General features: G+C 54.6%; 12 protein-coding genes across 12 annotated transcripts in view; 7 read left to right on the top strand and 5 right to left on the bottom strand.

Annotated features, from left to right (window-relative positions):
* Nucleotides 1-1,175, bottom strand: part of RPS4 (40S ribosomal protein S4) — a gene marked incomplete at both ends in the record, with an annotated part of 1,273 nt that extends 98 nt beyond the window's left edge. Inside the window, 3 exons of the mRNA XM_037327410.1 lie at nucleotides 1-254; nucleotides 566-988; nucleotides 1,162-1,175. The exon at nucleotides 1-254 is cut by the window's left edge and continues 98 nt beyond it. Coding sequence (XP_037173641.1) covers nucleotides 1-254; nucleotides 566-988; nucleotides 1,162-1,175 — 691 coding nt within the window. The remainder of the gene's footprint in view (nucleotides 255-565; nucleotides 989-1,161) is intronic.
* Nucleotides 1,176-2,069: 894 nt separating this feature from the next.
* On the bottom strand, nucleotides 2,070-3,770 carry TAY1 (telomere-associated protein 1; the record flags this gene model as incomplete). Its single annotated transcript, XM_037327409.1, has 1 exon — nucleotides 2,070-3,770. One exon carries the CDS (start codon nucleotides 3,768-3,770, stop codon nucleotides 2,070-2,072), a length of 1,701 nt encoding a protein of 566 aa, XP_037174428.1.
* A 1,518-nt stretch (nucleotides 3,771-5,288) lies between these two features.
* Nucleotides 5,289-5,886, top strand: CGCA056_v012164 (uncharacterized protein; the record flags this gene model as incomplete). Its single annotated transcript, XM_037327408.1, has 3 exons — nucleotides 5,289-5,350; nucleotides 5,411-5,741; nucleotides 5,794-5,886. 3 exons carry the CDS (start codon nucleotides 5,289-5,291, stop codon nucleotides 5,884-5,886), a joined length of 486 nt encoding a protein of 161 aa, XP_037173642.1.
* Nucleotides 5,887-6,690: 804 nt separating this feature from the next.
* CGCA056_v012163 (uncharacterized protein) lies at nucleotides 6,691-9,431 on the top strand (the record flags this gene model as incomplete). Its single annotated transcript, XM_037327407.1, has 6 exons — nucleotides 6,691-7,003; nucleotides 7,060-7,152; nucleotides 7,211-7,258; nucleotides 7,311-8,274; nucleotides 8,329-9,186; nucleotides 9,275-9,431. 6 exons carry the CDS (start codon nucleotides 6,691-6,693, stop codon nucleotides 9,429-9,431), a joined length of 2,433 nt encoding a protein of 810 aa, XP_037173637.1.
* Nucleotides 9,432-10,381: 950 nt separating this feature from the next.
* On the bottom strand, nucleotides 10,382-11,999 carry CGCA056_v012162 (Cell division control protein 3; the record flags this gene model as incomplete). The annotated part of the gene is made up of 2 exons (XM_037327406.1): nucleotides 10,382-11,450; nucleotides 11,521-11,999. 2 exons carry the CDS (start codon nucleotides 11,997-11,999, stop codon nucleotides 10,382-10,384), a joined length of 1,548 nt encoding a protein of 515 aa, XP_037173638.1.
* A 12,837-nt stretch (nucleotides 12,000-24,836) lies between these two features.
* Nucleotides 24,837-26,900, bottom strand: CGCA056_v012161 (ABC1 family protein; the record flags this gene model as incomplete). The annotated part of the gene is made up of 1 exon (XM_037327405.1): nucleotides 24,837-26,900. The coding sequence occupies one exon, from the start codon at nucleotides 26,898-26,900 to the stop codon at nucleotides 24,837-24,839; it is 2,064 nt and encodes a 687-aa protein (XP_037173639.1).
* A 6,056-nt stretch (nucleotides 26,901-32,956) lies between these two features.
* prr-5 (pH-response regulator protein palI/prr-5) lies at nucleotides 32,957-35,180 on the top strand (the record flags this gene model as incomplete). The annotated part of the gene is made up of 3 exons (XM_037327404.1): nucleotides 32,957-33,146; nucleotides 33,214-34,618; nucleotides 34,670-35,180. 3 exons carry the CDS (start codon nucleotides 32,957-32,959, stop codon nucleotides 35,178-35,180), a joined length of 2,106 nt encoding a protein of 701 aa, XP_037173640.1.
* Nucleotides 35,181-37,476: 2,296 nt separating this feature from the next.
* CGCA056_v012159 (uncharacterized protein) lies at nucleotides 37,477-37,803 on the top strand (the record flags this gene model as incomplete). The annotated part of the gene is made up of 1 exon (XM_037327403.1): nucleotides 37,477-37,803. One exon carries the CDS (start codon nucleotides 37,477-37,479, stop codon nucleotides 37,801-37,803), a length of 327 nt encoding a protein of 108 aa, XP_037174075.1.
* A 696-nt stretch (nucleotides 37,804-38,499) lies between these two features.
* On the top strand, nucleotides 38,500-40,362 carry CGCA056_v012158 (uncharacterized protein; the record flags this gene model as incomplete). The annotated part of the gene is made up of 1 exon (XM_037327402.1): nucleotides 38,500-40,362. The coding sequence occupies one exon, from the start codon at nucleotides 38,500-38,502 to the stop codon at nucleotides 40,360-40,362; it is 1,863 nt and encodes a 620-aa protein (XP_037173755.1).
* A 671-nt stretch (nucleotides 40,363-41,033) lies between these two features.
* Nucleotides 41,034-44,062, top strand: sec21 (putative coatomer subunit gamma; the record flags this gene model as incomplete). The annotated part of the gene is made up of 6 exons (XM_037327401.1): nucleotides 41,034-41,109; nucleotides 41,171-41,358; nucleotides 41,414-41,536; nucleotides 41,594-42,908; nucleotides 42,959-43,777; nucleotides 43,830-44,062. 6 exons carry the CDS (start codon nucleotides 41,034-41,036, stop codon nucleotides 44,060-44,062), a joined length of 2,754 nt encoding a protein of 917 aa, XP_037174072.1.
* A 1,129-nt stretch (nucleotides 44,063-45,191) lies between these two features.
* On the top strand, nucleotides 45,192-46,561 carry CGCA056_v012156 (putative CDP-alcohol phosphatidyltransferase class-I family protein; the record flags this gene model as incomplete). Its single annotated transcript, XM_037327400.1, has 3 exons — nucleotides 45,192-45,499; nucleotides 45,564-45,706; nucleotides 45,765-46,561. 3 exons carry the CDS (start codon nucleotides 45,192-45,194, stop codon nucleotides 46,559-46,561), a joined length of 1,248 nt encoding a protein of 415 aa, XP_037174311.1.
* A 1,692-nt stretch (nucleotides 46,562-48,253) lies between these two features.
* FCR3 (Fluconazole resistance protein 3) lies at nucleotides 48,254-49,415 on the bottom strand (the record flags this gene model as incomplete). The annotated part of the gene is made up of 3 exons (XM_037327399.1): nucleotides 48,254-48,767; nucleotides 48,850-49,184; nucleotides 49,293-49,415. 3 exons carry the CDS (start codon nucleotides 49,413-49,415, stop codon nucleotides 48,254-48,256), a joined length of 972 nt encoding a protein of 323 aa, XP_037174074.1.
* Nucleotides 49,416-68,607: the final 19,192 nt, after the last annotated feature.

Here is a 68,607-nt window from a genome sequence, read left to right as displayed (position 1 = left end):
CGGAGCCGATGACGAAGACGTTGGACTCACGGGTGGCGAAGGTGTTGTCGATGGCGTCCTTGATGTGGACGATGTTGAAACCTCCGTCGTGGCGCTCACGGTGGGTGATGACACCGACACGACCCATGTTGCGACCACCGGTGACCATGGCGATGGAGCCGGTGTCGAACTTGATGAAGTCCTGGATCTTGCCAGTCTTGAGGTCAATCTTGACGGTGTCGTTGACCTTGATGAGGGGGTCAGGGTAGCGGATGCTGTGAACAGACATTGGTTAGCCAACAGTTGGGGTAGGATGAGACATTACCAGCCGTAGGATGTAAAATTTTGGTGTGGTGTTCGTTTCGACAAATCGCGGCCAATGTTGTTTCTTTCCTTCTTTTTTGACGTTGGTTCCTGCCTTCCTTGACTAGCAAGTGAAGTCGTCCCTTGTGAAAGGAGAACGCTAAGGATATACACCCAACAAGAGCAGAGAGACGCATGTTTGACACATGGATTGTGACGAATCGACCAAAGCTTGATCCAACGGCTGAATGATGTCTTACGGAACATTGAGAGCAACACTCACGTTCTGGCATCGTGCGTGACCAAGAATGGGATTCCGCCGCGGCCGAGCTGGACGCGCTTGACCTTGCCGAGCTTGTACTCGGCCTCCTCGGCCTGGATGCGGTGGACGGTGAAGCGGCCCTTGGTGTCGTAAATGAGGCGGAAGTTCTCGCCCGTCTTCTCGATGGTGATGACGTCCATGAAGCCGGCGGGGAAGGTGATGTCGGTGCGGACCTTGTGGTCGACCTTGATGAGGCGCTGCATCATGATGGAGCGGGTCTCGCGGTAGTTGAGGGCGTACTTGAGGCGGTTGCGCAGGAAGACGATCAGGGGCAGGCAGTCGCGCAGCTTGTGAGGACCGGCCGAGGGGCGCGGGGCGTAGGTTCCCGACAGCTTGTCGAGAAGCCAGTGGGAGGGCGCGCTAAGGCGCTTCTGGTGCTTCTTGCTGGAGGCATTGTCAGTTTTGGTTCACGGTTGGTGATGTTGTTTTTTCGATTCATCTTGTCGTTTCGAAAATTGCCATCCCTTCGCCGCTGTTGTTTTCGCAAACGACAGGAACGACGAGAAGCATTTCGAATTCGAATCGTCCAGGGTGAATTGAGTGCGAGAGCAACTTACAGTCCCTTGCCCATCTTGTCTGACTGCCGGTTAGTCTATGGGGGTATCTGGTCGGTGGGTGTGAAGTCGAAGTCAAAGATAATCTCAAATTCGCAGCCGGGGCGTGGAGTAGCAGGTCGCTCGATCCAAAAATTCTGTGAGGCTAGGTTTTTCGAACCCTACGCTACGAAAGTGGGGGCCTTAGATAATACAGTCAAGCGAGGCGGGTGGTCTGTGCTGTACTTTGACCAGTGCCGCTCGATTTCAACCTGCTTGTGGGGCAGTTGTTACCGTCCCGCCGCCGTCCGTCTACCTAATTATGGAGGGCCGAGCCAATGGCTGCTTCAAAGGGGACGGACCGAATCATGTCGGCGAATATGGTTCCAACGAAGACATCACAGGATACTAGCGTGCGCTCAAGCTGCTGCATTCTGATACATCCATCTAGCGACTGATGCTTTCTAGCACACAGATTCACACACTCTATCCGACAGTCCTGGAAGCCCGAGGCCGTACTAGGCTTCTCGGGTCTCCTCGTTCTTTTGCAGAAACGACTGTAATCCCTCTAACCGTGTCCATTCCATTTTCCCATCCTTGACCGTGAGGTATCTGATTATGCGCCGAATCTCCATATCGCTATAACGGAAAGTCCAGTTTGGTATAAGCACCCGTTCAGAAATGACCGTAGAGGCAGCAGAGCGCCTCGTTCCCCTACTCCACGCAAACAAATAATACGCAGCACTTTTAATATCTAAATCAACGAGGCCCGGCAAACACGGGCCTCTTGGCTCTGAAGAGCATCGGATGAGTTCGCAAGGCATAGGAGCCTTGCCGTATGTTATGTATGGAGAGCTGCTGAAGGGCAGTGAAGCGACGTGGGCGTTCGGCCTCGAGATACGTGTTATCGGTTCCTTCAACAAAAGGGTAGATCAAGGTGACATGGGCTCGGGTGCCATCTCGGCGGCATACTGCCTCATGGGCAAGTTGTCGACCTGAGAGTCGTCCAATAGCAGGCGGGAGATGTCCATTTCACCCGCGCTGCCCATGAAAGCCGCGGTTGTCGTTTCGCCAAAGTCGAAGGCCTGTTGTACCGCCGGCGATTCTCCATTGTCGAGCATCGATAGAGGCCATCTGGGCAGATCCTCCTTCGAATTGGTCCTATTCAAGGCCGCTTCCATTGGAGGCGGTCTGTTGGGCTGAAAGGTGTTGCTGATGCTCATGCTGACCGTGGGCTCCAGCGTATCACCACCCCTGCCGTCTTTGATTTGGAACAGTCCCTTTTCAATCTTTTGGTATACACTTGGGTACTTATTCCGCACTCTATCCCGAAGGTCCGTCGGCTGTCGTCCTGACAGACTGAAGCGAGAATCCCGCTGGATCTTGGTCCATGCGGGTCCGTACTTGTCCAGACCCTCTAGTATTTGTTTATCGTCTTGGTCGGTGAATGGCCGTCGTTCCCGTCGATGAGACTTCTTGAAAGGGCCATGGATTCCCAGCTCAGCCAAGTCCTCGAGCTTCTTGCGGTGCGCCCGGCTTTTCTTCGCCTTGGGGATGCCGTCCGCGTCGAGCAAAGCGGCCTGTGCCTGTGATTGCTCGGCGACAACAGGCTCTTCCTGCGCGATAAGGATGTTCTCAGAGTGCAGGCCAGTCTTGGCCTTTGCCTTGGGCTCAGTTGGAGTCGTAGGCATTGCAGCCGTCGCAATCTTGGTGTCGCTGTTTGTCCGTCGAAGCTCGTTCGGGCAGCACGTGCGGAACCGATCTTTCAAGTCTCCCGCAGTTCGGTCGTTGAAGTTGAAGTCCGGATCCGCGAGTATATCAGTCCACTTGCCTACGCCGTGTCGATTGACGCCTAGAAGCAAGTGGTTTGTCTCTGCCTCGGACCATTTGCGTCTGGGCTTCATAGCCTTCTTCCTCGTCTTACCACTGCCGGCTTTCGAGGCCTTTGTAGGAGTCGGTTCAGGCTCCGGGGGCTTCTCGGTTTCTTTCTCTTCGGTGACGGGCGCGTAATCTCGTAGGGGCTTGAGCTGGTTGCTCTCGGGTTCGTTAAAGTCGTTGGAGGCAATTGGAGGAAACAGAGCAGCGTCTGGTGGAGGTTCATGAAGGCCATTGATGATGGGCGGCATAGCCGGCATGACCTGAGGTTGGATGGGCTTTTGCTTCTTCACCGGTTGAGGCAGCTGAACGAAGTCGTCCTTAGTGGCGATGTTCCGGTGTCTCTTCTTGTTGGATGTGTCATCTTTGCTATTGTCGGGTACTTCGTCGAGGATCTTGCTGAGGGAAAAGGATGAGTCTGTCGTGTCTCGATCTTCACCGACGAGCAGCCTGAGCTGCATATATGCGGTGCTGCTAACAGTCCCCCCTCGATCGGTTGCTCCATCGTCTTCCTTTCTCAAATCTCTCGCGGCGAAGGCATCGTCGGGCCCTCTCGAAGTTGCGAGCGGGGCTCCATGGCTCGTGGCGAGAGGCGCCTTGGGCTTATCTTCACGGTGGGAGGTATCGGGCTCGAGGGGGAACGGTCGCTCGGAGGGACGAGAGTATGCCAGGCGGAGCGGCGGCAGATCAGCGCGAGCAAGCTGAGGAGTAGTCGAATCGTTGAGCAGGTGGATGAGGCGTGGCTCGATGAAGGCCATCGTGGGCGAAAGGAGTCGGAGTGGGCATTTGGTTAAAGATTGATGTAGGAAACAACACTGGCGAAGAGAAGAGGGAAAGGCAGAGCGCGGCGGTGGGGACGGAAAGAGGAGGACCAGCAGTCAGGGTGTGTGATGGCAATGATGGCAGACGGGGCAAGATGGTGAGAATGGTCGCGAGAGCAGACGCGGAGTGGTGGGATGGAATTCGAGGCCTTGCCTTCTCTTTGCCTTGCACGGCTCGACTTTTGACTGGCCAAGGCGATGGCGGAGTAAGGTACCTAGGTAAGGTCCTAAAAAAACGCCTGCAGCATTCCACGTCCGTCTGGCAGCAGTACGGACGGACGAGCAGAGCTAGCTCACACTCTGCTGCAGGGCACTCCCAGAGACATTGCAAAGTAGGTGCAGCGGTAGACCTCCACTTCCCAGAGAGGAGCAAGGCACCGAGTCCACCCACTCAGTGTCGCCGGACGTGAGGTCCCACGTGAAGATTCTCCACCAGAGCAACGGCGAACCAGGCTAGCGTGGTTGGAAACACGGTATTTCCTGCTACGGCAGGGAACAAAACCGGGTGCGCTGAACAACTTTGATACTTTTGGTCTATCATTGGACTGTCACAGGCCACCATAGGCACTTGTACCTTGCCTCACTTCATTAAATAGATAGCCCGGCAGGGCACCTTGTAGGCACCCAATCCTTAGGTACTGAGGTGCTTACCTATGGTAGACGCATCGCATGCCCAACACCCGCAGACAAGTCAACGCGTTCGACTTTTGACTGCGGACTGCAGCCTCTCATCTCCAGGCCTGTTGCCTCGAGGTTGGCCGAAGAAACCAATCCCAATGGCTTCAATACGACTCCAAGCTGCCCTAAGCTCCTTGGGCAGTGAGCACTAGCCCGAGATGTGAGTGAGGTGCCTCAAGGCAAGGTAGCATCAGGCGGGTGGTGAGTGGTAGGTGCCCAAGGTAAGGCGATGGAAGCAAGGGACCTCATGCTGGCGCTGGTGGTGGTGGTGGTGGTGGTGGCGTCCTGACACTCGTCAATGAGCAGAACGAACACTGACTGGATGCTTCCCCGTGCACACCTTTTCCCACGCACGCAACCGCAACCCACCTCCTCAGGGCAAGGTTCGCTGCCTCAGCACTCGGACACGGAGGAGCTAAGGGTCCCAAGGGGACGCCGGAGGCACGGGAAACACCAGACCGGTCCCCTGTCTCCGTTGTTTCCGCCTCCCCGCTCCACCTTCGCCTCTGAGTGTCTCTCTCCGACGTGCCCTTCAGCCAGCCGTCGAACACCAACAGCTCGATTCTCAACCGCCTCGGCGTACCTATGAACGAACCTCTGACAACATCTCTACCCAATCAATTGACTTGCCTTCTCTCCCTCCAATCCCGTTTCCCTTCCCTGCCCTAACCGGAACTTTCGATTCCTGTCTGCATCTGCACCCAAAACCACCGGCCTCCCATCGTTCGAGTTGCACCGCAGCAGCGTCAGCCCCGGGTCCTCGTTTGAGCCACCAACATGGCCGCCGCACTCCCGACCTTCCCCAGACTGGTCTTCACCGTCTTCGAACCCATCTCGCTGTGCGTACGATCCTTCTCGACAAGTTGAGGCGCCCCATCAGCTGATGTGAATGTCTCAAGCGCCGCCGGCTTCCTTGGAGCCGTCATTGACCCGGATTGGTTCATATCCGAGCAGATTGCTTCGGTCGCGACCACCAGTCCGCCAACCCCGGCCACAGATCACAGCCGCCTCGTCGCCCTACAGCTGGGCAACATCTATCTTCTCATGGCCATGGTCGGCTTGGCTGTCCTCAATTCCACCAGCGAGCTGAAGGTGGTGCGCAGTTATCTCGTCGCTCTGTGGATAGCCGATCTCGGCCACATCTACGTGTGCTATCATGTTCTGGGCCTGCAGAGATTCATCGACGTTGCAAGTTGGAATTCTATGACTTGGGGCAACGTGGGAGTGACGGTAAGACCCTGAATAGCCTCGGCCGGCGAACGTGCAGCGCTAACAAGTGTAGGCATTCCTGTGTCTGACCCGCTCGGCCTATCTCATGGGGTGGTTCGGGGCAGATGTAGAGGACACCAACAGCTCATCAAAAAAGCGGGAATGAGATTCTCGCGCACTTTGGGCGTTCGCCGATATTCAAATGATCTGTAGGTTGTCTCAGTCTCTACTGAGAGCTGGTCATCCGGGCCAATGTCCCCTACGGAGGCGACGTTACCTGTCGATCCAGCTGATCCTCTGTCTTTTGTCTAATCCTGATACTCGCCTTTGTGAAACCTTGGGATAGGAATCAGAGATTACTCAGGTGGCGAGAAGGGAAATCCCAGGCTGGTTGCTTGCATTGACACCGGCTCTTTTCCAGTTCACATAGTCCTTCCAATGGCTGTATATCTGGAAGCTGCGAGTGTATCAATCAGAGTTCAAGCCAGGTGCGCCGAGTGCTGTGTACCTGGATGGCACCCTGAGGTGCCATTCAGAACCTACAAGGCACTTGCAGAAGGGACGAGGGTCAATTAGCCCAACTCCGTACCCCGCGCAAGATGAAGTCGATCTTAGCTTTGAGTGCATCAATCCCGTTTTTGAAAAGGAAATAAAGTCATGAAGTGCGATTCCATCCAATCAATCTTTGTTAAGCTCAAAGCAACATGCAAAGGTTGGAGGCAGTGGTTCAACTCTAATGAATGCACCTCACACCTCGCTCTGAATTAAAAGTGGATACCTAAGGCAGTTGCACCATTCCTGGGCACCACCTCTCCATTGGACGGGCGTTCGAACGCGGGAGGCGCCTTACTCGCCAGGGTTAGGGTTAAGCGAATGAGAGTTTGTTTACACTACACCACCACCTCTTCACCCCCTCGAATAACGCGTTCTCTTCACGATCTTTCAAAAACGGGCCGCTGCTCATCGTGAAATGGTGCTGACGAGGGCAAATCGCGGTGCCAGCGACCAGCCGGCCGAGTCTGGCCGGTCTGCACGCCTGGCGCGTCGCCGCGGGGGCTCCAACGATAACATGGAACGCGAGTTGCCGGCCAGGACCAGGGCCAAGGGCAAACAAGTCGCGGTGCCGTCGAGCGATCCAGGCGATGACGTAGAAGACGAAGAGGAAGATGAAGGGGCAGGGTCAGAGGAGGAGGAAATCGCCAAGGGCGAATCGATTGCACGGTTCAATGCGCCGAGAGGAAACCTCGTCAAGTCCATCAGCCCGCCGCCTCAGAGCGAAAGTGGTGGGTCACATTCATAATCGAGCAAAACTCCTGGATGAACGCTGACGATACAAAAGACATTGCTTCGATCATTGGTTCTCAGAGCGTGTCCGGTGTCCAGAGATTCGCCAACCCTTACGGCGCAACAGCACAGTACACACGTCACTCAAGTGTGTTATCCCTGCAATCCGCACTCATCCTTCACAGCGCAGTGCTCATGCAATCCAGGCGTCCCTAGGCCGTTCGGCTCGTCAGCGCCTCTATTCGGTCGTGGAGGTATTTCAATCATCTGCCCTTGTCATGTCAACATGTTGACCAGAAACCGCAGGTCTACCAGGAAGCCCGGTAAGGGAGGATGACGAGGAAGACGCGCCAGACGAAGGTCGCGGGACCCAAGGGAGCAACCACAACACCAGCCGCGACGAGACAGCGGAACTTCGAGAAAATGCCCTCGACCCCCTGTGGAGCACCACGAACGACCTCGCCAAGTACCTCCTCGAACCAAAGCCGGACAAGAAGACCTGGAACCAGCTGCTTAAGATCCAGCGCCAGAACTGGGCCAGCATGCAGACTCTCTTCACTAACAGGGACAACGAGTTCCTCATCGACCTCCCCGACGTCCTGTCCGCGTTGCCCGAGAAGCTCCAGTCGCGCGGACGGGTCATCCTCGCCGCGACGAACGCGACTTCCCTCCAGAACGAGCTCATCAAGACCGTCCAGGGCACCGGCGACCTGCTCGACATCTGCGCCCGCGTCTTCGAACGGCTTGACCAGGACTTCCCCGCCCCCTTCCTCATCTCCATCCCCGACGATCCCTATGAGCTCATCACCAACGAAGTGATCGAGCTGACTCTCGACATCCGTGTCCAGAAGTTCATCGCCCAGCTGAGAGACCTCACCGATCACCCCGTCAGTCCCGCCAACATTGCATCTGACCTCTTCTGCGCGGTCGACGAAGGCGTGGACGGCGAGGAAGCGCTCCGTCACGGGCCATACCAGCCCGTCTGCGGCGGTGTCGAATCCCCCTTGGTATCGCAGCGTGCTAGAAGCATCGCGCAGCTGATCGAGGAGAAGACGGTTGTGGAGGCAATCCACATGCTGGAGGACGCGTTCCCCTTCATGACCGAGGACGGGACCGGCCTCTCCGTCGACCTGATGCAATGGACTGCCGACATCATCGGACAGGCACAGGATTTCCTGCGGGAGCCGGCAATCGGGTCAACCATCAGATCCTCCTCTCCTTCCGAATCCCTCGCCTCATCCTCCCAGCAGGAATTCGTCCGCAAGGACGTGTATGTTCCTCCCCTCCTCCACTTGCGATTATCCCACCCGCTAACATTCAAAAGTCACGAGAACATCATGTCGAAAACAGTCGTCCAGCATTTGGCCATGCTCCGCCGCCAAGCACCCCAATCCACCGCGTCAACGTCAGCCCCTCAACCTCCACCGTCCCGCCAACCACCCCCATCCAGCCCCGACGACCTATCCGCCGACGGAGACGACATCCTCGCCATAGCCCGGGGCAATCCGCCCCCCTCTTCCGCCGCCGCCGCCGGGCCAAGCACCTCCGCCCCGCGCTCCAGCGGCTTCACCCCCGTGAACGGCACCAAACGCCCCTCGGAAACCCAAGACCCCGAAGACCCCTTCGAGAACGACACCCGCTCCCCAGATCCCTCCCGCAGAGCCCAGCTCGACCTCGACAGACAAAACATGCCCCCGCCAGCCTCCCGTCCCCAGAAACGCCAACGCCTCCCCTCACACCCGCAACCGCAACCCTCATCCTCCGCCTCCTCCTCCCGTCCAACCCCCTCCCCCAGCACCAACCCAGCTCCCGCCCCTCCCTCCCCGAACGGAAGCACCAGCAGCGGCGCCCCTCCCCCGTCCTCCGCGGCCTCCACCTCTCTACTCAGCGGCGAAATGTCCTTCTCCCAGATCCGCGAATCGAACCGTCTGCCGCCCTCCCGCGCCGCCGGCGCCCCGCAGCGCCAGCCCTGGTCCGACGCCGACACCCGCCGCCTCATCCGCCTCATCGAGGTGCACGAGTGCAAATGGGCCGTCATCGCCCGGCGCCAGGACCCCGACTACCGCCGCGGCAGGCAGCCCGACCCCGGCCCCGAGGACACGGAGGACTGCGTCTTCGAGATCCGGCGCGACCAGCAGGCCATCCGCGACAAGGCGAGGAACCTCAAGGTCGACCTGCTAAAGTACGTTGTCTTTATCCTCCCGCCCCTTTGCTCCATCCCGACTTCAACTCCTATTACTCAAGGCATGCTAACACGGCAAACACAACAGGGCCGATTTTGCATTATACCCGGGCTTCAACGGCATCGCCCTCGGCAAAAAGGAGCGGGCCGCGCTCATTGCGCGCGGCAAGAACCCTGACCGGCGGGAGGAGGACACCACGCCTGACGGTGTGGTTCACAACACGACATTTATTCCTGACGAGTAGCGTAGTCGGTGTTGTATGTGCGCATGCATTGGTGATTAGATCATGTTAGCAGGGCTGGAACAGGGTCAAAACTACCAAAATATGCATCGTGTTTTTTTTTTTTTTTTTTTCAGTCGCGTGTGTTGATGGCGTTGAGGTGAGTGGTGGTATTGGATCATCAGGCGCGTGTCGCGCACAAACAATACACTTCATCACTTGTTCACGAGGCTGCCATATTGTGACAAATAAAAAATTCCGTGAACAGAAATCCGGTCCCTATCAAGACTGCCCTAAGAATATCGACCGACCTCTCTAGGGTGAACGGGGCCCATCACGTCTGCGTCTCGCCGTCCCGGTCATCGCAGGCATTTGCTCCATCTCCACACCAAAAAACCAATCTGACTGATTACAACCACCACCACCTTGGTTCAGTCTACTACCCCTTCACCGGTCTTGAAAGTCGTAAAAGAAGCGAAGTCGAAAGAAAAGTTGGGTAGAAACTAGACATCATCGCACGCCTTTAGGGCGGCGGCGTAAAGGTATTTTTCGGTGCCAAACGTACAAAAAACCGGATCTCGTTCCTCTATGTGGTGCAGCAACAAAAGCCCAAGAGATGACCGTTTCCCATACCAAAGACCAGAGAGCTAACAGGTAGCGCGCTTGTACGTTGATTTGGCTGAACGGAATCGCAGTGAAAGGAGTCGGTGGATATCGAGGTGGTGTCGTCATGTGAGTCCAGGGCTGGAATGCCGTCGTGATGCCATGGTTTCGGGGGCCTTCCAACCAGAGAAGTTCGTAAGAGTATGTGACAGAGGAAAGACAGGACAAAGGGGGTATGCTGCGCGGTGCTCTCAAATCTCAACAAGTGTAGAAAATATGTGGTCCCAGCCATGAGCAGCTGGAATACTGAAGTAAAGGGTATCGGAAGTTGAAGCGGCGTAGCGGATTTTACGTTGCTCTTGTAAAGCAGTCTATCGTCGACGAGAGTTGGGGCTGTTCTTGAGCCGAGATGTACGCCAACCCTCGTACCATTGCTCCCTGCTGGCCTCACGGAGCTCGGCTCTCCATTCACTGAAGACGGCATCCTTGAGTCTCGTAAAGTCGCAGTGCTCCTCATTGTAGGGGTCCGCAAAGCCCCAGGGGAATTGACGCCCCTTAACCTCGGGCTCGTATAAGTCGGGGCTGATGATGGAAAGAGGGAGGAAAGGAATCTCGTCCTCCTTCGAATCTTGCTTCGCCTTGTGCTGGCGGATAGACGATCCCGACAGTCGTTTCGATGAGGGAGAAGACGGTGCCTCGCCATCACCGCCCTGGATCGGAAGGTCCTCGTCGCCGTTGTTGCTGTGCTCGTAGCCATCCTCGCCCTCGTCTTCCTCGTCAATCTTAGTAGAGTCGTCATCCTCATCCAGGCCGAGGGGTTCGAGGGGGTCCATTCCAGCCTTCTTGATCGTGTCCCAGACCGTCTTCTTGAGGACATTCATGTGCTTGGTAGTGATGGTATCGGCCTTGGAAATGACGGGAATGACAGTCGTCTTGCCCTGGAGGGTGCGGAGAACTTGGAGGTCGAGGTCCTCATCCAGGCCACCGGTGATGTTCGCCGGCGGCGCGTACTTGCCGTTGTGGCCATTTGGCACAGTCTTCACAGCAGCAAGATTGCGGTCCAGACGAGCTGGGTCGAGAACCATGAAGACAGCATGAATGTGGGTATCCTGTACACCAGGCGATCGAATGACCTTCATCTCCTCGGTAAAAGTCTCTTCGAACTTGCTCTCCAGGAATGCTGACATCTCTCTAAGCTGAAGGTCAACCACATTCTTTTCGAGACCTTCCGAGTCCCAGATTGTCAGGCCAACACGTTCGCCGTCGATTTCACTCTCAAGGTAGTGGGGGATGTAATTGCCCGAAGCGGCAGCCCTGGGAGTCGAGTCTTCCTCGGTCTCGGTTCGACGGGATCGTTTCTTGGGCGGCAGAGCCAGAGCAGTCTTCAGGAACTCAAGGAATGAAGTCTTGCCAGCGCCGCGAGTGCCAATGACGAGAATGCTAGAAGAGAAGGTTAGCTTCCGGTGTCTTCAGATCGAGGGAGGATTGTCTCAGATCGGGTGAGGCTTACTTGAAGGGTGTGGGATCCTTTCTTCTCCGAACCCTTCTAGGGCTGTTGACAGTGCTGACGGCGCTGCTGGCGTAACTGTAGCGACCGCGGTGCGTCATACTCTCGGTACGAGCGTAAGGATCGTAGGCGGGGTTGCTCGTGGGCACAGGTGGTACGGGAGGAACATACCCTCCCGCGCTGAAGCCGGGATCCATCGAAGGACGAGTGGAATAGGCGGTGCCAATGGTATGGTCAGACATGATCGAGGCTTCGTCGGCACGAAGGTCTGAGGGGATGGAGTTGGAGAGCTGGTCATTGCCCTTGTAGAACTCGGGCAGCTTGGGTGGGATTTTGGAGATGGCAGCTTGACGCTGGCGTTCGAGTTCGCGTTCCTGCTGCTCCCTGAGGGCTTGGGCCTTCTTACCGCCCTTCCCCAGGTCGCCGGACTTGGAGCGTCTGAGAAGCATACCGAGACTACTGCGACGGGGCTGTTGGCTCATTGGTATCCAGGGTGCTCAGCATAAAATATTTGTTTCAGCGTCGGGAGCCGCAAACGGAGTGGGCGACTGGCATGCGACTAAACACTACCAGCAGCACTTTTTGTCGCGCTTGATCGTTCGATTGCGTGGAGGCGGCGAATGTGGACCGCTCGTACCAACGGGCGTTGAAAAGCGCCGAACTTCGAGTCGTGTGATTTGGTAAATAGCAATATGTCGCCGAGGAGAAAATCCAGGTCGACGTCAGTCACCAAACTCGTGGTTTGGTTTCGTTGGGGGGTTGTAGGTGAAGGGGGAAAGCAATCGGGGCTCCCCTGGAAAGGGTGGAAAGGGGTCAATGACCGAAGAGAATGGGACGATGTGTGGGAAAAGAGCTGATGAAATCAGGTTAGCTACCAATACCCGGATAGAAGGCAATTGCTTGACGCCCAAACACTGCGAACGCTCTTCCTCGACCAACCGCAGACAGCAGCGCAGCGGGAACAGCAACAGCGTGTCGAGTCGAGCAAGTGTCTCGCCTGGCGGCGCCTGCGAAAAGGTGACAGGGAAATGGCAGCCGGCAGGAGTTTGGGAGACAGCGCGAAAGCAATGCCTCTGCCACTGCTCTGGTCGGGTCAGGTCAGACCAGAGACAGAAACAGAGACACAGGCGGGAACCAATGCCCGGGCCGGCTCCGAGAAGGAATTCTGGGGACGTATGCGTTCCCCAGTAGTGCTCCTGCCGTGGTTGGCCGCGATTGACGGCAGAGGTCGAGGCAGGAGATCTGCCGCCTGCAGAGGGGTCGCGGGACGCAGGTCGCAAGTCGCAAGGAGGGGCGGACAAGCAGCGAATAGGGGCAGGAAGCGGGAAGTGATGACGATGGGATGGGATTGGCGCCGTTATAAGGACTTACCAGTAGGATGCCGAGCTTCAGAGCTGGAGCTTAGGCAGTTTGAAAGCAAATGGTGCTATTCTCGTGGAATTGGCGGCGGCAGAAGAAGCAAGCGTCGGCTCCTGCGATTAAGGTGGATGTGCAATGCTGGAATGGCAATGGCGGGGAGCGCGGTGCGGTGCAGAGCAGAGACAGACGACTGGCCAAACGTCGGACGGATGGTCGAACGGAGCGAGGGTTTCCAGTCGCGCGGCGATGGCAGGAGATCGGACGAAGAGGCGTGGCCGCGCGTGGAGAGGAGGGTCGGAGTCCGTGACCCGCGTGTGTGAGTCTGGTCTGCGGTCTACGGAGCAGACAGACAGGACGAATGGAACGAGGGGGCCGCAGGATTCTGAGACCTGGCCGAGAGCTTCCAATTCCAAGAGACCAAAAAAAAGGGTCGAGAGTGAGAGGGATCCGTGGAGGGGATGAGGCGTAATTAAGAGATGGGAATTGCGAAGAACGTGGACCCGGCGGGACGAGACGAGAAGCAGGCGAGGCGGGTCGAATGCAGCTGGTGAGGTCGTGGTATCCGTACGTAGGGTGAAGGCAGGCCAGGTACCAAGGTGAGGTAAGGTAAGGTACGGATGGGTAGGTATGGACCTTACGTATGGATGAGGTGGGCACACAAGTGCAAGCGTTAGCGAGAGTTAAGGCAGGTTGGTAGCGTGTTGGTAGGCCCGGTTCGAGAGTACCTAGGGTAAGCCAGTCCAGTCCGGTGCAGGTACAGGTGTGCAGGGAGTAAAGGTTGGCGTGGGTTGTGAAATGTGAAGAGCGAGCGAGCAGCCTGGAGCAAGAATGGCGTCGAAAAGAGCAAGCAGGCGCAGTGTCTAAAGTGAGTGAGTGAGTGAGGGTGAGGGTGAGGGTGAGGGCGGGATGGCCAGTGCAGATGCGCGCAGATGGAGAATTGGGGGGGTGTTCGAGGAGAGACTGAGAGAGCAAGTGGAGGGACCCGCGACGAGACGAGTGTAATTATGCCAGTGGAGGAGCAGGTGCGATGGATGGGGACAGGATGAGGTCAGTGCAGGGCGCTGCGCGATGCGATTGCAGACCAATGAAATTGCCGACTTGGGTTTGCGCCGACAGCAGCAGCAATGCGATGCTTCTTGCTCTGTTTTTGAGAGATGTCAAGGTGTGCACTGAGTTGGAACAGCTGTAAAGCAAAACAGGGCAACAGGCGCAAAAAGAGCAACAGGAGCAAGAAAGACGACACAAGCAGAGTCAGGCAGACAGAGAGAACCACCGCGAGTGCGACGCGACAGACGAGAACAGGACCTGCCCGTTCCCAGAAGACGAAGCTCCTGCTCCATCCAGCATGTCAGGCGTCCCCCATCGTCCCTCGTCCCTCCTCGTCCCCTTCACCCCATGCTGGATCCAATGTCCCGTCCAATTTGAGAATCGAGAGGGGCTTCGCTGATGGACGATGGACACTGGACAGCACCAACCGGCCAAGCAGGGTGCGCACTGAAGTCGGGCTGCCATTCTTGTCATGTGATTGGTTGGCCGACGGGTAGCGCAACACCCTGCAGCCAGAAATTCCCCCGACGCAGGAACAGACGGGGCCGCGCTAGGCTGGGTTGGGGCCCAGGTACCGTCTCCGGCTCCAGCGAGAGACGACACAGAAGAGACGACGACCTCGCCAAACCAGACCAGGGCTCTGCACTCTCCTCACTCTCTCTCGCTCCGCATGGCCTGTAACGCAGTCGTGACTCCAGCAGCTCGCTAGCCCAGGGCCCCCAGAGACATTCTCCAACCAGGCGCACTAATGGGCAGCTAATAACGCCATTGGGGCCGCCCGACGCAGCCCAAGCACTGAGATGATGGAGGTCCCCCAGAAACACCGTTTGAACTGTCTGGTTGGTTTCTTATCTAGCTGCTGCTTCTGCCCTGGTGGCTGCTGCTAGCTATCGACCAGGCAAGTAAGTGCCCGGACTCCAACACCAACGGCTTACGTATTCGCACGCAGGTAAGGTAGCTGCTGTTCACCAGACGCGAGAAGCCGGCTTGTGCTCCCCCAGGCCACATGGCGGTGTATTGCGCCAGTCGAGCTTGGGAAATCAAGGCTATCGAAGAGAGAAGGCGGGCTTCGATTTCCCTCATCAGCATTTACACGTCATCTGACTGAGCACCATGATCAAGTTATTCCCAGTATCAACAGTTTGGAAGGCTTGAGGCACAAAAACGAGAGGGTGCCTGCCTGGCTTATCTGCCCTTTCCTACCTACCTACCTTTCCTTCTGGACCTTCCATTGCTCCCCTTCCGTCCTTCCTTCCCCCTGAGCACAGGTTTGGGGAGGCTCAGATGTAACAGCACCTGGACGAGACAGCCTCTTTCGAGAGAGGGACCTTCCCTGAATGCAACCGCGGGACAAACTCAGCAAGAACGGGATTTCCCAGTAAGCGGCCACCCCTAAAAATTGCATCCAGGAATTTCAAGCCAAGTTTCCACGGCCACCTCCCACCTCCCTTGTCTTGCCTGCCTACCCGCATCTCCTATCCCCCATCCATTCTCCTGATCCAATCATCTGCCGCCGACTGTGTGAGAGCCCGTCATCTTCTTCCAATTCCCGCGCGTCTGTCACGCGTGCCGCTCACGATACTTTTTTCTTTTCCTTCCTCAACGTTCAATTATCTGCATCTTTCGGACACCCTCAGCGGCCCTCGTCGGGGAACAGACTCTCGTCCGTCATCGACCAGCCGGCGGCCCACGTCTTGGCATCTCGTGTGCGGCTTCCTACATCATCGGTGCTCCGGAGCATAAGATGCTAACACAAACACACCCGGCAAACACCAATCTCTTGTCATTGTGTATCCTTACCCGGCACCTTGCCCTGGCACACGAAGAAAGAAAGAAAAAAAAAAGTCGTGTGCGGTGGGTTGGTTTAGATTCCAGGCTGCAGGACCCGTGGCACGGATGGAAACGTCTTTGCTCCCGCAAGCGGCAAGCGGCTTTCGAAAGTGTGCCCAGTGCTGTCCCAGGCCATCCACACGCGCAAAAGATCGTCGTCATGCCACCAATGACGAGAGGAAACCGACAACTCTGACTGAGTCTAGATTCATCGTCGATCATTGCTACCCACAACTGCCGCTGTCAACCTCAGACTCGCGTCTCTTTTTCTTTCCTCTCAAAGTACGGATACGTCCTCTCGCCAAAGCAGCACAGACATATGACGCTCCTCTCAAAATTTTAAAAACATCTCAATTCTCACTTCCGTCTTCATACGATCACGGCCTCTGCGAGCACTGCAACTTGCAGGCAGGCCAAGATAATCTCGCTCCATCTCGCTCCACGGACCCCATCAACGTCCCTCCCGTCCCCTCCCCGTCCCTCAACTTCTCAAGCCCTTTGGCGAACTCGATGGGGTCAGTGGAACCCCCGACGCCGAAATGGGCGCTGTTTCACATTAACCACACGCTCCTTCATGCCATCTCATCCAAAGAAATTCCTCTCAAATTGTCCGAGATCGATCGACATGCTCCAAATTACCTTTTAGCACCGTGCAACAAGGCAAACCCGCTACGACCACCGCCTTCACCACCAGACAGCCCAGCACCACTCCCAAAATTCCAGGGGTCCAAAAATTCCTTCTTTTCCTTCTCTCATTTCCGCATCGCATTTTAGCTTGCCCTCCTGCTGAACAGCCGACCGCACCGTTGCCTCACTACCTCAACTCCCGAGATCGTTGTGTGAGACAAGAAGAACAACGTTGTGTTTGTCTCGCACAAGTGGCGCAGACGAGAGAGACATTCCCTCCCGAGAACACAAAGCCCACGACCACACGAGGTATCCGTAGGGCAGGACATCACCCTCTCCTTCGCTAACCCCCCCTAGCCCAAACCTCCCAAGCTTAACTCAACTTCATGCAATTCAAGACATTACGGCCAAATGCGAAAATACATTGCCATATTGCCTCTTGTTATTACCCCCTTTTGACCGCACAGCACACTCACTTCGGATCCAATGACCCGAAGGTTTGATCAAGTGAAGCCACCCCAGAGCGCAGTCCTCCATTTAAACAAATGCCCGGGAACATCCCGTGAGCCGCAATATCGCGGAAACAGCTTCCGAACCCCAGGAGTTCTGTGCCCAGACGCCCTGCTCCTCTCGCTCGGGCTGCCGCCGCCGCCGCCCCCCTTCACCAATTCGGCCCGCTGGCTTCTGCCTCTCCCGCTTGCGCCTTCGTCTTGCATGGTAGCTTTCGAGTTAATCCGATCGAGGTAGTCGGATATGTGTATATCTGGAAGTCACAGCGCTGTCGGCTCGTCCCTCTGATTGCCAGTAGCGTCTACTCGCAGTAGGGACCGGACATTTGTACAAGCGATGTCCAGAGTAGGTTCAATACGTCTTTCTCATGACAGAGCTTCTGCCGTTTGTCAGCTGCCTGTCCTAGGTGTGTGGGGGCTCTTTTCCGGGAGCCCTCAACTCGCATAACACCCTCACACACACCTACGACTTGACAGCAAACATGACACGTTCCGGGCAATTTACACCATTGCACAATTTATAAACAGCCAGGCTCACCCAGCTTGTAGACAAACCTGGCTCGCTCCCGACTCGACTCGGATAGGGGCGCTCAGGTTTCTGGACTGGTAATGGCTGGTGGTGGTGTTGGTGGTGTTCACTGTTCGCTTCAGCCTTATGTGTCCCAACCCGGAGGAAACCGACGGGGTTCGGCAACGGGGCGCGGGGGGGTTGTTTGAAAGAACATGCGTGTGTTCTCCCTCTCCCTTGCTCACGCCAGGGGTAAGAAGAATGGTGTCCTAGTCAGGTTTGTGTGTGGTCGTCGTTGGGAGCTCGGGAAGCAGTGAGAGTCGCAAAGGGGCCCAACGAGCCGATAGTAACAACATGCTTGTCCTCGACAGCAAGCTGAAGTGAGAGTGAGAGTTTGTGGCGGGTTGAGGAGGCGCGATGATGCGGCCGAGTCCGATGGCTGATTCTGCCTTTCGGGTACGGCGTACTTATTGCCAATACTTGAGCCTCTCTTGGACCCTTCAGGGTTCTAAGATCTCGATCCCTGCATTGTTCAAAAGGGACTCGTCAACCTCCCAGTTCTTCCCCTTGCTGTAGTATTTTTCTTCGTTTGGCTGAGTACTCTGACGGCTCTAACAACACTTAGTAGACTGTGCTGGCATTACCATCACTTGCATTTGTTATATGATTAATTGATGGACCCAGCATGATGCAATAACATGTGTCTCTGGAAACGCAGACTGATCAGTCTCCTGAGCGGCGACAAGCCAGCAAGCCCAAGTCATTGCTCTCAAGGTCTCTGTGGAATAGTGCCGCATGCGTTGGTTGAGGTTGAATACTCCAATGCAGACAGAGTCCAGAGGATGATGAGCTTTGAAGCCACCGTCCGGAGTGCGTCCCGGTCTGGCTTAACCAATCAGGGGTACGTGGGCTAGTATGAAAGACCTTGATCAGACACAACCAGAAGAGAAATTGTTGTCGACAGTGCTGTTTCCCTCCTGTGGCCGGCTTGATATAGTCAGGACTGGTGATCGTCTTGCGCCTTCGACGTAGGCTGGTGGTGTACTTCATCACCTGTAAGGCTTCACTCCGGTGGAACGAAGTGCGTTATATACAGGGGCGTATCGGCAACGACCAGAGAAGATGCTCGACGGCTAAAGCAATATGGTTTGGTTTGTCTAGTGGGCTTCGGTCAGTCACGTTGAGAGGGCCAAGGCTCACAGTAGAGCAATGGAAGAATGCCATATTCGCATTCCGTGGGGGTCCATGCCTTCCAATTGTGCCCGCATCGATCCTGTGCCAAACTTCCATCTTTTTATACAACCGAATGAGGCAGTTCCCATTATCCAGCATGAGCAACACATTTCGAAGTGAGAACGGCAAGCTCTCTCGGCTAGTGATGTGCGATTCCACGCATCATGTTCATTTTTTATTTAATAGAAGCAATCTCCTTTCCAACATGTAATTCTGCAAAATCACCCCCAACCATAAGTCGCGTTGCGAAAGGCGGACAGCTTCAATGTCTCGAGCCGTTGGCGCAACGCCTCCTCTAAGGATTCTTCGAGCCACCTTACGTCTTCCGTCATCCCATCCATGGTCAGCCCATGCGCTGATACTACTCTCAAGATACCGAACTATAGCGTCACTTTACACATTGAATCTATTGAAAAGCTGCCATCGGGGGCTACGGAATTGCCCAAGACCAAAGTCCATCTCGCAGTGCCTCCCGGTAGACATTGGAGACGTGCTGTCGCAACATTGATGGGCCTTTCAATGTATCGTAGAATGGTTTTATGCAAAGATTCGTCCATCCTGTAAGTTGATGTCCCGATTTTGGCCAGTCTTCGATGCGATATTGCGCCTGGCAGGCGTGCTGGACCAGGAGGTTTGACCGAGGCTGATATCTTGTCATTCAGAACTAAGTGATTTCTTGGGCAATTGTTATGGTAGAAGCAAATTATTCCTGCCCAGAGGACTCTCGGGATACTTTACGCAATCTTCTCATAGCACCATCTATCGCCCGGGCCTGTGACAACTGCTTTCCAACCTGGGTTCGGTACTCTCGTGTATCGTTACTTTGCGTGTATTCCGGACTGAGTAAGTGAAGGTCAAAGTCCTTCTTCGGGCTCATGGGTTGTGCTACGTATGTAAAATACGTATGTAAACATGGCTAAGATGCTCCGAGTGGTGAGGCGCAACCTGGCAGTACACGCGATTGGGATTCGACAGACAAAGCCCGCTACATTGCCTTCCAGCGGCGAAAATGGACACGACCCATTGCGTTCTAGAGATAAGTACTGGACCTGTCCTTGAAGGCCTCTCAATTACTCTATGTCTGAGGTATAGAGCCGTAGATGCTAGTATTTCAACAAGCCTTGCCGGCACAGGTCGTCTATGGGCGAGCAATGGAGCCTGATGCCTCTATAACGGTGGGTACCTGAACTCGGTAAGAATCGAGAAAAATTGCTCGCAAAGTACCTGACACGTCTGAGAGCCGCAGATTCCCAGCTCTCTAATGAGACTTTCTTATCTTTGTCAACATGGTATTCAACCAGCTTACTCTCGGGCAGAGAGAAGTCGGTCTACCGCAAATGTGGTACGTGACTTGACGACAAGGGCTTCTCGATTCGGGGTCCTTGGTTTGGGCTGAAAGACTGGATTGCGCAAAGACTACAGTCGCATTATCAAACAAACGCTACATTGCATGTGAAATTCGCCATGGGAGATTTCGCCCTAGGATGTTGATTAAATACCTCGACCCGATTCGTCATAGTGTGCGAGAAACGCGAGAAAGCCATCATAGTCTCAACGCTGGGACATGAATAATGTAGATAAATGCAATTGACTTCCGTTAATAGGATTGGATGGCCGGCAATTCATGTGTAAGCTCGGAATACCCAGGGTTTCAACGCACTAATGGCAGCTACTGAAAACAATCAATGCGGCTATTCGCAGCTACCAAGGCGCCGTGGATCTGTCTCGTCCATCGATTGTGTGGTGTGGAACACTTCCAAGTCTGTTGTTTATAGCATGTGCACACTTGTCGCTTGCACTTGTGCGGATTTGTTGTCGATGCTGGCCGTAGGAACCGAAAGGCTCCGAGAAACGATCTTGTACGTTGGATTGACAAAGAGCTTGATTTGCTGGTTGATCAGTGATCTGAAATCTGTTGGGATCTAAATAAGCATTCGTCACCTGCTTTGGAACGTCAAAGAGACACATCAGTATATTCTGCAGCTCTGTTTGTTGAATGAATATTATACAGATTCGGCAGCCCAGAATGTTGCTGCTGTAATAGGCAAACGTATGACTTAAATTCATTATGAATCTTCGGTCCTCATGATACTGTTCTTGTCGGGGAAGGCCTTGCGCCAGATGTCATGCACCAAAGACACTCGCATGTCAACTGGGCGAATACTTCATTGACAGAAACTCTTGCAAGAGGTACTGGACGCCGATAAACGCTGTCAAGCGGAAGCTGGGGATCAAAATCACTGGTGGCGTTATTGCTAGAGCCTGCGAAACGGGGGTAGAAATCATTAGCGTCTGGGGTTGAAAGAAGTGTTGTATGAGAAGCGTCATTTGCCGCTCCGTTGCTGGCTGATTTTCATATTGCGTAGCTCTTAGAGCTGTTTCCTACTACAAAAAGTCAGACCAAGGGCAGGTAGAACATACCAACAATACTCAAATATCCATAGATACGCCTCATGTAGGATAACTAGGCTGCAGCGTATAAAACACGGCAGTCCGTTATTCTATTTAGAGATTCTCAAACCTAATGACTTCACTTCAACTAGTACGACACTGAGCTTATCACAGAACATGATAGCAGTCATCTGAACGCTTTCCACTGTTGTTGTCGTAGTCATCTTAGCTAAAAAGCTTAATCGCTCTTAATCCCAAGGTATTAATGTAGGTTAATCGCCGGACGGAGCTGATGAGTACATCTTACAGGCAAAACTTACTGATGTAGCTGTGCCAAAGAACACCTTAGAGGGTAGAGAGCGTAAAGGGGCATTCGCCTGAAGCGTTTCTCGGTGGAGGACAAATTGTCGTTTCTGCCGTTGCTCAAGAACCTCTGTAACTTGCTGAGCCTTTTATCTAAGAGCCTCTTCCTCCTCAGAATAAAGGTGATCTGCTGACATTCTAGGCTACGAAGGGTATACCTGCTGAGGCGTCACAATTAAGAAAAGGCCAGCAACAATTAAACACAGCAGCTACTTAGATTTCTTGTCTTCATAGTGCATCAATGATGAGTGAACCAACTTACCTACTGACCGAAAGACCAGATTTCTTCACTCTAAAATGAAAGGCTGTAGTCTATTATCTTATACATCCTCTGTATCTCACATCATCCTGCAGATATTGAGGCGAGAATACTAACGAAGCTAGGTTTTGAATATCGTGAAGGTATTGAGATCACCTGCGCAGCGAGGTACATCGTCTGTCACACACCCAGTTCACAAGTTCCTTAAACTCTTGACTCTGGCTTCTAGAATTGCTTTGTGTCTTAGAGTAGCAATGGCGGGAGTATGAAGTGGTCAACGAGCATTCACATGCCGGCGCGGTTTATTTAAAAGACTGATGAGTCTTTGTCACAGACGCTTTCCCAACCGAAAATGAGCTGGTTAACGAAAAATACTCCAAGAAACTGGTAGACTGGACGCGCTGCTAAGACATGTTGATGGCATTTTGCAGGCTGAGTACTAAGTGATGAGCAATCGAAAATGGCCTTTGTTGATGTTCCTCAGGTCGCCTTGCCTATTAGGTCCACGCACACAGTTGTATTCTCAAGAGATGTGGCATTGAAATGTAGGAAGGCTGTGATTTGGTCTGTGATGTTGAAACATAATGTGATGTGCGTGAGAACTACCAGGCTCAAATCAGCATGGATGCTGACCAATAGGTTCACCGCGCTTTGATTCTTCTGATGGTCAGTCTAAGTTGACATAATAGCAACATTTATATGTCTATGTTAGCTCGAGCAAGAATGTATTGTCTGAATATAGGCGCGATATTCATGATGTTGCAGATTCATTTACAATAAGATGGCTGGGTTATTCCACTTCATCTCACCAGTGAGACTAGGTACGGAATATGACGATTGCTACCTTACCGCAGCAGCGAAAGGACCTTGTATCATTATAAAAGACATAGAAGCCAGCGGTCATGGAAAACGTGAGAGAAACACGGAAAATCTCTGTGGCAAGAAGGGCAAAGAAGGTCTGTTCGCGCGAGAGGACGAGATTCGCGATGTTGTTGCCTAGGTCCCGACAGGCTCAGAAGTTGCTTGTTGGCGGGTAGTCCACATGTCGCCGAACGCAAGTGGCTACTGGCAGTCAGCGGCATATTCATCTGTAATTTTTACAGTATTCTGTTCGAATACTTATCAGATGAAGCAGACGATGGTCATAGACAGCACACACTGTTGCACACGAAGTATTGTGCATCTGCCCTTACTATAACGGCAAATTTGCGAATTGGCTTGGACTTCTGAAAGGGAGACGACAATTGCTATTGATTCTAAGTCAAAATTTCCATTTTTTCCATTTTATACACCAACTTACTCAACGCGTTTGGGCATTCTCAAATGACTAGGTGGCCGGATGTGGACGTGGGACCGCCGAGGGTGGAATCACACTCTGAGAGTATCATCGTATATGTGTAGTATATAAGACGAGGCTTACTTTCGATTCAGACAGAATCCTAACAACAGAGAGGCAAATATCCCAGGGATTGTAGTTCATTACTTTGAGGAACGCTCAACTTCAGCATGAAGGACTGAAAACATCAGTCATGTACGTCTTTCTCAAACCACAGGTAAAGACTGCGAAGCTTGCTCCGCCATAGAATACTCAACGGAGGTGCACTCTAGGAGACGATGATGAACACCACGCAAAATTGTGAGAACTGAAGGTTACGGTGTCCATCAAGGTTCAACCAGGCCTTACCTGAGCTGCCACTCCTGTAAACCACATTGGCCTTCAACAGATTTGACAACATTACATCATTGTAAATGGAAACTCATGCGTAGAACATATCTTGATTACCTTCAAATATATAGGTAGGTTTTCAAGATGCAGGATTGATTGCTGCGACTCCAATCCTCAACTTACTGCGGTACAGAAATCTAGTAGAATCCTCCTCATCTTGGAGTAGCTGTCAGCTGGGTTTGTTATCGAACTTTGTGCTTTTCTTCCAAGCTGTCTATGATATTGAATTGAAGGCCAATTTTAGACGTCTTCATGCCCCGCGACCAGAGAGCCTCAATAAGATAAGCGCGCATGAAGTCAATCGTGCCAAGCATGGCGACCCCGAGGAGCTTTGTTATCGATCGACGACTGGGCATCAACAGAAAGTCTCACGAAATCACCACTCTAGAGGCATACCCCATAGCCCCCCACCCTTCTCGTTCAAAGAGTATTGTAATAACGGATACCCAGCTGACGATCACAAACCTACTCTGTGGTATCGGTGAAGCTGGACGAGACGACTGACTGAACAAGGCATGTCAGCCTCTGATTAGGGGCTGAAGAACCTTACCAATGCGACTATCGTAGTGAGAACGACCTTCGCATCTTTGCTCCAAATAGGTATTCGGTGCCCAAGAGCAAAATACATACGGCATCAATGATGCTCCTAAGCTAGGCGCTCGTGACTCTGAAAACCGTGAATCTGCACGCAGTACAGAATCCAGGTCTCGCAACAAATGCACAGCAACCAAATCTGATTTCTACGTCCTCGATAATAAACCCCTAACGGACACTGAATCTGTGTAGCAGTTTGTTCTCCCAAGTAATGTTTACTAGTCTTCTTCACAAGATATAAAGGCGCTGTCTCCTGAAGCCAAAATAACCTTACAGATCAAATAACAGAGACACTCGAGGCACAATGTCTCGACATAGCGACGATCCCCGAGTAAACTTCTGTGCTCCTCGGTGTGTGCCGTGGACTCGTCAACCTCTTCTATTCCAACATCACCACTCTCCTGCGTTTCCCTCGTCTCATAAGTATTCAGTCTGGGATATGTTCAGCTCACATGTCACCGGGGTTGAGCTCCAATGATTGCCTCGCGTAGCGGGATAAACCCCACATCCAGTGAGCCATGTAGTCTGTTAAACCACGCACAATGACAAAGGGGCAATTATTGCTCGGCTCAGCTTTTGGTCGACACGTGTTGACAGGCTTTTTGTATAGGGCAACCAAGCTTTGGAGGCCATCCTGGAACTCTCGCCGAAGAGCAAGAAGCCCAGACAAGTAGCATCGCAAAATAATCGAAAGACGTCCTTCAAATGACATGAACCCTTTCAGTGAAGTCATGAGTGGTATCTTTTCCTCTAGGTCTCCCCGTTTACCGAAACCCGCGCCTCTACACCGGCGAAAAAAGTCTATAACAAAACACTTAAACCTCCTCTCTTCTCTAGACAAAACGTCTATCGGCCAACAACATCTATCGCCTTCTACCCCTCAAACACCTCATGCTGCAGTTCAACACCGAAATCTTGCGCGATATCCTTCATCCTCTTCTCCATCTCATCCTCCATGCCTCCACCAAAACCTAGCCACTGCCTGATCTTGAAAAAGTAAAACGCGACGTCCGTCAGCGCCAGTACCCCCTTGAACACAAAATGCCTCCACGCGTTGCCGACCCTCCTCGCCCACGGCAGGTTCGGGTCCTCGTACAGGCTCCGCGACGCCCACTGGCCCATCATCTTGACGCGGTTCACGGGGCTGCCGAGGTACTGATTGTTCCCCTGCACGATGCGCATGTTCCTCCCGATGAAAATCAGCTCCTTGGGCCACTTCTCCTCGTCGGCCAGCATATCCCGGATACCCTGCTTCATCCGCTGCTGCATCTCGTAGTGCCGCTCCGCCGGCGTCTTGCCCTCGAGCTCCTTCATGATGCCGTTGCGCGTGCGCTCGTCCCCGCCCTCGTACGGCCGCATCAGCGTCGCGCTCGCAAACAGGTCCGCCGCCTTGATCCCCCACGCCTCCGTCACCTGCTCGATCGTCTTGTTGTCGAACGTCATCAGCGCCTTCCAGAACACCCCGTACTGGTGCCGGAACGCCGGGCTCATGTACACGTACAGCCCGTGGTCGATCAGCACCAGCTCCGCCCGCCCGCTCGGCAGCCGCCGGATGAAGATGTTGCCCGGGTGCGGGTCACAGTGCACCACGCCCCATTTGAAGATCTGCGCCGAGAACAGGTCCACCATCGTCGTCATCACCTCCTTGCTGCTCAGCCCCAGCCCGCCGCGCCCGCGCCGTCCCCGCCACTCCCCGCGCTCGGGTTTCAGCTGCTCCCGGTACGGCCGCTCGCGGAGCTCCCGCCGCACGGCAGCCGCGTCGGGGGCATCGAGTGTCGTCGCGCCCTTGACGCCCGGCGACCCGTTCCCGTAACCGCCGAGCCAGCGCCCGTTGATGCCCTGCTTGTCCCACAGCCGCACGCCCTCGATCCACTCCGTCGTCATGACGCGCTTCGTCGACAGCTCCGGGTACACTTTCGGCACGTACACGCGGCCGCGCAGGCTGCGCTCGCCGTCGATCAGCGCGCGCATCGTCTCCGAGTTCTTGGCCTCGTTCTCAAAGTCCGTCTCGAGCTCGAGCCGCTCCGTGATGAAGGGCACGAGGCTGTACAGCGGCAGGTCGAACCACCGGCTGTAGATCCACGCGACCGTCTTGAACGCCCACAGGTCCCACGAGATCTGCTTCGCGATCTCGCGCTTCTGGATCTTGATCGCCACCTCCCGGCCGTCCGGCAGCCGCGCCCAGTGCACCTGCGCGACGCTGGCGCTGGCTCTCGCGCGGCGCTCCATCAGGCCTTTGCCTTCCTCCCCGCGGAAGCTGACGCCGAAGACCTCCTCGACGGAGCGCTCGCCAAAGTCCTCGCGGATGACGGCCTCGACGTCGGACCACTCGCCCTGCGGCGCGTCGTCGAACATGCGCGCGAACATCTTCTGGAACTCGGGCGGCAGCACGGCGCTCTGCATGGCGATGGCCTGGCCGATCTTGAGGTACAGCCCGCCGTTGTGCCGGAGCAGGTCGAACAGGCGCTCGGCGTTGCGGCGGTGCAGGTCCTGGACGGAGCCGCCGGTGAGCGGGACAGGGCGGAAGTTGAGCTTGTAGTCGAGGGCGACGAGGAGGCCGGTGCCGAAGGTGCGGAGGGAGCGGCCGAGGCCGGAGGCGTAGATGTGGGAGTCGAGTAGGTAGACGGTGCCGACGGCGGCGGAGATGACGAGCAGGCGGCGGGTCCATTTGCGGCCCTTGGGGTATGTGCGGGCGCGCTTCGGGGCGCCGAGGGAGGCGGGGGACGGCGGGCGGAGGGGTTCGTAGCGGGATCCGGTGCGGGATGTCGAGTGGAATGTGCGTTGTGAGGTTGCTGTTGAGCTGGGTGGTTGTGGTCTTGTCGTCGTGGAGGGGCGCAAGCGGATGGATGGGTTGAGGATGCGCGCCGCGGGGGAGACTTGGAGGCAGCGGGACGCCGCTGGCCTCGCGGAGAGGGCGGCTATGCTTTGGCGCATCATGGTTGGGCGAGGTATTGAGGGAGGAGGAAGTTGCGAGCTCCCATATCCTTGACCTCTGTCGTTTGTTGCGTGGGGTGAAGGAAAGGGAACGGGAAAGAAAAAAGTAAGCTTGGGGGAAAGAGGGTGTTCGCGGCCGGCCAGTGCCGGATCTGTGATAGCTGGGAACAGGTAAGGTAGGCAGATCAATGACGATAGCAGGTGCCACAGTGGTGGTGGAAATTTCCGTCGGCGAATTGAGTACCGACTCGAGCCCGCTTCATCCGCTTATCCCCGGAAGCGCACCGAGTCGCCCGGGGCCGACTGGCCAGTGCCCACCTCGGGGCTGTTCTTTGGACTTCACAATCTTCTTTCCGAGGACGTGTAGGACCACGTGTGTATGGGATTTGGTCGGCAGGTTACATACTCGAGGCTCAGCATCTCAGGTTCATTTTGTTGGGTGCTGGTGGTTCTTTTGAAGAGTCACGAGCCAAGTTGCCATGTTTGGTAGAGCCAAGAGGTTGCATTCATGATTCTGTTCAGACTGGTTTCAGATGCCTCACCATGGCAGAAATTTCATTCTATTCAACAAATTCCTCACTTTGGCTGTACTTCATGCGATTAAATCCACTTGGTATTGTCCCATGCGAAGCGGTAGGATCTGGAGCTCCTGTTCATGTTATGTCCGAAGCGGTCCGGATGCAGGACGCGGCGGCCCGAGTCCGGCGGTCCCGGAGATCTGCTTGCGATAAATGAGCTACTGGCTTCCGAGATATAGGACCGCCAAATCGAACATATAAACATTTAAAGGAGCATGGTGATCATTCCACGCGTACTCCCACCAGTAGTTCCAAAGCCTCCTAAAACCTCTCGCTTCGTCATATTCGCAAATTCTTACCAGACCCTGGGCAGACGAGCATATAGATCGCTTCCCCTTGGTATCCACATGTTCCAACTTGATGCGCACGCATTGTGTTCGCCAGTCGCGCATACCTTGACGACAGGGCACGCCGGACATCTGGCTGCAGGGTTAGTCAGGCTCCGTCTGAAGTCCAGGCTCTGAGGCATTGAGGATCGACGGCGTCCGGTGCCGGAGGTTAAGTGAAACAAAACTGAGGTTGTGGGCCGATTTGGAGGAAAGCTTGACGCTGCAGTGGCTGCGGCGGCGACACCACCATCAACCTCTGTGCCTCTGTGCTATGACGGACGCCGCCTTGTACACTTACAGTTAAGCGGCGGCCGTTCCCGCCCACGGCTTGCTTCTGGCAAGTAGGTAAGCAGCCCCTTTCCCTTCGTCTGATGCCCCGAGGAGGGTGCCTGCTTGTTGGGCTGCTTGACCGCCTTCCGAGGCAGCACACCATCAGAGGTTTCGGCGACCTTCGGGAAAGCTTCCCTCGTGACCATGACGCATAGCATCGACAGATGTGACGTCTGAGAGCAGCTGTAAAGGGTCTCCGGACGCGGGTGATGGACTGCATGAACCTGGCGTCCCTGCACACCTTCCAGATGTGCAAAGTTCGCGTGGCTCAAATATGATTAAACACAATCATAAAACTTCCAGTGGGTTGGGTGGGAGTTTCCGTGATTAGCAGCTCAGTTCCAGATGTTCCTACCTGGGAAATAGGATGGGCACCACCATCGGGCTCTGACCAACATCTGAATGTTCAAGGTGACCCTATGTTGAATTATCAATGCAACAGTCCGACTGTGAAGCAGTCTCAGAAGAACAACGGAACGAGACATGTCTTGATGTTCAGCACAGCCGCCTCGTTTGCCGTCCATGGCCAATTAATTCTCCGAGCAAAACTGAACAAGATGGTGGCTTGGCGGCGCCATCGGGAGACTGAAGCTGTAGGTCTTGGCTGCTGTTTAGCGCACTTGGCCTCGTTTTGTCAAGTCTCCAAATATATGGACTGGAGCCCAGGAATAGAGGAGAACAAGCATCACTTGGTTGCGCAGCCAAGAAGCTTGACACCACAACGGTTGCGAATTCTAGAACTGTCTCTGGCAGAGACTTGTGCTGTCCTTGCAATGCTCACATGCGATGGCCTCGAGCGATTTCAGTCCGCTCGCCGATCATTGTTACGGATGACATTGGCGCCGATAGCCGTTGGGTCGAAAACACCGGGTCGGACAACCTCCGTAATGACAAAGGAGGTACACCAAAGCCGAGAGCTCAACGCCGAACGTAGATATACTTTGGCGGTTTCCCATGATGCCCTCGCTTGTAGCTTGATATGTGACGGGCTATATGGCGGCCGGCATGGGCTGCTGTGTTCCGCGGTGGACTGAAGTTTTGGTCCGACTGGATTTTGAGTGGTTTTGACATGGAAGCTTGTGGGAGACGCAGGGCGAACAACCTGGTGGTCGCCTCAGAACCTGAGACGGCGAAGCGCCCATGTCGCAAAAACCTCCCGCACTGCATTGTAGTCAGCAAAGCAGACAGCAATCTGCCTCAGAATCACACATCAAGGGCTCACGACATGGTCCACTTTCACCGCTCACAGCCACAACAACGAAACTTCAACAGCCATTGGTCTTCAAGACCGTCGCCGGTTGAGCTGCTCGCAAGAGCGGGAGAGGCTCTGGTTTATTGCCCGTCTGGTCTTGCCAAAGGCGGCCCAAAGTCAACCCTGGTTCTCTGACAGGTTTCGTGCTTTCGTCTTCGTCCTGGTGACTTGCAAGGGCACGGCTACGGCTTGGGACGACCAGAAATAGACCAGGTTTGTGATGTAGTGTCCAGCAATGCACTGATGCTGGCGGGGTCTGGTACTCTTTGTCAGCGGAGCCGCCCAGTTTCAACAAAAGCTGAGAGCCGTCCGGCGTTGTCGGCGCTGTCGTTGTCGGTATCGGGGCCGCTACTGACGTCTCTGAGACGGCTGGGCCTAGCCACTGCTGATACCGGCATGTGGATGGCACTGGGGGACAAGCTAAGCGATGCACCCTGATGCAACTGCGTAGTGTTTCTCGTGGATTTTGCAGTCGCGTTTCTTGCGGCTATCCGCCGGGAGGACGGCGCGATAACAACGGCACGCGGCACGGGAAGAATAGCATATTGAAATGAGCATTCGCGGCCTCTGGTGCCAGACAGCCGGAAAAGCTTGCATGTATCTGCTACGCAGGCCCCGTCGACGGTTCTCAAGTCGCAACAATAGTCGCTTGGGACTTATCGATCGCCGGGTGGATGTCCGTAATTGCGGTGGAGAGATGTGACCGACAACGGCGCTGCGAAGACCCCTGAAACCCAGGAGTCGAGAGAGTTTCCGCTGCCCCAGTCCGACATGGGGTTAATACTCGTTATTATGCCTTTGCGTCAAGTTGCCGTTCACGGTCGTCCTCGAACGCCACACCTGGTTCTGAAGAAAGCTGCTTTTCGTCTTGGAAGCACCAGACTCAACCACCGCGAGTGCAAAGCACCGGATTCTGGTCTCTATCGATCCTATCGAGACAATGGCTGCAGTATTCGATAAATGAGCGAAGCTGGCTGGCCGTGTTGAAGCGAGTCGAGATGTGATTGGTGGATTGAAAGCAGGGGTGTCTTTGGCGAAGAGGGGATCGCAGAGGGGAGGAAGAGGAGGATGGGGCTTTTGGTGTGCATGGCGCATCCATCAGGCATCCCACTCCTCATCTTAAGCTTTACTGGATCCAGACCAACAGGTTCGCGGGCCTTGGGTGAGGACCTGCTAAATTGAGACAAGGTGGGATCGATAGTAAAATAGTCGAAGCTTCAATCGACCAGCGATGTAGCAGAGGCGGTGGTTTGAAAAGTGCCAGCTACTCTGTACAAGTACCAACGATAGCGGATAGGCAAGATGGTCGGGCCCGCAGTAAGCACGCGATTGCGGATTCTCAGATGCACAGCTAGTGCAAGCGTTCCTGACTAGACGGGGATCCATTGAGTTTTTTTCACGGGCATTCTTTCTGTCGGGGTGATATCGGTGATTATCTGGGAGATTAGGAATGACACGGTCGATATTTGATATTCGGCGATTGGCGCTCATACCCATTGCTACTGACTGGCATTCTGTGCTGACACTGACAATGACAACGTGCGTGTGGGTGCTTGAATGAGCCTGCAAGGCTGCAGCAGTTTGCTCACGGCATTTCCTGGATTGCAGCAGTGTTTCTGGCAACGATATTAGCATTTGAATGAAGGCGGAGTGGTGGTGGCGAGCCGGGATAGGGGCGGTCTTGAGGGTGAGGCAGGGACACCATGCTTCGCACCGTTGTGTCATTGGTTGGCAGCGCAAAAGGAGGGAAGACAGAGAACCCGGGTCCCGTCTGCAGGCAAGACTCGGTCTGGACTGCTCAGTGCTAGCAGTGCAGTGCAGTGCAATGCTGGCTGGGTTGTTGTGGTCAATGGCCGGGCGAGGGGCACGCGGAAGAACAAGGGCGTTGTTCGTTGAGGCCGGAATAGAGAACGTTTTGGGAAAAGCCACGCAGACGCGGCCGATGTTGGTGTCTTGGGCAACGACGCAACGTGGTGGGAGGAACAAAGAATTCCCACGGAAGGAACCTCTGGCCACCCCCAAAAACGGTAAGCTACTAAGTACCTGCCTTCACCTTCACCTGCGGCTGCCCACCCACCCCTCTGACGAATGCCAGTCGATGCATCTGCAGATACCTGCCTTCGGTTAGGTAGGTGTAGTACCTTAGATACATTACCAAGTCAAGTAGTCAGTAGTGACACTTGCGCTGCACGTCGGCGGCGGGGGCAGAGATATTGATTGATTTTGGGCCAGCCTGGACGACGTACTTGGACATCGAGAGCGAGAGCGACACACTCAATCTCAGGTTGTCAACTTGGACTGGTCCATGCAAGTGCATCTCGAGCCGCTGCAACCCACGCGCACCCAATATGCCAGTCTGCCTGTCCTGTCCTGTCCTGTCTGCTCTGCCAGTCAACCAGTCTGTCTGCCCAACACTGGTGGGCTGTGCACCGCCAAACACCTTAGTTGGTACGTATCTATTTCCACGGTGCTTCAGTAGCGCAACAGCATCATAGCAATCAGGTCCCGTCCTCTCGCTCCCACAGAGTTCGATGCCGCTCACTTCAGACTGGACCCCTGAGGATACCTGAAGAGGTACGTACCTGGATGGTACCGAGGCGTCACTCAGAGCCAGGGGCACGGCACGCAGTTCAAGTCCAAACTGGAGGCGCTGGATTGCTGTGCTTCCTTCGTCCAGGTGCCCAGCACCTTACCGGCACTCTCTTCAATGTCTTGCAGCGTGTCTTGCCCCCCTCCAACGCCGCCCGCCCCAGCCACAACGCGCAACGCAAAGCGACACTGACGGGACTGCCATCATCAATCAACGCTCACTCCCTATCCCAGGCCTGCCCACACCCCCCTGTTCCTCTTGGCTCCCCTGCCCGGTCCAGTGGTCACCCAAAACTGCCCACCTGCGATGCACCCACGCCTGTTGACCCACCCTGATTCCTTCGCTCCCTCCACACAACCGCCCGCTCGCCCACCCGCTTGCCCACATCGTCCTTCTCCCCCAGATCGTGCCTATCGAGTTTCCCTTCTCCTTCTCTTCCTCTTCAGGTCGAACAGGACGACGCAAGCAACACTTCGCACGCTCCGAATCCTCGAATCCTCGACCCTTTCGCTCCTCACCGACTACTCCGACTATTCGATTTTTCACGACCCGTTGCATTTTCGATTCTTAGCCGTCTTTCTGCACTTTACGGCTACTTGCGACACTGTTTCATGAACCACCACGACCGCCGTTGGACTTGACGAGGAAACTTTCGGGAACAAAGAGCTAGGAACAGGACCGAAGAGAACGGACAGCAAGAGGCAGGAAACGATTTGATCCCAAATCCACGAACGCGTCGATCCATCTTTTCGTCACTCTCATTCATGTCGCATCCTTCAACAACTCAATTCAACTCCACCTACGCATAGACGATGCCGCGCGACGCTTCAATCCTCTACTAGCCTACCCGAACCTCGAACCTCACCACCAACGCCCGACTCTTTCCCGGGCGTATCTACACCCTTCTCGCCGCGTCTTGACGACGCCGGCTTTCCGTCTACCGTTTTGGAAACAGGTTTCTTCGACCATCGACCGCAATCATGTTGCGGCCGGCAACCCCCATGTCGCTGCTGCTGCTAGCGGCCTTCGCCCTGATGCTGCTGTCAACTCTGTCGACCCCCATCATCAAGGCTATCCCGCTCGGCAGCTTCCAGGGCGTCAACTTTGGAGTTTTCGGCGTTTGCAAGGCCGACGGCTCATGCACCGGCATCGAAATCGGATATGACACTTGTAAGACGACACACTAACAAGAATCTCATTATCGTGCCATGAGAATCGTTGCTGACTTCATCTGCAGCTGGATTGTTTCAAAAGTCGGGCGCCTTTGACCTCCCGGACTCGGCCCGAAACACTCTTTCTGCCATTCTGATTGTGCATCCTATCGCCGCCCTGACGACACTCATCATGTTCATCATGGCTGCCGTCGCTCACCTTCACTCACCATCTCACTCCGCTCGCTACCTTCTCGTTGTCTTCATCTTCTCCTTCATCGACTTTCTCATCTGCCTCTTGGCCTTCCTCGTCGATGTCCTCCTCTTCGTGCCTCACATGGCCTGGGGCTCGTACATCGTTCTCGCCGCCACTATACTGGTGGGCATGAGCGGCTTGGTCTCCTGCGCCATGCGGCGTATGCTGGTCACCAGGAAAGCGAGAAAGAAGAGGATCGCCGAAAATGCTGAAATGAGTGGCGAGAACTATTACAATCGCGAAGCTCAAACCAAGACCGCCACTTCTGTTGCTTCTCAGCCGACTGTTCCGGTCGTCACTGGTGGAAACGGCATCGACAAAATGCCCACCTTTGCGTCTTTCGAATCACAGAAGAAGGACGACCAAGTCAGCGATGAGCGAATTCCTCTCACGGCCCGGAGCCCGGTCGACAGGAACCAGGGCAACATGATGGGCGTTGATGGTTACGCCAACGCCCCCCCCTCAAGATCCGGCTCTGCTCCCCCTATCAACAGAGATCCCTACGGAAACCCCATGCCTGGACCCGATGGCTACGGTCCTAGAAGAGGACCTTCGCAAGAACGTATGCGGGGCAGAGGTGGTATGCCTCCTGGAGGACCCAGAGGACGCGGCGGAGGTTACGGCGGAGGCAGAGGCGGATACAATGGCTACGGCCCTCCGCCTGGAAGAGGCGGCTACGGGCCCCCGGGACGCGGAGGTTACGGCCCTCCTCCGGGTGGTAGGGGTGGGTACGGACCACCGCCCCGTGGAGGCTACGGCCCTGGTGGCATGAGAGGCGGACGACCTCCCCCACCAGGCTACCAGAACAATGCAGGACCTTACGACCGGAGACCTAGCCCGGCCAATGCTTATGGCGCTCCCGCTCCCGGTCCTTACGGACGCAGCGGTTCAGAATCGGCGCCAAGCTACACTGCGACCAACACAAACCCATCTCTCCCGAGTATCCCCCAACAACAAGGATATGAGGCATACAACCCTGATCGGAACAGCCTACCGAGGGCTGAGTCACCCCCGCCTCTGCCTGGCGACGCGCCAGCCCCGATGGTTGGCCAAGCTGTCGAGATGGACGCGAGAACAGGCAGCCCCGCCCAGCCGCCCCCGGGCTTCGGGCAGTTCAGAGATAGTGACGCTGACATTGCCGGCATGGTCGGACTGCAACAAGGCGGTGGTAACAGATCTAATCCTCAGAGGCATGACACCTACATGAGTGAGACAAGCAGGTACAGCCAGGATGAGTACGTTTCTTTGTGTGATCACCTGAAAGCTCCTACTAACGTTCTTCCAAGCGCATACGTCCCTCCTCGTGCCGCATGGAACCAAAACCAGCCCCCATCAAGAAACGCCTCCCCGCTCTCGCGTGCTGAGATGCCCGGACGTAGCTCCCCTGCCCAGCCCACAGCAAGCGACTACTACGAGGACGTTGATCCGCGCTTCGCGGACGCACCGGCCCCCGCCCCCGCCGGCAGAGCAGGCCCTCCACCTGCCCTTCAGGTACCTCTTTCCGTGCCCAATATGTATGATTTAGACACTCATGAAGGTGCCGGTGCGCGCAGTCCTGGCGCCGAGTCTGATCGGTCCAATTTCACATCAATATCCCAACGGGGCATAAACCCGAGATGGAACCCCCCAGCGCCTTACGGCCAGGGCCCGCCTCGGCGGCCGCCTCAGCAGCGACGGCAAGATATGCTGCTGAACAACAACCCCGACTTCGAGCTGCCTGGAAAACGTCTCGGTCCCCCATCAAGACCGGGAGGTCCTGGCATGATACCCGGCAGCGCCTACCCGACGGGACTTTAATCGCTCCCCTCACTCGACCATAATCGGTTACGTTCTCCCCAACAGTCGAGTCAACTCGCCACGCATATACACCATCCACGGGATGCTTGGCACTTCAATTCGTCACCCTCCCTTGCAACAACACGAGCCACATTTTTGAGTCTCAGCGCAGGACTCATGATGTCCATACAGTCATGTCCTTCAGCCGATACCCCAGCCACATCATTTTGTTCTCGTCCGCCCAGTACATACACATCGGGCTCGTGGTTTCTCTTTTCAAAACGGGCATTTCTCTTCTGGCAAGTGCTTCTTTGCATCTCGAACAGCGGATACATTGGAGTCCTCGTCCTCAAGCATTAACGATCAAAAACCCCTTTTTCCTTTTGAGTCGGTACCTTTCAAAACAATGACCTCCTTTTTTTTTTTCGTCATTTGGATGTTGGGTCAGGCAGTGTGACCTGGCCCATCGACCTCCAGCGCCCTTGTGTTGGGCCTTTTGAGCTAATCGATCCTGAAACGATAGCATGTGGGACACGATAGAATCATTGTTTGTGCATGTGTAAGCTATCTGGTCGTGGCCGTCTTTCTTCGACCTCTCTGTTTTCATGTTACGAGAGGCTATAGGGCGTGGTCGCAAAGGGGTGGGAAGAAATACAGAAAGTGGAGGTTTCAGGATCGTCGGCTTGGCTTGGTTTCTCTGGGCCCATTGGGTTTCTTGCATGTGATGGAGAAGGTCACGGATGGATACCTTGCTCCAGAGTGCGAGACTTGGGGGGGCCCTCATCGCATCGAAACGGTGCGACGGCGTAGCAACAACATAGGCCAAGGTGTGTGTGGTGGAGGCAGAACACAATGAGAAGTGTAGAATTCATCCGAACCATGCACCGTGCTCCCTCCCCCCTGCTGTCCGTGAAGCTTGGCGCTAGTGCCTGTCATTCCACTAGACGTGAGAACCTTAACCCTACTCTGACCGAGGCAGCAGCAGTATCGTACGGTGGCGTCTGCCTCTCGGTCACTGGACGTCTGGATTTGACTCTTCAGCGTTGTCGATCTTCCCACGACAGCTGCCCCTCTCCGTAAGGTCGTTCTCCACTCCGCATGGGGTAACGTTGCCGTGGCCCCGAGTCTCGATCCCAGAGGCTTGGCGGGCCGCAAGGTTAGCTGAGCTGACATACATACGGACCGACTCGGTAGTTAGGGCGCTTAGCGTCTCGATCTTTGGTTTGTGAGATGTCGTCTTCTCCGCGGCGTAGGGCTGCTAGTTGGGTGGGATATCAGGCCATGTTGAAGGTTTACGGACGAAGACGGCTGGTGATGGAGAAGACCAGCTGGAGATAGAGTTTCGGGAGGCAGCTGTCAACGTTGATATCTCGGCTGGTGAAACAAGTGAGGCTGGCATTGTTCGGAGGCTTTGTGGGGAGGATGACAATGGACGTGGTGTTGAGGTGGTTCAGTGGGAGCTGAAGGGAGCTTCAGATGTTGGTACTAAGGGCCTTCGCATTGCCCTTTCTGGGGAAGGTGGAGATCTGTAAATGGGTGGTTGTAAGCGAAAGTTTGATGCCACCGGTCTTGGGAAGGGAGCTTGGGCGGGTCCAGGGTAGATGGATGATGCTGTTGGCGGGAGCAGAGGCAAACATGGCTTGCCTTAGGCTGATGGGGTCTGTAAGCTGGATAGCTCTAGCCATTGCCCTTTTGGAGATGAGGACGCTGGAGGTGCTTGGATGTGATTGGGTCGTTGGCTTGAAGTATGTCGTCGACTGAATCTGTGGCGTCCTTTTTGGGGGGCGTTTTTCCAACGGGGGCGGGTTCTGTTTGAAATGAAGGCTCTCGTATGGACTGGGGAACGAGGTTTCTTGTCGTTAGTTCCGTGTTGAAACGGGAAGAAAGGGGGCGCGCTCCCGGGGTTGTTGTGTAACCAGAGGGCAGATTGCGCTTGGTGGTAGCTTTTCCGGGGAAGGATGGCGGGTTTGGATCGCTCCGGGAAGCGCGCGGTCTGTGCCGTTGGGGATGTTGGACCGGTTCGTAGGTATGGTCCTTTTGAGAGGCTTGGTTGGGGTTTGTGATGGTGCGTGCTGCGTGCCTGCATGAGATTGGCATTTTTGCTGTGTTGGTCGGTTTGTTGGTGTTGTTTTTAGAGGAGCATCAAAGGAGGGCGAGTTGGCGTTGATACTGGGGATATAAGAGATGACGATGGCGCCCCTGATATGGAAAGTTTTGGATGTTGCTCGAGGTATCTTCATTGTCTCATTGAGAAGTTTCGACGAATAACTACCATCTACCGTCGATATTTCATCTGCAGACTTGTTCAGCCGCCAACATGTATGCCACTGGTATTTCTCGATCTCCGGAGAAGTTGATCGGTAGATTGGGTCTGGAGTCGCATCGACACTTTATTCTGTTCATCTTCCCCGTCCGCAAAAGCGACGATGTCGTCTACGTCGTTGGCGAGATGCACCGATACCATCTCTGGGTGTTCGACTCTGCGCCGCTGGTGCTTCCACGCCTCGAGGAGCACGTTTCTAACGGTGGTGGCGTCGACATTGGCAGAGTCAGGAGCTTCTCCAAGGGCATCGACACGGAGGTGCTGGGAGATCCAGTCGAAATCCTGCGATCTTGCCTCCAGGCTTCGACTTCTTTGTGGTGAGTTTTATTGTTCATCTTTGTTCTTATCAGACCTTTGAGAGCGAACGTGGCCTTGCCGATGTTTCCCCTTGCTGTCCTCGACACCGTGTGGGTTTCGGCGCCTTTCTCCATCCTTCATCAACATCTCGACCTTTGTCGTAGTCTGTGTGGCAGGCTGAGATGGAAGGCAAGATCAACCACGACCTTGGGAAAAGAATATCGGGCATCTGATTTCTCTTTCTGGTCCGATCTTGATCCTGGAGTAGATTTTGGTGGGCATCTTCGGTAGTGGGAAGGTGCTGCGAGCTCCTTCCTTGACGTCCAGGTGCCTGCCTTCCTACCTTGCCTCACCACCCGCCTACCTCACTCACGACGCGTCGCGCTTTACATCTGTAAGAAGCAAGCGCTCTCACCTTCCTTCCATTCTTCTTTTCATCTCGAGCTTGCCCTCCACAACTTCCGATTTTTTCATCCTCCCCCCCCCCCCCCCCCCCCACGATAAAATCCGTCCAACCTCCTTCTTCCTCTATCCCACCCAATCCTCTCACCCGTCGTCACCTTCACCTTCACATTCTCTCATTCCTTCCTCCCTCGCACCTCCATCTTCGTCTAGACCAATTTCCTGATTGAAGCAACAGAGTCGTCTTGGCCGGCACGCATTCATACCAGGGATACGAATTGGATGACGCCAAAGTATGCGGAAGCCCTGATTTTCAGAATGGACCATCTATCTTCTTCCTCGCCCAAGACGAGCGCGATTAAATTTACCCAGCAATCTGCCAGCACCTTCCATCAGGATGTTCCCAGACAGACCTACACCACTGCCGGTACCATCTACAACCCCAACAACGCCCAGCCGCTCCAGCCTCCCGTTCGTCGCGCCAGGTCTGTCAAGTGGCCTCCTCCAGGAGGTCCTGCCTCCGAACTGTCTCTCTTCCCCAAGTCAGCTCTTTCCAGCCTGTCCTTGATGAAGCCTCAGCCTCTCTGCACGACACCTATCAGTCCTCTTCCCAACCAAATCCCCAAATACTCGCCCCTTCAGCAAAACTACGACCGCGCTGTTAGCCCCAGCACTGATCACAGCCGCGAGTCTCCGATTGATCTGGATATCCAAAGCCTTTCTACATCTCGCGTATCTTCTTTCAACATGGCCACCACCACCACCACCGCCACCCAGCTGGCTTCCCCGATGGAGGTTGCCCTACCCACCCCTATCTCGGACAAGCAAGTCAACGACCACGACTCCAGTGACGAGGAGGATGACGACGCCCTGGGAGAGAATCCCTTCAAGGGTATGACCGTCAAGTCTCTTCAGAACCTGGCTTCGTATCCCAACCCTAACCAGAAGAGAGCTCAGAAGGCGCTTCTTCGGGCTCGTCCGGGCGTCACTCCCGCCCCTTCCATTGGAACTAACGCCAGCCGCTCCACTACTCCCGCTTTCAGTGGATATTCCTACGGAGACATGTCCGACATGGGCAACGACGGCTCGCACTCTCCGGGTCCGTTCCACAATGCCAAGCTTGATCCGACCGATGTCCTTAGGGTGCACGTTGACTTCAACAAGCATACTTCAGACGCTGCTGGTGGTTGGAGATCTGCACCCGTCGGCAATGACATCGCTGGCCCTTTCAGGCAGTACAATGCCCTCCCTCAGAGAGGCACTCAAGTTGGAGCGTACAAGTCTAGCCTGGCAACTGGTCCTGGCGCTCCTTTGCCGTTGACTGCCGGCCCTCCTGGCCAGCGCCAATACCGCACGCCGACATTCGAGTCCGCCATGAAAGCTCTCCAGGATGGTCCCAAATCTGAATTTTCTGGCGAGGAGTCAGCTTCCGACTTTTACGCTGGCCCTCCCGGTCTACACAAGGCCCATGATATCATTCAGAACCCTGGCCCGGCGACCCCTGATCATTTGATCCACAGTCTGCCTGCGCTTCTTCTCGACTCGACGCCTGATAAGGACGACTGGTTGGACTCGTTCGGAAGACAGACGTCTGCTGTGGACCTGGAGAAGATGCTCGACGCTTTGACGAATGATGACAAGGCCACCAACGAGAAGCAAGGCTTCCAGCAGCCCGCAGACTTCATGCCGTTTGGACACGGTAACCGCAGCTTCAACGTTGGCGGCAACAGACGCACCGGCAATGCGCCATATGAGAAGTACTGGCCTCCTCGCCCAGTTTGGAAGGCAGGAACGAGCCAGATCTCAGACGAAGCGCTGGAGGCACGAAACGAACGTGTCAACCGTCTGTTCTACGCGGGCACTGGCGAGCTCGGTAAAAGCATGGAGTCCGTTATGAGAGACGCCGAGTTCCGTCAATTCAAGCGTCAAGTTGGAGTCATTGGAGACGGTCGACCTAAGCCCAAGGCAGAGAAGGTCGAGTACCCGCACATATCTGCTCAACAGGTTAACAGCATGACGACCAAGGAGGCCGCAGACCCCTTCATCACCATGGCCTTCTCGGCGCTTCTGAACCAGGTCGAGGCGGGTATCAGCCAAGACAAGTTCCATCAGTGGAAGGACCCGTCGCCTTCCCTGGTCGACAGATCCGAAAAGGGACGTCAATCGGTCTTTGGAAACTGAATCTAGGACTGGGTATGGCAACCATCAGAATTGCGCATACTGGCTTGGCTTCGTTGGCGAGGATGCTTGGATGGGGACTCTATACTTGGGGCCTCTTGTGTGTTGTCGGCTGGAGCAGGTCTTGGTATTACAAAGGTGTTAGACACGACAGCCACCATCGAAACATAGGTTAATGGGGAATGAAGGAAGTTGTTAGTAGTGTCTTCTAGATTCAGGCGGTACCGCAAGGCAGCTCATGCTGGCCACCAGTCTTTTCTACTTTATTCTCTCAGATAGACAATCAAAAGTTTAGGTATCTTTCAACCTGCCGCGTTGGCGTGAGATGCCCGGTGAGAGAGCCCTTGCGTTGGAAGACATGTTTGCTTGGCGTGAGCTGGCGTCTAAATAAGCCCGCGACATGGCTTAGTACGGTGTCAAATGGAGGATAAGCCACACTTCCTTGTGAGATGACTCAAATGCCACCGTTCGCGAGAGCTGCTGCTGTGGCTGACATACCTAGTTGCGTCGCAATCTGGCCAGAGCAGGGATGTCAATTGAGTCACGTGATGTGACCCGCCCAAATGTTCTTGTGGGGCATTGCCTGTCCCCCTTCACACCTGAAGGCGACGTGGTAGCAAGCTGGCCTCCAGACCCGACTTCAGACCAGCCCGCCAAAACACCCGTTGCCCATCATGAGTTACGGCAAGAAAGACGAAGACGCCGATTTGGGCTTGGTGAAGGTGGACAGAACCCAAGTCTTCCAAGAAGGTTAGTTGGAATTTCTGCAGCTCGAGCGTTTGCGAGCAAGCTGGCTAAAAGGGCGGGATAGCACGCCTATTCAACAGCTCTCCTATCCAACCGCGAAGATGCCGGACCCTGCTCACCAAGATCCTCCTTCTGCTCTACACGGGCGAGAAGTTCCCCACGAACGAAGCGACGACCCTCTTCTTTGGCATCTCGAAGCTCTTCCAGAATAAGGATGCCAGCCTTCGGCAAGCGGTTCACCTCTGTGTGAAGGTTAGACCAGTCCAATACGGATGAAGCATGGCTTGTGGGCTCACCTTGATCGCAGGAACTCGCGTCCTCCGCCGAGGACATCATCATGGTCACCAGCACCGTCATGAAGGACACTGGAGGCAGCACAGATGCCATCTACCGTCCCAATGCTATCCGCGCCCTGTGCCGCATTATCGATGTACGCTGAGCTCCGAGCTCCACGATACCAGGGATGGCATGCGCTAACTAGCTCCAGGCGACCACCGTCCAGTCCATTGAGCGAGTGATGAAGACCGCAATCGTCGACAAGAACCCCTCCGTTTCGTCCGCCGCCCTCGTATCGTCCTACCACCTCCTTCCGATTGCCAAGGACGTCGTCCGCCGCTGGCAGAGCGAGACACAGGAGGCTGCCGCCTCCACCAAGTCCTCGAGCGGCTTCTCCCTGGGCTTCTCCTCCTCGAGCGGCCAATTGCCCGCCAACAACTCGACCATGCCCCAGTACCACGCCATTGGTCTCCTATACTCGATGCGCATGCACGACCGCATGGCCCTGGTGAAGATGGTGCAGCAGTTCGGCGCGGCAGGTGCGGTCAAGAGCTCCGCCGCGATCGTCATGCTCGTCCGTCTGGCCGCCCAGCTCGCTGAGGAGGACCCTTCGCTCAGGAAGCCCATGATGCAGCTGCTGGATGGCTGGCTGCGCCACAAGAGCGAGATGGTCAACTTCGAGGCCGCCAAGGCCATTTGCGACATGCGCGATGTCACCGATGCCGAAGTGTCCCAGGCCGTCCACGTTCTCCAGCTCTTCCTCACCTCTCCCCGCGCCGTCACCAAGTTCGCCGCCCTCCGCATCCTCCACAACTTCGCCTCCTTCAAGCCCAACGCCGTCAACGTCTGCAACCCCGATATTGAGCTCTTGATTTCCAACAGCAACCGATCGATTGCCACCTTTGCCATCACCACCCTGCTCAAGACCGGTAACGAGGCCAGTGTCGACCGCCTGATGAAGCAGATTTCTGGCTTCATGTCTGAGATCACCGACGAGTTCAAGATCACGATTGTCGAGGCCATCCGCACCTTGTGCCTGAAGTTTCCCAGCAAGCAGGCTGGCATGCTTGCTTTCCTTAGCGGCATCCTCCGCGACGAGGGTGGCTACGAGTTCAAGCGTGCTGTTGTCGAGAGCATGTTTGACCTGATCAAGTTTGTACCGGAGTCCAAGGAGGATGCGCTCGCTCACCTTTGCGAGTTCATTGAGGACTGCGAGTTTACTAAGCTTGCCGTCCGCATCCTGCACCTCCTCGGTCTCGAGGGACCCAAGACCTCCCAGCCGACCAAGTACATCCGCTACATCTACAACAGAGTGGTTTTGGAGAACGCGATCGTCAGAGCCGCCGCCGTCACCGCTCTCGCCAAGTTTGGTGTTGGCCAGAAGGACCCCGAGGTCAAGCGCAGTGTCGAGGTTCTCCTCACCAGATGTTTGGACGACGTCGACGACGAGGTCAGAGACCGTGCTGCCCTCAACCTCAGACTCATGCACGAGGACGACGCCATCTCCGAGAAGTTTGTCAAGAACGGTAAGTCAATCATGAATCACGCTGATGCACTCAAGCTGACCCCTGAAAAGACAGCATGTTCTCTCTTCCGTACTTCGAGCACCAGCTCGTCATGTACGTCACATCCGAGGACAAGTCTGCGTTCGACACTCCCTTCGACATCTCCCAGATTCCCGTTGTCACCCGGGAGCAAGCCGATGCAGAGGACCGCACCAAGAAGCTCACGGCGACTGCCCCATCGCTCAAGCCTCCCAAGGTTGGCCCGACGAAGACGTCCACCAGCGGCGCGGAGGCTGCTGCATCAGCCACTGCTGCGGCTCAGCGTTACGCCCAGGAGTTGATGCAGATCCCCGAGATGAAGGAGTTTGGCAGCGTGCTCAAGTCATCGCCTGTTGTCGAACTCACCGAGTCGGAGATGGAGTACGTTGTCACCGTTGTCAAGCACATCTTCAAGGAGCACATTGTGTTCCAGTACGAGATCAAGAACACGCTCCAGGCTACCGTTCTGGAGAACGTGTCGGTCGTGGCAACGCCTTCCGAGGAAGAGGAGCTCGAGGAGGTCTTCATCATCCAAGCCGAGAAGCTCCCTACGGACGAGCCCGGCAAGGTGTACGTCGCCTTCAAGAAGGTCGGCGGAGAGGGCTCCATGCCCGTCAGCAGCTTCTCCAACATTCTCAAGTTCACCAGCAAGGAGATCGACCCCACAACAAATGAGCCGGAGGCTACTGGCTACGACGACGAGTACGAGGTGGCCGAGTTCGATCTGGCTGGCAGCGACTACGTTGTGCCGACATTCGCCAGCAACTTCAACCACATCTGGGAGCAGGTTGGCGCGGCCGGCGAGGAGGCTGAGGAGACGTTGCAGCTCAGCAGCATGAAGAGTATAGCGGGTAAGTTCAACCTGGTCATCCAGACTACGAACAGAGCTAACAATATGCACAGAGGCAACGGAGCAGCTGGCCAAGGTGTTGTCGCTGCAACCTTTGGAGGGTACCGATGTGCCAGTCAACCAGACGACACATACTCTCAAGTTGCTTGGAAAGACTGTTGGCGGCGGCAGGGTGGTTGCCAACGTGCGGATGGCTTACTCGTCGAAGTCCGGTGTCACGACCAAGATCACGGTCCGCAGCGAAGAAGAAGGTGTGGCGTCTCTTGTTGTTGCATCTGTCGCTTAAATATACTTGTTTGGAGTTCGTGGGGGTCGATACATGGTCGGAGGTCCAAGCAAGACGTACGGCACAGACGAGGACTTTATTATAGCCGACTCGCGCAGCCGCCGCCATAGTAGGGGGAGCTGAGGTCAGCGCATGATAGCGTGTGCGTGTAAAAGGACTGGCGGCTCTCGTATATCTAGAATGAAGACACGAAAAAGGCATCATGAAGACTTTGCTAGATTTCGTGTGTTGTGGTGTATTTTGCGTGATGGGAAATAGAACGTATTTCTATCTTGATCTTTTGAGGACAGTCCTTGTGTGGCTTCGAGGTTCCAAGGCCTGCATGGCATTGGAGCCCTCCATGTCAATGAAGTCGCTGTTGTCGTCAAGCCTCAGGGCGTCCCGTCGTCGATCTCGAAGCCCCCAGTGGTTGGTCTAGCGGCAGGACGGCTGGGGCTTGACAACTGGCACGGGCCAAAACTAAGCCGAATACGGGCTAGCCTCCTTACCAGGGGCTCGGGGAGCCGGGAAATGACGTTGTGAGGACTGTTTTTTTTTCCTTTGTCGCAGCGTGTGCGCTGCGCGTGTGAGCTGTCCAAGCAGGAAAATTTCCCTCTTCCAGCCGGCGGCCCACGCGACCACATGTCAACTAGGAATACCGTCGTCGTCTGTAGTTTCTTGTCAAGTGTGCCTGGTCTCGGGAAGAGCATCTGACCGGCTTGTGACGTTTGTTTCTCCAAGCTCTTGTCTCCGACTACCTCTGGTCTCCTCCCACTTGGAATCTCCCCGCCTTCTCTGTCTTTCTTTTAGCCCGCGCGCAAACCCGCACCCCGCAGCTCGACGAACCGCGTTTCCCCGGTTTTGAAGCTGTCGTCGTCACCGCTCCAACAAAAGAGAAGTATCGGAGGGGACCCATCGAATCGAACGGGACTTCCACCGTGTTCTCGCGCCTAAATTTTCTCTTGCTGCCAGCCCACTTTGGGGACACTTGGCCCTGCATATCGAAACCTGCCCTTTGCGGACAAAACCACCAACAAAACCTTGAGAGTTTTCTCCTTCAACTCCTCATCCCCACGACAACCCTCGAGGCAACGGTTCTCACCAGAAGGAAGGCTAGATACGGAAAAGACACGCAAAAACAACAGAAATCATGGTCTACGTGCGCCAGGACCGCCTCCCGGCGCTCAAGGAGTACAAGTACTCCGGAGTCGACCACTCCTTGACGTCAAAGTACATCCTGAAGCCCTTCTACACGAACGTGGTGATCAAGATGTTCCCCATGAGCATGGCGCCGAACCTGATTACCCTGACGGGCTTCATGTTTGTCGTCGCCAATCTTCTGACGCTCCTCTGGTACAACCCGACGCTTGACCAGGACTGCCCCAGCTGGGTGTACTACTCGTGGGCCGCGGGCTTGTTCCTCTACCAGACCTTTGACGCGGTGGATGGATCTCAGGCGTAAGTTTCCGCTGCCATGTCTTTCTTTTCGCGAATCCAAGCTAATAGGGTTTGTTGCGAATAGTCGCCGAACTCACCAGTCCGGCCCGCTGGGCGAGCTCTTTGACCACGGCGTCGACGCCCTCAACACCTCCCTCGAAGTCCTCATCTTCGCCGCCTCGCAGAACATGGGCCAGGGCTGGATGACTGTTGGCATCCTCTTCTCCTGTACTTAACCACCCGCCGCATATATACGAAGGAAGAAAGACTAACATTCTCTCAACAGCCCTCCTCACCTTCTACGTCCAGACCTGGGACGAATACCACACCAAGACGCTGACCCTCGGCATCGTCAACGGCCCCGTCGAAGGCGTCCTCATCCTCGTCGGCGTCTACGCCCTCACCGGCTACCTCGGCGGCGCCTCCTTCTGGCAGCAGTCCATGCTGCGCACCCTCGGCGTCCCCGCCTCGCCCTCCATCCCCGCCGCCCTCTACGACCTCTCCTTCACCCAGTGGTACATGGTCCAGGGCGCCCTCGTCCTCGTCTTCAACACCGTCGAGTCCGCCCGCAACGTCATCCGCGCCCGCCGCGCCCGCGGCGACCGCTCCCGCGGCGCCCTCCTCGGCCTCCTCCCCTTCTTCGGCATCTGGGCCCTCGTCGTCGCCTACCTCGCCCTGCACCCGACCATCCTGCACTCCCACCTCGTCCCCTTCGTCATGTTCGCCGGCGTCGTCAACGCCTACTCTGTCGGCCAGATGATCACCGCCCACCTCGTCAAGCTCGACTTCCCCTACTGGAACGTGCTCGGCCTGCCGCTCGCCTTCGGCGTCGGTGATGCCCTCGGCCCCCTGCTGCAGGAGCGCACCGGCTTCGGCTGGCCCAGCGCCCTCGGCGACGACGTCTATCAGGTCGCCTTCATGTTCCTCATGCTCGGCATGGCCGTCGGCGTGTACGGCAGCTTCGTGGTGGACGTCATCGTCACCATCTGCGACTACCTCGACATCTGGTGTCTGACGATCAAGCACCCGTGGGTCGAGGGGCAGGAGGCCAACGGCGATGCGAAGGGCAAGAAGGTACAGTAAGAAACTCTCCTTGCTGGCTTGCGGCTGTCTCTCTAGATCTTGTCTAGATGCTGGTGGGGCCTAAGGGGGTTGGATAGCGAGAAGGTTTCTGGTGAAAGGAAGCTTCTTCTGGCGTGTGGGTTTTCCCCCTCCATTGTTGGATGGGGGAAATTCGACCCGGGAGAGGAGAAGCTCCAAGCGCAGGCAGAGTTTCCTCCGAGCTCGAGTACGAAGACGTTTTGGAATGCATGGATGAGAAACACGACACGATGAACCATGGACTACGGCGGGGTTGGGCTGGAAGGGAAACGAACGACTTGATGGCGGTGGACATTTGGGGAAGGGAAAAAAAAAAATTGAGTGTGAGGGTTTATGGCGGAACGTTGCATTACGTCTTGTTTTTCTCCCTTGCACCTCTCTTTTGGACGACCTCTACGAGATTCCCACGAGTTTCCAGCGGTCTTTCTCCTTTTGACTTTTCTTTTCTTATTTTCTGTATTCTTCATATTCTCCGCTCCTATCTTCGGCACGGCAAGTTCAGGAGTTCGGGGCGAGTGGGAATTATCGGAAACCTATTGGCGGGTAGTATGTCTTTTGAAGGCAGAGGCACATGAGAGTTGATGGCGCTGTATCAAAGCGCCATCATCATCTCCCTATACGGCTACCGGCACAGATTTTGTTGTTGTTTGTCGCATATGTAGTCTTTTGTTTGCAGCAATGTTTTGCAAGTAGATGAGATACCATTAATTTACCCTCCCGGAATATGATTTCTCAAGCTAAGCATCTGTTCACACACAACTCCCGATGAAAGTAGTCATCATAGACTTGGCGGTGATGAACCGATATGCACCGGTCTTATTGGCAGCTAGCGACACAAAAGAACTCGGCAGTAGGCTAGGTCTGCTGTAGCCAGAAAAAAGGCACCAATTACATGTCGTCATAGGAGGACGGCCGAGGTGCCCTAGTAAAGCCAGACGAGAGGTAGCATCATGAATCACACTCGAAGAACACCACGCTAGGCACCGAAATTGTGTAGAATTTCTTCGAGACTTTCTTTCGATGACTTCAAAGAGGAGCGGGATGCCTAAGCCTGCAAACTTGGAATCCTTTCGAACCCCTATTCCCCCCCCCCCCCCCCCGCGGTTTTACCCCCGGAAGAAAATAGCAGGGAAAAGAGAAGCAAATCAGACCACAGTGGTAACCCCAAAAGCATGCAATTTGCCAGAACGTCCCGAGCGTGCCGGAGAAAAGGCGACGCCCCGCTGCGGCAGCTCTGCCCCGTCTCGCCCCCATCCTCCGTTTCCCCATTGACGACCATGCTCCGTTTGTCCCAGCCTGGCGACGTCGACTGTATGTTGCTTGGCCACGCCGGCGTCTCATGTTGTGTGTTTCTTCCAGATTCTCCGTGTAAATAAAACAATAGACGCCAAGTTGTCTACAAATATCTTGTGACTCGTACCTCGTGCTCCCCCAAATAAAAGAGACATTGACCGTTAAAAAGCATAACACATGAATCGCAGCGATGCATTGAAAGGCCGAACCTGCTCGCGGCGGGCTCGCCGTCATATCGTCTGTCGTTTCAGCAGGCGGACCCCCCATATTGACTCCGTTTACCCAAACGCCGAACCTGGCCGGATGTAAGGCTCGTTATGTCTGTTGGTGCTGACAAAGCACCCTCGTCGACCGCCTCCCCACTGGGGAGAGAGGGGGCAGCTACAGGAGCTCGTCGCTGCCGCTCGCGACGCTGCCTTCGATGGCGTCGAGAATTGAGCGCTCCGAAAACACCGGTCCCTGGCCATCGCAGCGTGCCTGATGCTTCAGCCGCTCGCTTACGTCGCCTACATCGACCAACCCCCGCTTGAACAGCGGGTGGTTGATGATGAAGTCCCACGTGGCACCAGCCGCTAGCAAGCGTTCTCCTTCAGATGATATCGCGACTCGGTGACTTGGCGTTTTGTTGTTGTGCTTCGCTAGAAGGTCGGTGTAGAAGTCCTTGGGGTTGTACGTCATCGGCCCCGTCATCCGAGGCTCCGGCGATGTAGAGCTGTGGTGGCCGTTCATTGATGATGTAGCACGGAGGATCTCGTTCTCGGTGCTGATCTTTTGCATCTCGCGCTTGAGTCGTTCGTTCTCGGTGGACTTTTGCTGGGCCTCTGCCTCGAGATTCGCAAGCTTGGCTTCAAGGTCCTTAACGTGCTTTTCCTTGCGCTCACGGAATGCGCGTTGACTATTGCGATGGTAATGTTAGCATGCTCTGCTTGTGAGAAATGCGCTGCTCATGCATGGTGTGCGACAAAGGTTGTACGTACGCAGCGCGGTTCTGGGCCTTCCTTCTTGACTGGGCCGGCGTCAGGTCCTCGTCGTCCGAGTTGGAACCGCCGCGACGGGAGTGATCATCCATGGGCTCTTGCTTGTGGACAACCACCTCAGGCTGAGGCTTGATCTGCTGGACGGGGGGAGCGGGCATGCCATTGTGCTGCGGTGGTTGCTGAGGCGGCTGAGGTTGCTGCACGGGCAGATGGTTCGGAGGAGTCGGCGGGCCAGGAGGGCCGGGAAAGGAAGCATGCTGAGGGTTGAACTGGGCGGGAGCATAGTTTTCAAAGGAGTTGAAGTGCTGGTCGTTGGGGTACTCGGCGTAAACATCCTGCTCGGTCATGATTGTGTAAGTGCATGTCGCAGTGCGCTAAGCGGCAATCCACCAGTGATCGGTGGGTATTCGGGGTTCAGAAGGGAAAGGAATTCGTTGACTTACGGGTGGAGATGTCGTGTTAAAATCGTCTGAACCTGCCGAGTTGGAATGCGATGGCGTCAAGGGCGGAATGCCCATGAACTGGTAAGGCTGCGCCTGAGCGAAGTACTGGTGGGAGAAGTCCATGGTCGCGCGATGTTGTCCTGGAAGAGAAGAGGCGACTCTTTGGAGTGAAGAGGAATCGAGAATGGGAAAACGAGTTGGGTAGAAATGAGAGAGCGGATGGGCGTGTGCTGATGAGGGTCCAGGCCAGGAGGGGGGAAAGGAGGGGGGCGGCGCTGGATGGTGAGGGTCGACGTGCCGGTAGAAATGCGCCAGTCTGCACCAGCTCTAGTGCCAGGGTGACAGGGCGAGCACTGCCTAAATGATGTTTGTTGGTGGGATTCGATGGGATCGGACGGGCTTGGGGGCGCAAGGAGGGCGTTGCTAAAGCCGTGAAAGAACCCACTTGGGACACGTCTAGACTTGCTTCAAGGGTCTTTTTCACTTTTGCTGGCGCGCGGTCAGTTGCGCGTTTGACCACTATGCAATATATATTGCTCCAAGGAAGGGGATCCGTACGGAGACCCTACCTACGGAGAGGTAGGCGAAGATGCCCGAGACCACAGCGAAGAGAACGGGGAGCAGCGGGCAGCAGCAGCAGCAGAAGGACCCGTGGAAGGCGTGGATGCGTCGATGCACAGGCCAGGACAGGGCCAGGCCCAGGGCGAGTCGTGGAGCTGGGGGGGAGACGCTAAACGCTTGTTGTGATGGAGCAGCCGAGTCGACCGACGGATGATGAGGAAGAGAGAAGGAAGGATGTGCCGGGCCCGTTGGTGTGTGTGTGCGTGTGTGTGTGTCTCCTCGCAGGATGTAAGGTGCAGCACCCACAGTGGGATTGCTGTACAAGCTGCAGACCGCACACTGCAGCAGAGTTGTTGTTGGTGGTGGTGGTGCGGGTTGCAGGCAAGACAAGACAGGACAGGACAGGACCAAGCCCAAGACCAGACAGGGCAAAGGCAGGGCAGGGCGGGACAGGGTCTGGTACGACAAACCGGTGGCGCAAGTTTCGAGGGCTTGTCTCAGTGCCGCTAGCGCTGCCGTCGAGGTTTGGTTTTGGATCTTTTGCTTCTGCCAGACGATCTGGAGACGAGCAAGAAAAGACGGGGTGACAGGGTCGGATGGATGGGGGACCCGCAAGACCAAGCTCCCTCTTAAGAGCAGTTGTCTCCAGATATAGGGCAGCGAGCGACGCAAGTGTCGACGTGCAAAAGGATGCGTAAGAACTGACGGAGATGGGAAGATAGGACGAGAGCGCGAGGTCCGGACGAAATCACAGGTAGGTGGTGTTCAGGGGCCCCGCCAAGGGAAGTCAAGAGAACTGATCTTTGTGGTGTAGGTGCCCGATTAGATTGGCTGCACCCTGCGGGATGGTTGGTCTGTCGTGTGGGAGCCGTGTGTTGTGGATGTCGAGGCAAGGTGGACAAGACTGGACGATCTTTGCCTGTGGTGTGCCTGTCTCGTATTCCCAGACTGCCGGGGCGTGTATCGCCAAGTAGATATTGTTCGAAAGATGATATTATTAGGATTGGAATCTAGGCCCGTTGTGTCTAGGTCGAAGTCATGGTCGATATTAAGTATGCGGTGCGTTGGCGTCGAAGCAGACGAGAGACAAAAGAGGACTGGTGAGCTGCACGTGGCCGGGCACTTCCCAGGAGAGTTTGACGGGGTTCCTTGACGTCGTTCGTGACTCGTCTGAGTCGGGGTCGAAAGACGAAAGGCAGAAGAGCACTGGCCATACGACTCAATATGTCGGTCCTCAAGACGCGAGTTGGCGAGCTTAAACCAGCAGAGGCTGCTGGTTGCTGTCCAAGGTAAGGGGAATGCGCCGTAGTGTACCGCAGTAGTGTGGTGGGGAGCAAGGTATGGATGGAAGCAATAGAGTTGGGCGGAAGGAAGGTAGCTGCAAGTATCTCGTCAAAGGCTAACAGGGGACGGACGGCGGGGATAAGGTTGCTGTGGTTGAGGCAAAGGGAGGCGAAACCCAGTTTTGTTGGCCTCTGAATATGACAGATGAAAGATCCCTGGGGAGAAATGGAGCTCGTGGGCAGGACTGGCCTGATGGTTTGGAGGGTAAAAAAGCTCAAGAGACGTTGACGTTGGAGCGTGTGTAAGTGAGGTGGCTCAACACAAGGTTCGACGGGGGGGGGGTCGGGTCGGGAGGTCTGTCAAGCGTCAGATTCCCTTGCTGGAGGGGAGGTGAGGTGTGCTTCGTCACAGCGCATGGGACCTGGACCTCAGTCGTAGTCGGGTTGATGCACTGGAGTCAGTTTGGACAGGAGAGAGAGAGAGAGAGAGAGGGAGAGACGGCTTACTTGGGAAAGGTATCCGTGAGGAAGGCAAGGTACGGCAAGGTGCGGTATGAGATGCCGACGGATCAAATCAGCCCTGCGATGCGAATGCAGTCAGTCGGCAGCATGAACAGGGCAAGGCAAGGCAAGTCGGGCAGGTATCTTCCCTTCTTCCTTGCTTCCCCTCGAGAGCCAGCAGTTGTCAATACCACGCGCCGGCGCACAGAGTCGGCGGATCCCCCAAGGCAGGAACGGGGAATTTCTGCGGGCCAATTCGGCGAAGGAGCCGCCGTGGTGGTGGTGCATCTCCGGAAGCTATCCGCAGCCGGGCCCCTCTTCTTTGCTTCCTTACCGTACCTCCACACTTCCAATTCACAGTTGCACCTTTTCCGCGTCACACTTGTTGGGTATCTTAGGCTCCATTTCTTTCCTTCTCCTCGCACCACGTTGATTGCACCTCACCTCTCCCAGACCACCAACCTCCTCCTCCATCTCCATCTTGCTTTTTCCTTAGCGTCAGATGCTTCATCTACCTGTGGCTCCAAGTCTCGTCTCCGCGGGCCGTTGGCGCATCAGTCTATGCCGCACCAGAGTCCAGACAAACACTCGGGCGGCAGCATCAGATCTGACGGCTGCGTTTCCCGTTTCTGCCATTGCCCCGGCCGGGGTATCCTCTCACCACCAGACCATGATGCATTCAAAGCCAAAAAGTCAAACAAAGCTGCCCTATGGCTGTGTCGCCTGGGCGAGAATGCAACCTGGCCGAACCTACTAACCTACTTGGACTGCCCGCAAACTCGAGGCTCAACCAACCAACCGGCCAAAAGGCAATCAACACGCCCTATCCCTTCAGATAATCGAAGTTTGTTCACCCATCGTGACCATGGGCGTCATTTCTACCACCCTGAGATGACGGATGCCGTGCTACCTACCAAGTCCAGACGATGCCATGGGCCACTTATCCGCTGGCCATCCATTCCATTTGGTGTGCTTCACAGGCTCCTCCCTGATGCAGCTATCTCTGATCCAGTTCTACCAACGTCATGAATCACCAACAACACGCACCACCACCGTCGCCACCACCACGGTGCTTCATCTCCATCTCAACCTGCAACAGTCTCTAACGTTTGGCATTCTGCTGGTTGCGGTTGGCGGACCTTGAACCCGACAACAGCTTGTACAGCTTTCCACAGCTCCAACCGCTTGCCGGTCATCCTTGGCTATGTTGCTGCACGGCTAACTTGGCCAACAAATACCCGTACCCAGCCGTCTTTGCCGTCCGCTGCTGACCCGTCATTCGTCCGTCAGAGCCCAGAGGGCCGTGTGCTGCAGACGGCGATCCCGGCGCCCTTGCTCTCCGTCTTACCTTGGGTCTGGGTCGCTCCTTTCCGTACAGCTTCGTTTTCGCTTCATCGCTGAAGCTCCAGACCTGGACTGTATCGTCGCATGTCCTGACTCAAAATTCCGCGCTGCTTTTCTAGAAGAAACAGACTTACAGCAGCCAGGTGAAGCTTTCCCCGAGGAAACCACCACATCGGAAACAATACGCGAAAATGCGGCTCGATGCAGTTCGCGGCGGCCATCACCGGCCCAATCATCCTTTCGACATCCACTCTTGAGACTGATCTGCGAGACAACATGCCAGCTGCATCCGATACCCCAGAGTTGCCCAGAGCGCCAATTCCCCACCGGTCCCTCGCTAGCAGCTCTTGTCCGACGAAGCCCACCACCTTCACCCAATGCCATGCAAGGCCAGCAACGCACAGAAGCACGCAAGCACAGCTTCCTTCTCTTATTTCCACGTCGTCTTTCGTCTTGGGTCGAATCATCCGAGCCCTCTGAGGCCACATGGTGCCGCTGCCGTCTAACCTCGGGCACCTGGCTACCCTTATTGGGCAAAGCAGCCGCCTTCCCAACCTTACGTCTGTCTGCGATAGAAAGACCATCCTCTGGCTGCTCGCCTCACTCCATTTGTCTGGATCAAGTTCCACAATCATAGCAGTAGATGGGCCTTGGCCCTCCGATCAGCCGTAATGCCCACATACATGATGCGGATCTCCTCGAGGCCCTGTCCATGGCGCTTCGCCTGCAAGAGACAGCTGACCTGCTGGGCATTGCCTTGGGCGAGACCTCAGGCCTGAGGTCTTGAACAGACGCTTGCAGCTTCGTTCAACCACGCTCCGTTTTGTTCCCATGATCTTGGGCGATTACTCACCCCACGTCGGAAACACCGCCTTCACCGTTGGTAGGTTAGTCTCGACCTCAGCTGTGTACTCGATTTTGGACCGCAAGTCTGGCGCCTGGCGCCGAACTACGTTCAACCCCGGCCCCACAAGACCAAATGGGATTTCCGCAATCAAGCGCCGCAGATCATGCACTTCTTCTAACATCAAAAATGACTGAGCCTCGTGGCGGTTGACGAGGCGGTCATCGCAGGCTTCATGCGGATTCTTGTCGTTGGCAAAGGCGGTTGGCTTTACGCCGTAGAAGCACCGACGACGGTTATTCAGCAAACCTTATCCTCCATCACTTCTGATACGGGCTTCCACGCCACTTCGGTCATGACAATGCCCGCTTGAAACGGGGATCTGGAAACTCTATTCCAATCTAGGCCAACGTGCCCACGATACCACCCCTCCTTCCATTCCATGTCGGGTCACGGCTCCTTGCACGGGGGCGCACGGGACATTGAATGACAGAGCCGGGGAGGCTGGAGGGATGAACCCGTGAAAGCTTCCATTGCAATCATACGCCCAAGACCAGACCCCTTGGCTCACATCTAACAATTCTTCCGATGCAAGCAGCGGCCCTTTAGCTCCCGCGAAGTTGGAGTTAGTCGTGTGGGAGGGGCGAACGACACTGACTTCGTCTTTACTGCTTCGATGAAGAATCCGACAACCCCCACCATGATCGGCCTTTTCGAGACCGGGTCGAGGGGATGCGAGGGCCTTTTGCGTCGGTGGCAAGAACAAGTCTGCAACAGCTGGGACCATTCAGCAGACGACCTGCGAATCGTTGAGCTTATTCACTGCTACTTTTAAAATAGACGCCGCTGACCAACCCCGCCCTCATTTCGTGGACTGGCTCCCGAGGGAGCATGATGCCCCCAGCGGCCGTATCCCCCGTATCACTACGTATTCCATATTTCACAACCCACGTTCCCAGAGATCCATCAGCCCTGTAAGGAGGCTCAACCAGTCTGTTTTCCGGCCCGTATCGGATATCATCTCAGCTCGGCCTCGGTTGGTGCAGTCAGCACCTGACGCCACTCCACGAGAATCCCTAATCCAGAGCCGGGGTCCCCGCGATTCCACAAATGGCTGTCCGAACTCACATCATTGAAGGAGCTCGAGTCAAGAGTCGGCCTTTCAGGAGTCGATCGTGAAAGGAAAGGCAATGTCGTACGGGTTTACGGAAAGTAATCATCCGTTCAGCCCTCGGTGCGGTCGATCACGGCTGACGCCAGTCTGAACGGTGATCTCAGGATGCTCAGCCCTAAACCCGGCGGCTAGCAGATGGGATCGACATGTCAACGCACGTGCGGGAGGCTTCACTGACGGGCGCATTCGACGCCACGATTCTCAGCCTCTCAGGCCAGCCTTAAATCCTGTCAGATATGTCCATGTACAGTTCCAAATTCGGTAAGCTGATTCTGACCCTGAGGATGGCTCATTGTGGTGTCGACTGGCTGTTTGCGCACTGCGGTAAATGACGCTTGATCTGCAGCCAGCCCTACGGTAAGGCTTATCACCGTATCGAGAAGCGCTGCACTGTTGGGCCCTGCAGGTTCGCCAGTGCAATGGAAACCGAGAGAGGTCAGCCGCAGCCACTTCCGCTCCGTTCGCGCCAATACCCTTCCAACGCGCAGGCCAAAGGCGTTGTTTGTTTTCGAGCTAGCAGTTGATACAGCTAGCCCTTCCGTCGACGACTCTGCATCTTCTACCCCGCTCCACCCCTGTTGCAGGGACGAGCGGGCGCAACAAAGGTTCCTCAGCCAGGCTGCCTCCTTGAGATTGCGGGCCGCGGACGTTGGCGGTATCGGTCCTAATATCACGAGAGATTGGCTACGAGTTACTACTTTGGATTGCCTCATCATTGGACATCCCGTGTTGGACGTGAACTTCCGCCCAGGCTCGTCCAATCGAACGGTCGCCATAGACTTGTAGTTCGGGGGACGCGACGGAGAGTTGCTGTCGTGGCGGGGCGGCGGTCTCAGCTCCGACTGCAGATTCGGAGCGGTGCCATTGCCGGTGGACAATGCCTTTCATCCTTTCAGCGCTGCGCCAAATCTCGCGTTGAGATTGAAGATTTGAGATTTCAGACGCCTCCTTTTCCTTTGTCTTCTCATTATGGTAATCTCAAATGATGCTGCCTGCGGACGGTTTAAGCTTACATTCCGAGAGCAAGTCGTCTTGCACCCTTCCTTTCTAATCGTCCCCCTCGACCATCCACGCGTTGCAAAGCTTGTTATTTTGGGTTACTTGGCAGAGATGGCTTATTCTCGAGAACGAACCGTCCAAGCGGGGAGGAGGGAAGGCACGAGGAAAAGGGAGAGAAAAACGTGTGAAGCGTTCATGAGTTCAGAGTTCCTTGGCAGGCGGCAGGTAAGAACCGTATCTCTTCTGATGAGACATGCCAATGGCACACATGCCTGCGCTACTCGGCCGATTCGGGGCGCGTGTTACACTATGGAGTCGGTTTCGGATAGTCACGACTTCCCCCAAGTTGGGTAGGTGAAATGAGGTCGCCGATTTGATGTCGGGGACCACGGTGATGGCAGTGGAGGCCGGCGGGCTTGGCTGTGACGGGAGGAAGTGGGATGGACGGACGGGGTGCTGCTGTTGTCCGGGGCGGGTGGCTCCGTGTGGATTCTCTGCTCGACGGGTGTCTGCGTGATGGGTCCACTGTGGTTGTCAACCGACGACGCCGGTTTCCGAATGAGATCCAGTCATTTAGAGATGAATTTGTGCGGATTTATTTACTTGTAATGTTATTTTGTTTGCTCCATTATTTCTACTTTTACTGCCCTCATTTATATATGATGTATAGACCACGTTGGGTTCCATGTGATGGGTTATCCTTATCAAAGATGTGGCATTCTTGGCTTTGTGTGATCTGAGTCGTCCTGTTCTTTCTTTCTTTCGTCCTTGCCTTTCTGTGTTCCCTCTCGCCTGTGTTGTCTTTTTCGCCTCTCGTCTCTTTCCCTTTTGTAGTCTCTATCGTCCTTAGCATTCATCGCTGTCCTCCATCGCTGTCCTCCATCTCTATCCTCCAGTTCTGTCCTCCATCTCACTGTTCACATGACTGTTGGAACATCATATTTCGTCCGTCTTCGTTAGCTGTTACTGTCATTGTAGGTCTCGATAATGAGGCGATCGACTTCTTCCAATTTCTCTTTTCGTTGAACTTCTTCCACCACGTCTTGTCTGGGAAACGTCAGAGTTGACCCAACGAACTCGAGTGACTTGAGTGATGGTGGGCAAAAATGTGCTCGGATCCAACCGGTAAACGATGAGAGGTGAGTAAAGTAACAACCATGCCGACGCTCTCAAAGACATTGCCCTCGTAGCTTGTCTCCCGTCGGCGATCTTGTGTCGCCTTTGTTCGGTCTTCTTATGACCTTCATCGATCGCGTATGGCCAATCGACCTGTTCGCAAGGACTTCTTCGAAGACAAGAGCCATAAGTCGGCGTCTTGCGATAGATCCTCGCTTCCAACGCTCTCCCCTTCTCAACATCTCTGTTGAGTTTACGAACCCCAGTGCATCGTCGACAGAGGTGGGATAAACAGGCGGCAAGAGACCGTGGTTATTCAGCTCGATTAAAAGCAGCCGCAAAACGAGCGAAACCAGAGACTCTTTTGCCGTCGATACTTGGCGAAGAGAAGATGCGATGACGTTGTCGTAATTTCAACCAAGTCTAAGGCATTCTTGGTGTTCTCTATTGAACATCAATCTGCCCTCTGTCGTGTAATAGAGGATTACTACCATGCTAAGGAGACCTGAATACATATGTCTCGCAGTCTTCCGCAAGAAATAGAGCTGGTCGTCCTTCGTGCGGAATGAAAGACATGTGCTGGGCCACTGCGCAGACCACATGGCTTCGTTTTTGGGGGAAGGATGCAGCCAACATGAGCCTTAGATAGAAGTCGTCCGACCCACGATTATAATCTGGGATTGAGGTGCCGAAGTCGTTCTTCGTGTCGAACTTTCATATTGAAATATCCGATGCTCGTTGGCTGCCGACATCAAAGTCGACGAGAGAAGTGACAACCCCATAGAATTTGTGCACTGTAGCCACGGCCTCATCGCTGTCGTCATAAACTTGGAGGAGATAGACCGAGAGACCACTTGTGTATCCTCTCTGGGAAGATTGTGTCCAGCCTGGGCCCGGGGAGCGGTATTTTGTCAGAGAAGGAGGCCGGCAACGCAGCATGTTGAAGTTGCATTTGACGTCTTATTTACACATGACCACATAATAGATGTGTCAAGTTTCCGCCGTCAGCTGTCGACATCGAAGTCAGACTTGAGATCATGGCGAAACAGTGGGATCTCCGCGCAACTCGTTAAGTCCTGCGACTTGCTCGTCGCTATTCGCAGCGTTTTGATGGCTGTTGTTAAAGCCTTTGAAGCTGTCTTCGGCAACACCTTTCACCAGGGACCATGTCCGTAGCAGTTTCCTGAGGCTTCGTTGTCTTCTTCGTCGCCATTGTGGTCTTGATCTTCTTCCTAGGGGGCTGGCCAATCTCAGCGCTTACATGACAGGCTTACAGCGGAGTTGGATTGCGCAACCACGTTCTTGTAATCCCGCTCGGGGAATCATGCTAGGTTGCGGCCACTGCGATGAATATTGGCTGACAACACGTCATGGTAACGTTCAAGATCGCTGGTCGTCGACATCGACGCAGCAGCACGCCATACGTGGGCTTCCTAGAACCCAACATGTTCCCATGCTAAATTGCACAACAGAGCCCGAAGACATGATCTATTCAAGGCACAGGCAGCGAAACATTCCATCTGTTGATACTATTTGGTGATCACGCCGGTAACGGAGGAGGTCTTTGTGCTTGGGCTTGGTGTAGGGCCCGAGAATCATTGGCCGCGACATATCCCATTGGACCTTCATCCAAGGCAACTATTGTCTGGCCATACGGTTTCTGGGCTCGTCGGCACGTATGGCAGTTGCGGATGTACTTCTCAACGCCTCCCTCAAGTCCCTGCCAATAGCACTGGCTCTTGATGATCTTTCTAGTTTTGTTTCGGCTGGGGTGCGCGAGAGACTGCTGATCGTGGACCTCCAGGATAATCCGCGTGCGCAGGTTCTCTTCTAACGGTACCACGACGCGACCGTCCACATAGACGCCGTGATGTTAGCTAACGCACAACTATGGCGATCCTGTATGAAGGTAGCTAACTATGAAGAAGGGAAAACTCTGGTTTAAGGAGCGGATGACACCCAGTCTTCCGGGCGGGCATCGCTCGGGATACGACCTCAAGACCGGAAAAAGTACCCCCTCGCCAGGGCAGGTCTTCGGCTGCGTCGTCGTATTCATCACCAGAATTGTTTTGTGCCATTCTGGCTGTTTTGCAGTTGGGTGTTGCAAAAACAAAACGTGTCTCATGTTTCACGACCGCACAGGAAGAACCATGACGTTGATCGAGTTCGGCGGGTAGTCGGGTCACAAGAAACTCCATATGTCCAACAAGAAAGCGTCTCCGGAACAGTGAATCGGGGTCATGATCATTGCAAAGCCTACCTGTTAGATACACTACGCTTCGTTGTCTTCTTGTTTGTTTCGGTCTTGTCCCGGTGCCGAATAAGCCCTTCATATTTGGCGGCCAGGGGGAATTGCACTGGTTGTCGTAGTGCGTGGTGAAATGCGTTCTGGCTGTGCCGCCGTCGGAGAAAATTGGACTTCCATGGCGCTCTTTGCGTCATTGAAGGGCCCTGGACTGAGGTGGACGTTGACCCGGCCTGGGGTAAAAGTGCGCCCCGGCAGTGCCGCTCGTGGGTATTGTGCTCCTGGTTCTGATGCTTCTGTTTCTCCTCTCGTCTTTTCTCCTTGTCTTCCTTGCAGCTTCATGTTGCTTCAAGTTCCCGCTCTTTTCGAAAACAACATGGCACTCAAGGTATCCACTTTCAGAGATCATCCTTGTGAATATCCAATTTACTATAATTGTTGCGTATAGCAACAGAGGTGTTAATCGGAAGACTTCCATACTTCTCAATGGTGTATGCGGCTGATACTGTCATTAAGAGCCAGGCTTTTGAGAGCCGTCCTGAATTCTTCGTGAAGCTTGGGACACTCGGCCATCGTCAAGACCAATAGTAGGCAATCAAGACGATGGAGGGATATCTCTGCCCTCGATCGTCTTGAGGGCCCGGAGGCGATTGAAGTTCAAGTTGACACCGAGGCTTGTGAAGTTTGCAGGCCGTCTGGTAGGGGCGTCCTCAGCTGTCTGATGGCATTCTTGATGGCTTCATCATGAAGGATGGTGGGGCCGATGTTCGACCTTGGCCTGCTCCAACCCAGTGGACATAGTTCGCGGGTTATTCCTTAGATCCATTACAGGCCATGGTCATGGATGCTTCCGAGACCCTGGAGCCCAAGCAGCTGTAGTAGCCCACGATGTCGTATCGCTGTCTTCTTTGGAACTTCTCTTGGAACAGCTGCATACGTGCGGTGTGGGTATCGTACCGTGGCGGAAACTCCGACGATCAGGGCCAACAAGGGCATAATCCCATGTTGGCACAACGGCGACGGTACCGCAATCATATTATTCTCCATCGCTCGCCCCATGGATGTGGCTGGAGCCTGCATGATGACGTTCAGCATAGGACTCTCGTGAGACGAAGCTGAGCCGGGAGTAACGGGAGAGCTAGCTCCAGTAAACATAACAGGCCCTGGAGATGCCGTGTAGCTGCTCGAGTTGCCCGGGCCCTGGTTATGCGTGCCGTGGTTGATTTGTTTACTGCCTGAGTTCAGAAGAACGGAAGACAACGCCTCGGCCAGTAGCGATCCAGCCCATTACGGTCAGCTAAACTTGCTGCAAAGTTGGGGAGCCGGATATAACTACATTAGGCGTCCTTTCAACGCGCAAAGATTCCAGGCTTAGTCTGAGTCGCAACAGCGGTGTGCAATTTAGAAGGTAGTTGCACGTGAAATTCGTCAGCGTCACTAGGGTCGGATGAGACATGTCTGGAGGACTCTTGTATACGACGACATCTCAAGGGCCCGTCGTAGTAAGATTATTGAGAAAGGAGGCAGCGCTGCAACATGCTTTGGTTCTCAAGGGACAAAATTTACCGCAGTAGCACTTGGCTTTCATCGTCGGTGTGGCTTAGAAAACCATGATTGAGGCATCCGGCTAGATGACGCAAGACGATATTCTCGTCTTCTGAGACGATCCAACGCTGGGGAACACCCGGAAATCCTTCGGGATTGTCCATGTATCATACATTACGGACGTCAAACGCCATGTTTGGCAACGTAGCTTGGACGATGGTCTAGTAAGCCGGCAGTACAAATCTCAGGCCGCCAACCCTCTTGGTTGTCGTCGTCCTTACTCGATATTCGCTGGCCATCCGCTGGCAGCGAGGAAGGGATGGTGTCTCTTGGCTAGGTCCAATGGTAGCATGCCGTCGGTGTCTCTCGTATCCGCAGTGGCACCATTCAGCAGAAGAACGTCTACGGCGCCAATTTACGCACTGCTAAGTAGAAGGGCTTTCGGTGTCATGCGTTCGCATGGCGGCCAGAGACTCCGCATGTCGTGGTCACCCTAGGGCCCAGGGATGAAGCATGATCATGACGGGGGCCAAGGCTGTCGCGGGAAGCTTCCGGCGCGCAGGAGTAAGACTGGCAAATTTGGGAATACCTCTGATATTGCTGATTTTGTGGAGGAAACAGTGTACTCGGGAAGGAGCCCATGGCGTATTAGTGCCATGTAGATGACAAGAGAACCGTTGAGAATTGTGATATTGAGCACAGGTATGAAGCCTCGTAATGATTGCAAGTTGAGTAGGGCCGCTGGTGCTGGAGGACGGTATTGCAGTGATGGGATTGAACCTCTGCACGGGTGAAAACCGGAGTATGGGAAATCTTTCATGGAAAGGGTACGAAAAATATGCTCTTGTCTGAAAGACCACCCGAGATCCGCAGAAGGCGTGGACTACTCAATCGAAGCAAATCCTCCCATTAGAGGAACTGCAACTCAACAGAATGGGTCGCGTGGTTTTGGCTATGCACTGAGCATTGCACGAAGACGCAACGATCGCATAGTCTGACGCCATTCCTTTAATCCCGTCCATGCCTTATAGAAGGTTGTCTCTGGCAACAACGTCGTGCTGTCTGGGTAGGGGATGACACCGAAACCATAGTGGAATCGCTGCCGGCTGAGAGACTGCCCGGGCCCCAGTGCTTCTCAACAAGTCGGCTTGACCTAATACTTTATCAAGCAGGCGCAACTTGAGCCACATCTCTGCATGTACGGTATCGATATAGCCGCGAGTGTCCTGCTTGGATCGTATTGAGGCCTTTATGGATGCCGTCTAGAATGCTGCAGAAGCCTTCTTGGATGCCGCAACAGTTTTCTTTCTGGGCACATGATCTTCCTGTCGGCAATCGTAGTGGTGTTTTTTGCTCGCGACGAAGTGAAAGTAAAGCTTGTGTGCCAAGCATCCATTGTACCAGCTTTCGTCCGACCATTCACTCTCAGTAGTCGCCGAGAGGCGATAGACGACTAGTCAGTGAGATGAGATGCAAGGAATCCTTCAAACCCAGAAATCGTAAGACGCCGCCTGGTTGTGACGACTTCGAACATGTGACTGCGGAAGTGCCTCAATTTCCTCAATTACTGGCCCCGGGATGTTGCGATGGCGATCCGTTTCTGCGCTTATGGGCAAACTCTTTCCAGATACAGACTCCCCAAAAACCGATAACCGGTAGCCGGTCGCATGTTCACGTCCCTAATAATAGTGGCTCGCATGTGGAACCGGCTAAGTTCTTTCGAGATTCCGTAACTGTTCCCTGAAGTGGACCATACAGAGTTCGTCGATACTTACGAGCCAATTCAGACCTAAAACAGGATCTTATGGGCGCGAATGGCTGAGAGTCATGTTGTTCCTAGGTTGGGATGCTGAGCTACTGCTTCAGCTTCGGGGCATCTAATACAATTGTCAAAACCGATGCTGGGCTCTTCTTTTCTGGATGCGCGGCGGGTTGACTGCTGGCCCGGGTGGCGTCCTGGAACTGAGCGCCAGAGAACAACAGTTTCTCGTGCCGTTTCTTGTGTCCGGAGGCCTTGACATGACGATAATCTGGGGCTCGGGGGCCCCCGATGACTTCGTGTACCGAACTACTACTAGTCAGTGAGTCCTGTAGGAGGCTGCTAGCATTCTGCTTGACGTAATCGAACCGCAGCTGAGGTTGAGTTTCACGCCTCTTTAACACCAAAGCGCGCGTGAAGTCGACCGTCCACGGCAGCGCCCCCTTCATCAGGCCTTCAGCGTCTACATCGACCATGAATAGCAACTTCTCTTCCACACTTTCCAGTCCATGGTTCAGTGAGCGCGAATGGTTATCTCGTCATGCGGCGATGTTATGATGAGACTTCTGATGGACAGAAGGACCGTCGAATAGTTGCCTCGTTCTGGGAAACAGCCCGTCAGGCAAAGGAGCTGAGGTAGGCTATACAGACTAATCCGCGGCAGTCCCAGCTTCCACCTGACCTTGTGTGTGCTATTCCCCTGCGTGATAGAGTAGACGAGGTATTCCTGCCGCAGCCCCCACACGTTCGCATACACATTGTACAACATCATTAGCACCATGTCGATCTGCCTGGAAATCTTGATGTTGTCGTAGGTCTCCTTGGTATCTTTTCGTCGGCTAACGACCGAAAACTCGTGGTTCGCGATGTTCTCCTACAGCGTTGCCAGCATGTTCTCAACCCAGGCCGAGCCGCGTGTATCGTTGACAGCCGGTGCTACGTGGTACTTTCGTCGAGAATCAGTCTCCAGCGTGGCCTCAACCGTATTTAGAAGAATCGCACCCCATGATCGCAGTGGCCCAGGGAGGGGGGCACAACGCAAGAGATGATCCCACATGGCGAGGTGAGTGATTAACATATACCTCTCACCGCTTGGTTAAGGATATCGGGATTCAATCTAGAGCTGTACTAATGTACAGCCAACATAGGAACCCATTCATCCATTGTCGCTTTACACCTCGGTGAGCATGTAATGACAAGCAGGATCGCGAGTAAATTCGCGTGTCGGAGCGCGGGCTACCTTGCGACAGCGCTGGGACTACCCCACCACTTCCGGTTATACTGGACTTGTCAAGGCGAACGAGGAGGTGAATTGAAATAGTCGAGAGTACCCGTGGGCAGTCGACAAGCGCTCCCTCAGAAGTTTGGCGAACGATACTGTCTACAGTAATCGTCATGCCCTTAACAAGCCCATGGAAGAGACCACCAAAAGACTGTCAAAGGACCCAGCGCTGCGAATGGTCGAGATACGTTGCATTTGGCACCGATAAGAGCACTCCAAAAACCGTATCCGCTAAATTGATACCACGAGGCTTCTCTTGTCTCTTCGAGATTATCGAGCCTGCTCTGCGGTGTACTCCGAGACGATTCTGGCATACTGATGGAGTTTTGTGCCAGCGGAATTCATCGTTCGCGGTGGAACGCTAGTAAGATAGCAGTATATGCAAGTCTTTACCAAGCCTTGTGTATAGGAAGGGCCCGGGTGTAAGAATGCTGGCTACTATCGGCGACAAGGACGTCGTCGTTGAAATTTGCTGCAGAGCTGGGTTCAGTTTGGCCTTCTTTGGCCGCTCCTGTTTCTTTTCCGCTAAACTTGTTGTCGCAGTTTGTATGTCCGAATCCTCTAGTCATCAACTTCATGGAGGCTGATAAACCAGTATGCCGTAGCCAGGCCGGTACTGATGTTGTTTGAGCTGTTCATCGGCTGGAGACCGAGGTCGATGCTTCCGAGAGCAGCGTTAGCACACGCTGAGAGACCAACAAGAATGTGCCTGACCGCCCTGTTATGGGTACTGTTGAGAAGGATCCACAGCTCCTGGGGCGTACTTCGATTGGCAGTCTTTCCTGGCCTGGACTGGTTGACTTATCATCGGGCAACGTGCGAGTGACTATTTGGCGCCGTGCCGCCCTCTTCATCGTCCGAGTGCTTCATCCTCTCTCCGGCCCACTTGTCCTTGTTGTAGTCTCCATCGACCCAATAGACCCTTCCATCCTCCTCATAGATCGCCGCGCATCATCTGATCCTTTGTAAGGACAGACTTCATTGCGGTCGATGAGAATGCAACGTTGTCCTGACCCACACGGAAGAGCTCCAAGACTGACTTTAAAAGACGAGAGTGGAACAACGTAGAGCATACTACCATAATGTGTTACCACGGAGCAAGCCTAGCAGAAGGCTGACCCATTTCTGGCTCATTCTTCTCTTGTTAATGGAGAAGAGGTCCCCGTTCTAGATCGCCGGCAACGCGATGGTTCCTTGGGATAGGCATTGGCTGAGCGCGGGGAGCGGCCGCCTCCACAGTTTCTTGTAAGTCCTGACCGCGAAGTAGATGGGGCGGTTAAGCAGTATCTTGATGGCTTCAACCACTGACAGAGGCGGGTTTAGGAGCCAGGGGACGGAGCTTGCCAGGAGCTTGCTCCTCACGGTGTGCCATCAGACGAGATCTACGTCCGAGTCCATTGCCAGGCACCTGTGAATTCTCCACCGACAGAGAGACAGCGAGGCTTTATCATGCGGCTACAAGATGATCAAGGTTTCTTCCGAATGGAGCTGACTCTGCGTCGCTCCTATCAGCGTATCTGCTACACCCATGCATTGCCTGTATAATTGGACGAGCAAGACCACTATCCGGTATACGGAGAGTCGATAATAGGACATCTTCGTACGCAAACGCTCCCCTTTTTGGATGGAGAAATAGAGGGAAAGAAAGGTGAAGGTGTAAGGTGAAGAAGGTGTAAATGGTGCCCGTAGTATACGAACGAACTTTCCAGGAGTTCCTTGAAGTTCACTCGCACTTGCTATGGGCGGCCCTCTCAACTTCGTATCTGTGTAAGACACGAGGACAGCCTCCTGAGCTGTTTGGAATTCGCCTTAGCATATTACACACTAGTATTGATTGCCTTCCAGAGGCTTACTTGTGAGGTACTCCTCTATGCATCACCGAAAGCCCTCAGTGGTTGGGGTGCGATTGCAGTATACGACACCCACGCTTCCATCTCTCATCCTTGTAACTGAATGTTTGCGAGAGACGACGATGGACCCAAGCCTTCGACTGTTTACTGCTAATGAAGAAGACTAGAAGGCATCTCCACGATAGCAGGGCCACGGCCAGTGGTAGATAGATCCCCGATGGAGTTGGACTGTAAAAGCCATGTATCACCCGCCCATTGAGACGGCGGTAGATGATCAGTCAACGGCCTTGAGGCATTCTGAAGTCTCATCCACTGTAATTACTGTCGGCTTGTAAGAATTGAGCGCAGAAAACGTGCCACGCCTCCGGAGTCCGAGCCGCTTTTTCATAGAGAGCTTCCTTCGTCCACTTTCTTGCGCGCCAATGAAGAAGAGAAGGATGACCTCGAAGGGCCTCAAAAGATCTGTGCGCATTCAGGGAGTTGGCGGTATTATAAGTATATCATCGGCTCTCTCCCATTGGCGAACTTGATCTTTTCGTTGCGGTGATCATATAGGAGTTGACAGGTCGCGTAACGACCCATGCAAAGAAATAAGAGCAAGTTCCAGCATGGAACCCCCCCAATTCAGATAACTTAAGAAGCCATCGAAATGTCGAACAGCGAACTTCTTAAGCCGAGGTCTCCCGAGTCAATTCGTGCACAATTCGGTCCATGTCCCGAGCCAACGCAGCTATTCAAGCAGAGCAAGACAGCAACGTGACAAATGATGGCAGGAAGGGCGTCTGTTTCCAGCGATTGTAATATAAGTTAGCTCGGGTGCAGAAAAGAGTGTCGAAACCCGGCCGCAAATAGCGAATTAGGGGGCGCGCGGTGGCGCCTTGGTGAGTTGTGAAACGAACATCGCTCAAGTCGCAGTTTTGTGTGAAAGCTCGAGACTCCTGGCATATGTGCATGAGAACCGGGTAGGCTGTGTAAACGATGAAGAGCCCGCATAAGATTGAGGACGACGAAGGACGATTGCATAAGCTGCGACTTGCTGCAAGAGGAGTCACATCTCAACGAGCGCTTGTGCTATGCTTCGTTGACTTCCATCTCGAAAGCATCCATCCTCTTCGCATTCAGCATAGACTTTCGCTGACTGCGCTTCCAGAGAAACCGTTACGTACGCCTACATCCATAGCGCAGAACACGGTGTACTGATTATTGCGATAAACACTGCGCGCTTCATGAAGGCCTAGCTGCCAAAGACACAGGCATGAATGGGCCAGTGACTCCAATGCTCTCACTCCTTCGGAGTATGTAACGCCACGCCTGCAATCATGAGCTGAGTGGCTTCTTTGCTTAATGAACGCAGGAGGAAGGACAACGACAGAGGATAAGCAAGAGCTTCAACATGCTTGTTGACCTGTTCAGATCTTCAGGATGTGAAATCAATCTGCAAAATCCCTGAGTAATCAGAGTGGTTGCCCGAGTTCTGACCAGGGCTTCAGGGCCCGGGATGACTCGCATCAGTTGCGGTGTTTACAGAGCAAAAGAAGGGCATTTGGTGTCATGATTTTGATCATGAGATTGAAAGTTACAGCCTCCAATTCTAGTCCACGGCAGGTGTGATTAGCAGTCGATATGATGACTGTAACCGAAGGCTGACTTACATGATGTTATAGGAAGCTGTTCTCAGTTAAGGTCCATCAGGAGCTCTCGGTTGATGAGACAGAAGAACAAAAATCATGCCTTAGTACTGCAATATCAAGAGTGCCACGATTGGCTGATCCTCGTTGCAGCTTTCTGTCCATCTTGAATAAATCGTCATGGGCGTTTCGCCGATAAACGCAACATCAAGATTTCTCAAGAAGTGAAGTCAAGTTTGCCACGGGTCTGGCACTAATACAAATAGTGAAGAGACCGCCTATTTTTCCTGTGCTATACTGACTACGTTTCCTGTGGCTATACTCTACCTTACCGTCGTCACTTCTATTATTGCCGCTTCTATCGTGGGCGCCGTTTCTATCATCATCGTTATCGTCGTCGTCGTCGTCGTCGTCGTCGTCGCTATCATCGTCTCCAACAGGAGTATTTAAGTACACAGGAAATGTAGCCGCGCAGAGACAGGAAAATTAGGCGGTCTCATAGTGAATAGTGCTATTAGTGCACTCTCAGAGGGCTGCAAAGGGCTCTTGCACCGCAAGATACCAGGCAAGATCAGCGTCTCTAGCCTAAGGGTGGTTAGCTTTCATGTAGCAAGGCAAAAAAGCACGTCAACTTACGCAAGTCCACCATTTGAAACTGTTCAGAAGAGGGCTATGCTGTTTTACGTCCAGCCAACGACATCCGATGGTGTAGGGTATGCCTGTGGCCTACCCAGAGGAAGCGGTTACGGCTCGGGAACCGAAGAGAATGAGCATTAGCTCGGATCCTCGGCTCAGAATAGCGACCGCCGGTCAGTCGGCTCCGACAGCGAGTCTATGAGAGAATTTGCGTGGGTAAGTTCGATGACCCCGGTTAGAAGGTATAAGCTTCGGTCAGATCAAGGTTCAACTTTGTCCCAGTGAACTAAACTTCGACGTGAGCATCATAAGATGAACGGGAGACCGAAAGTACGTCGATCATGATTCCATGGGGCATGACAAATCTGCCGTAGAGAAGAGGATGTGAACAACATCAAGAGATTGGGGAGATTGACAGGCATTGATGACGTCTTAGTTAAATCCTTTGGCCGCAAGCTGACGGCAAAGAATACAGCATCTTGAAAAAGTGAACACGAATTGGGTGAGATGAAGAGCAGAGTAAAGTTAGAGCCTAGCGGTCGTTGCCG

Source organism: Colletotrichum aenigma (assembly GCF_013390185.1).
Source record: "Colletotrichum aenigma strain Cg56 chromosome Unknown KSG_Cg56_contig08, whole genome shotgun sequence".
Classification (NCBI taxonomy): Eukaryota; Fungi; Ascomycota; class Sordariomycetes; order Glomerellales; family Glomerellaceae; genus Colletotrichum; species Colletotrichum aenigma.
Note: the sequence above shows the minus strand (reverse complement) of the source record. Positions and strands in the feature narration are given on the sequence as shown.